At 44.6% G+C, this 60,948-nt stretch overlaps 1 protein-coding gene across 1 annotated transcript; it reads right to left on the minus strand.

Annotated features, from left to right (window-relative positions):
- Positions 1–20,070: 20,070 nt before the first annotated feature.
- Positions 20,071–57,189, minus strand: LOC141110528 (uncharacterized). Its single transcript, XM_073601909.1, has 15 exons — positions 56,970–57,189; positions 51,856–51,946; positions 50,677–50,777; positions 48,247–48,479; positions 46,241–46,388; positions 45,991–46,146; positions 44,316–44,430; positions 40,112–40,182; positions 37,505–37,639; positions 34,334–34,507; positions 31,943–32,003; positions 28,095–28,249; positions 27,834–27,976; positions 22,211–22,302; positions 20,071–20,823 (listed from the first exon to the last, which is right to left on the minus strand). The coding sequence occupies exons 1-15, from the start codon at positions 57,045–57,047 to the stop codon at positions 20,807–20,809; spliced, it is 1,770 nt and encodes a 589-aa protein (XP_073458010.1). The 5' UTR covers positions 57,048–57,189; the 3' UTR covers positions 20,071–20,806.
- Between the last annotated feature and the right edge of the window lie 3,759 nt (positions 57,190–60,948).

Below are 60,948 nucleotides of genomic sequence, written 5' to 3' on the forward strand. Positions count from 1 at the left end.
TTCACTTTTTACACATTTTGTTATGTTACAGCCTTATTCGAAAATGGAATAAATTCATTATTTTCCTCAAAATTCTACAAACAATACCCCATCATGACAATGTGAAAGAAGTTTGTTTGAAAGCTTTGCAACTTAAAAATTATAAAAAAAAAAAAAATCCCATGTACAGAAGTATTCACAGCCTTTGCTTAATACTTGGTTGAAGCATCTTTGGCACCAATTACAGCCTCAAGTCTTTTTGAGTATGATGCTACAAGCTTGGCACGCCTATTTTTGGGCAGTTTCTCTCATTCTTCTTTGCAGGACCTCTCAAGCTCCATCAGGTTGGATGAGGAGCATCGGTGTACAGCCATTTTCAGACCTCTCCAGAGATGTTCAATTGGGTTCTGGCTGTGCCACTCAAGGACATTCACAGAGTTGTCCCATAGCCACTCCTTTGTTATCTTGGCTGTGTGCTTAGGGTCGTTGTCCTGTTCGAAGATGAACCTTCATCCCAGTGTGAGGTCCAGAGTGCTCTGCAGCAGGTTCTCATCAAGGCTGTCTCTCTACATTGCTGCATTCATCTTTCCCTCGATCCTGATTAGCCTCCCACTTCCTGCAGCTGAAAATCATCCCTATAGCATGATGCTGCCACCACCATGCTTCACTGTAGGGATGGTATTGGCCAGGTGATGAGCGGTGCCTGGTTTCCTCCAGACATGACGCTTGCCATTCAAGCCAAAGAGCTCAATCTTTGTTTCATCAGACCAGAGAATTTTGTTTCTCTTGGTCTGAGAGTCCTTCAGGTGCCTTTTGGCAAACTCCAGGCGGGCTGTCATGTGCCTTTTAGTGAGGAGTGGCTGCCATCTGGCCACTCTACCATACAGGCCTGATTGGTGGAGTACTGCAGAGATGGTTGTTCTTCTAGAAGGTTCTCCTCTCTCCACAGAGAAATGCTGGAGCTCTGTCAGAGTGACCATCAGATACTTGGTCACCTCCCTGACTAAGGCCCTTCTCCCCCGATCGCTCAGTCAGCCCGCTCTAGGAAGAGTCCTGGTGGTTCCAAACTTCTTCCATTTACGGATGATGGAGGCCACTGTGCACATTGGGACCTTCAATGCTGCAGAAATGTTTCTGTACCCTTCCCCAGATCTGAGCCTCCATACAATCCTGTCTCGGAGGTCTACAGACAATTCCTTGGACTTAATCGCTTGGTTTGTGCTCTGTCATTTACTGTTAACAGTGGGACCTTACATAAACATACATAAGCCTTTCCAAATCATGGCCAATCAACTGAATTTATCACTCCAATCAAGTTGTAGAAACATCTCAAGGATGATCAGTGGTAAGAGGAGGCACCTGAGCTCAATTTTGAGTGTCATGTCAAAGGTTGTGAACACTTATGTACATGGGATTTTTTTCGTTTTTCATTTTTAATAAGTTTACAAAGATTTTCGACAAACTTCTTTCACGTTGTCATTATGGGGTATTGTGTGTAGAATTTGGAGGAAAATAATGGATTTAATCCAATTTGGAATAAGGCTGTAACATAACAAAATGTGGAAAAAATGAAGCGCTGTGAATACTTTCCGGATGCACTGTAAATATATATATATATACTGTGTGCACAATTATTAGGCAAGTGAGTATTTTGACCAAATCATAATTTTTATGCGTATTGTGCAACTCCAAGCTGTATAAACTTGAATGCTTATTGGATTTAAGCATATCAGGTGATGTGTACTTGTGTAATGAGGGAAGGTGTGGCCTAAGGAGATCAACACTCTATTTCAGTGATGGAGACCCTTGACACCCCAGATGTTTTGGAACTACATCTCCCATGATGATCATGCACTCTGCAGTGTATTTGAGCATCATGGGAAATGTAGTTCCAAAAGATCTGGGTGCCAAGGTTTGCCATCACTGCCCTATTTCAAGGTGTGCATAATTATTAGGCAGCTTCTTTTCCTCAGGCCAAATGGGGCAAAAAAGAGATTTAACTGACTGAAAAGTCAAAAATTGTAAAAAGTCTTTCAGAGGGATGCAGCAGTCTTGAAATTGCTAAGATATTGGGGCGTCATCTGTGACGAAACGGCGTAGGGAGGAGCGGCATGCTGACGTCACCACAACAACGCGCAGTCCCGGAAGCAACGGGCGTATATCGGGAGCTGGCCGGCTCGAGTTTCTTTGCTATGCTTTTAACCCAAGACAATTTTGTAAGTGCAATCTTGTTTTTTAACAACTAATAAATGTTTACGGTATCACACTATGAAAGCCCTTTTTTTAACATGGGGAACTGTTGATCGGGAGTCACTCAGAGGCAATCTTATTAGAAAGAGAGGTGATATCTGGCTGACGAACACAAAGACCCTGGCAGGGGTATATGCCACAAGCGGATACGATCTCCGGAGCTGGTAAGCGGCAGTCCTTTTCCAGGTGGAGGAATCTTTCTATCACTAATCATTTCCTCTGTGGTGTTTTTTCTGTTTGAAGTCACCAATAACCAGCGAATTGAATAATTTGTGATTGATAACATTGCTCTCTATGAGGACTTTCTGCTAACCAGAACTGTACCTAGGACACTCCTGAGATACATTGTGGAGCTAATTTTATAGCATATATGTTCCAACTGCATGATGCATAAGGTTACCATATGCCCTGTTTCCCCGAAAATAAGACCTAGCGTGATTGTCGGTGATGGCTGCAATATAAGCCCTACCCCCCAAATAAGCCCTACCCTGTTTCCCCGAAAATAAGCCCTACCCTGAAAATAAGACCTACAAAGACTTTAACTAGGGCTTATTTGGGGGGTAGGGCTTATATTGCAGCCATCACCGACAATCACGCTAGGTCTTATTTTCGGGGAAACAGGGTAGATTTGTGTTAAGTATTTTATTGGGAGCAATCATATCCTTCATTTGATTTAGATATATGTGGTTATTCATGTTTTCCTTTTTTTAGTCTCATGTTGCGCAGCTCTTTTTTTTTTTTGTGATTACCCTCTTGACATCCGGAGACCGTCATATGACGGCCTCGACTTTCGGGGGTTATATCTGAATGATGCCTGAGGCTACAGACATCATTCAGATACCGGCATTTTCAGCCGGCGATTCCTTACACCATAAGAATGATTATAGCGGCTGTTCCGCCGCTTGATCATGCTTACGGGCGGCGAGAGGGGACATCCCCCCCCTCCTGCCGCCCTCTGGTGCTTCTACCGACACACCTCAGCGATCGGTGAGTCGGATAGCGGATCTGCCGGCGCCGGATGTTCACCATAGAGATTTCCGGCAGACCAGATGGTCGACGGAGTCTCTATGATTGTTCGGAGGCCGGGCGCAATGTTATGACGTCACGCCCGGTCTCTGCATTCAAAAAAATGGCGCCGCTTCGGCTGGGAAGCGGTGATCTTTTCTTTTTTTTTTTTATTTTAGGCTTCCCAGCCTAGAGGTGAGATGTGGGGTCTTATTGACCCCATATCTTACTGTAAAGAGGACCTGTCATGCCATATTCCTATTACAAGGGATGTTTACATTCCTTGTAATAGGAATAAAAGTGATCAAAAATTTTTTTTTTTTAAAAAGTGTCAAAATAAAAAATTTTAAGTAAAATTAACAATAAAAAAAAAATTAAAATTTTAAAGCGCCCCTGTCCCCGTGAGCTCGCACGCAGAAGCGAACGCATACGTAAGTCCCGCCCACATATGAAAACGGTGTTCAAACCACACATGTGAGGTATCGCCGTGAACGTTAGAGCGAGAGCAATAATTTTGGCCTTAGACCTCCTCTGTAACTCAAAACATGTAACCAGTAAAAAATTTTAAAGCGTCGCCTATGGGGATTTTTAAGTACCAAAGTTTGGCGCCATTCCACGAGTGTGTGCAATTTTGAAACGTGACATGTTAGGTATCTATTTACTCAGCATAACTTCATCTTTCACACAATGCAAAATTTGGCTAACTTTGCTGTTTTGTTTTTTTTTAAACCATGAAACTGTTTTTTTTTTAAAAAAAAATGCGTTTGAAAAATTGCTGCACAAATACCGTGCAAGATAAAAAGTTGCAATGACCGCCATTGTATTCTCTAGGGTCTCTGCTAAAAAAAACATATATAATGTTTGGGGGTTCTATGTAATTTTATAGCAAAGAAATGATGATTTTTGACATGTAGGAGCGAAGTGTCAGAAATGGCCTGGATGCGAAGTGGTTAAAGAAACATCAAATGTTTTGTTGTAAATAGTCAACAGAGACGCAAGAAACATGTTGAGAAAAGAAGATGCAAATTACCTGTCAAAAGATGTGAGAAGAATTAGGGCCAGTTCACACCACATGCAGTCCAGTGCGTTTTTTTTTTCTGCATCAAAAACACATGGAAAGTAGGTTATATGGTTTTCAGTGGCATAGTTCACACCAGTGCTTGCAGTTCCAGTGCATTCCAGTTCCAGAAAAAAAAGTAGAACGTGCTGCATTTTTTCTGCACTGGACTGTACTGGAATGCTGTAAAACGCATCAAAAATGCACTGGAACGCACCGGAACGCACCTAAATGCACCAAAAACACACTGCAACACACTTGTCCTTATTTAAGGTTAAGAAAAAAGAGGGGGGGAAAAAGCACCGGACTGCATCAAAAACGCATCAAGAACGCACTGGAACGCATCAAAAACGCGTATGCAGAAAAGCACCTGGAACGCATCCGGACTGCGTTTCTATAGTGTGAACTGGCCCTTAAACATGAAGTTACCAGAACCCATTATCCTCCAGTGCTGTCATATTCCAGAACTGCAACCTACCTGGAGTGCCCAGAAGAAGAAGGTGTTCAGTTCTCAGAGACATGGTTATTTCAGTTACTGTTGCCTTTCTATTATTTGGAACCAGTCTGCCCATTCTCCTCTGACTTCTGACACCAACAAGGCATTTTCCTCCATACAACTGCCGCTCCCTGGATATTTTCCCTTTTTCGAACCATTCTCTGTAAACCCGAGAGATGGTTGTGCGTGAAATTCCCAGTAAATACTCAGACCAGCCTGTCTGGCACCAACAACCATGCCATGTTCAAAGTCACTTAAATCCCCTTTCTTCCCCATTCTGATGCTCGGTTTGAACTTCAGCAAGTCGTCTTCACCACGTCTAGATCCCTAAATTCATTGATTTGCTGCCATGTGATTGGCCGATTAGCAATTTGTGTTACCAGGCAATTGAACAGGTGCACTTAATAAAGTGGCCAAGTGAGCGTACAATTTAACTAACATGTTGCGAAACCTTGTTCAGGCGTTAAGACCTTCGACATAAAGGGGTTAAAGAAGACATGGATTAACCATAAGGAGCCATTTAACCACTTCCAGACCACCGCACGCCGATATACGTCCTGTCTTTGAAGAGCTAGCTGCCATAACCCCCGTATCCTCTCCTTCAGCAGGCGGTCCAGTTTCCGATAATAGTGGTCTCTGCGGCGGATTTCCCGCAAGATCACTTTTATCGGCGGCGGGAGAGGGTCCCCCCCTCCCGCCACTCTCTGGTGCCCTCCGGCGCTTACCGGAGATGTAGGCAGCGGCGGAGGTGATCGGATCCTTCTCCTTCCTGGGTATGGAGACGAGTGAGGGGAAGATGCCCCCCCCCCATCTCCATACCATTGCAGGGCGGAAGCGACGTCAAAACCTTACTTCCACCCAGAGCTCTTAAAGGGCCATTTTTTTTTTAAATGACAAAATTATTATTATTTTTTTTCTTGCATTTTAGTGATAATATGAGATGTGAGATCTTTTTTGACCCCAGATCTCATATTTAAGAGGACCTGTCATGCTTTTTTTCTATTACAAGGGATGTTTACATTCCTTGTAATAGGAATAAAAGTGACACCATTTTTTTTTTTAAAGAACAGTGTAAAAATAAAAAATAACAGGTAAAATAAATAAGAAAAAAATAAAATTTTTTAAACGTGCCCCGTCCCGCCGAGCTCGCGTGCAGAAGCGAACCCATACATGAGTAGCGCCCGCATATGAAAACGGTGTTCAAACCACACATTTGAGGTATCACCGCGATCGGTAGAACGAGAGCAATAATTCTAGCCCTAGACCTCCTCTGTAACTCAAAACATGCAACCTGTAGAATTTTTTAAAACGTCGCCTATGGAGATTTTTAAGGGTAAAAGTTTGTTGCCATTCCACAAGCTGGCGCAATTTTGAAGCGTGACATGTTGGGTATCAATTTACTCGGCGTAACATTATCTTTCACAATATAAAAATATTGGGCTAACTTTACTGTTGTCTTATTTTTTAATTAAATAAGTGTATTTTTTCCAAAAAAAAAGTGCGCTTGTAAGACCGCTGCGCAAATACAATGTGACAGAAAGTATTGCAACGACCGCCATTTTAGTCTCTAGGGTGTTCGAAAAAACGTGGCATTAGTGGTTAAAGTTCTTCTCTAGCCTGGGAAACCTTCCCCTCACCACCAATGACAAACGTCACCCCTCCCCCCCCCATTCCCTAACTAATCAAGAACTAATTGTGAAGAATAATGTCTAGAGATGCGAGGATATGACGCACCACATCCCAAATAATTCTTTTTTGGTAGTGGTATGAAGAAGGCATTCTTAAGGTGCTGGAGACATCAATACAATGATATAATAAAAATAAACAAACTTTTTTATACTGTACATATTCCAAAAAAACTCATCTAAAAGCTCTTTGACGCACCTAAATATCGGATCCCAGGTCTTCTCTTCTCCTCACCGCAGAGTAGGGGCGTCCTTCTTCAGGGGTCCCAAATCGCTGTCCTCTCAGGCCTTGAAGACTGCAACAACGGATCATCAATCTCTACCTGGATCAAATGAGAAGTCAGCCCTGGTGGACTCCAGGTTTCCTCTTATGACTGTCAATTGTCTGTGTAGCCTGTTACTCTATGTTAAGTAGGGGAAAACACTATAAGAAAATCGGGCGAACGATCATCTGATTTTCCTCTTTGTTTCGCAGCAAATTGGAACCGATGAACGAAAATTCGTACAAAAATGCGCGTACGACAAAGGCTTTTTTTCTCTCCTTGTTTAGCGGCAGTCTTTCTTTTCTAATTTCTCTTGTATGAAAGCGGTACACATTAAAAACGAAAATCATTCGTTCTGTCCCCGTACGAGAAAGATTTTGGAGTTTGCCCTTTTGGGAATTTTCGTACGTAAAGTTGGAATCGGCTGTCGAAAAAGTTGTGCGCACATTATACGAAAAATCGCACGAAAATTCTTTGGACGAAAATTCTTTGGACGCAAATGTTTGTTTGATTCTCTTATAGTGTGTACGAGCGTTTAGGAAGAAGGAAGTCGGCCGCCGGAATGTATCTCCTTATTCTCATCTTTGTTTAAACATCATGATGATCTTTATATACAATATCAGATCAACTTTTTTTTTTTTTTTTTTTTACAGGGCTTTTTGTTTCTGTTCCTGAACATGAAAACCACTAACCACAGTCACTATCAGTAAATAGACAATATACTGTGTGTGTATGTATGTATGTATATATATATATATATATATATATATATATATATATATATCCGCTAAGCCACAGTGCTGCAGACATAAAGTACATGCAGCACAGTGGCTGAGTGGTTAGCACTTCTGCTTTACAGCTCTAGGTCCTGACCACAAGACTGTTTGCATTGAGTTTATTACTTGGTCCCTGGGTTTGTGTGAGTTTCCTCCCACGCTTTAAAGATGTGCTAATAGGTTACTTGGCTCCTGTCTAAACTAGACCCCAGTATATCAGATATGGACCTTAGATTGTAAGCTCCTCGCTGTATAAAAACCTGCAATAAATCATATAAATCTGGAGAGCATTGATCCAGGTAGTGGTTGGGCTGATGTTGAAATTAGCAACATATTAACCACTTCAGCCCCGGAAGAATTGGCTGCTGAATGACCAGGCCATTCTGTGCGATACGGCACTGCGTCGCTTTAACTGACAATTGCGCGGTCGTGCAATGCTGTATCCAAACAAAATTTACATCCTTTTTTTCCCGCAAATAGAACTTTCTTTTGGTGGTATTTGGTCACCTCTGCGGTTTTTATTTTTTTGCGCTATAAACAAAAAAAGAGCGACAATTTTTCCTATAATAAATATCCCCAAAAAATATATAAAAAACCTAATTTTTTCCTCAGTTTAGGCCGATATGTATTCTTCTACATATTTTTGGTAAAAAAAAAAAAATCGCACTAAGCTTATATTGATTGGTTTGCGCAAAAGTTATAGCGTCTACAAAATAGGGGATAGTTTTATGGCATTATTTTTTTTCTTTTCTTATTAGTAATGGCGGCGATCTGCCATTTTTATTGTGACTGCGACATTATGTCAGACACATCGGACACCTTTTACACTATTTTGAGACCATTCACATTTATACAATGATCAGTGCTATAAAAATGCACTGATTACTGTATGAATGACTGTATGAATGACACTGGCAGGGAAGAGGTTAAACACTAGGGGGCGATCAAGGGATTAACTGTGTCCTAGGGAGTGATTCTAATTGTGGGGGGGATGGGCTTCAACTCACATGACAGCGATCACCGCTCCCGATGACAGAGAGCAGTGATCCCTGTCATGCCACAAGGCAGAAGGGGGAAATACCTTGTTTACATAGGCACTTCCCTGTTACACAATCGCCGGGAGACCGGCGGACATCGAGTCCGCGGGTCCCGCGGGCACGGTCACGCTGTACACGGTGGGCGTGCGTGTGCCCGCTAGCCCTGCCAATTAAAGGGGACGTATAGGTACGCCCATTTGCCCACCACTGCCATTGTGCCGACGTATATTGGCGTTTGATTGGCGTGGTATTTGATAATCTCTGCGGTTTTTATTTTTTGTGCTATAGACAAAAAAAGACCGACAATTAAAAATTAAAAAAACACAATATTTTTTACTTTCTGCTATAAAACATATCCAAAAAAAAAAATGTAAAAAATCTAATTTCTTCATCAATTTAGACCAATATGTATTCTGCTACATATTTTTGGTAAAAAAATACAGCTCAGCCCATACAAACCAGTGACAGGCTGGCAGCAGTTGCCCACTGGTATTCCAATGTAATCTCACATGGAGCGATTACCTAGGGTTAGGGACAGATGATCACTCTGGGACACAAACAGCTTGTGTCCAAGGACAATCTTCTGTCCCTCACCATAGATAATCATTCCATAAAGCGATTACATGTAGACATTGAGGACAGCTGCGGCTGCTGTCAGCCTTTCATTGCTTTGAACAGCCTGAGCAGCTTCAACTATCTACAAGCACCTGTAAATCCAACTGCAGGAGTCCAGTTGAGGTGGAGCTCTAAGAGGAAAAGGTGGAGCATAAAGAAGAAGGGGTGTGGTTTACAGATGACAGGGCGGGAAATAAAACAGGAAGGGGTGGGTCATAATGTCGCAGACCCGATAAAAATCGCAGATTGCCGCCATTACTAGTAAAAAAAAAAAATTAATAATAATAAAAAATAATAAAATGCCATTTTGCCTCTAGTCAAAAAGTGCCCCATCATTGGTGTCGGTGGGAGGAATAGTGCCCAATCATTGGTGTCAATGTGGGGGGGGGTACAGTGCCCCAGCATTGGTGTCATTGAGAGGAATAGTGCCCCATCATTGGTATCAGTAGAAGGATTAGTGCCCCATCATTGGTGTCAGTGGGAGAAATACTGGCATCATTGTTGGTGTCAGTAGGAGGAATAGAGCCCCATCATTGGTATCAGTAGAAGGATTAGTGCCCCATCATTGGTGTCAGTGGGAGAAATACTGGCATCATTGTTGGTGTCAGTAGGAGGAATAGTGCCCCATCATTGGTGTCAATTTGAGGAATAGTTTCCCATTGTTGGTATCAGTGGGGGGAATAGTGCTACATCGTTGGTGTCAATGGGAGGAATAGTTTCCCATTGTTGGTATCAGTGGGAGGAATAGTGCCACATCGTTGGTGTCATTGAAAGGAATAGTGTCCCATTATTGGTATCAGTGGGAGGAATAATGCCCCATCAAGGGTGTCATTAGGAAGAATAGTGTCCTATCCTTGGCATCAGTGAGAGGAATATCGCCTATCACATTGTTGGTGTGATTGAGAGGAATAATGCCTCATATCATTGGGAGGAGTTGTTGCCCGGAGGGCCAAATGAAGGGAATTAAAATGTCACATATAGCCCGCAGACCGCAGTTCGGTGACCACTGCTCTATACCACGAGCTTTACTTGGTGATGAATCTTTCCTTTTTGCTACTATTGTGGGAAAATTAGGTTCATCCACCACTTTGACCTGTCTTTGTATTATGAGAAAAATCTGAGAAAGTGGAGGCAATATTGACTCTCGTGGTACAGTATGAACTTACACAATGAATTTAGAGAAATATAAATTTATTATACAAGAAATATTTTAAGTTAAAAACATAGACAAATGTATACTAAACACCAGATGCTACTCATTAGAGGCACCCAATTCTCTGACGCAATCTGGGAAAAGAAAGATCAACCAAATATTTTCAACAGAAACAATTCTCCAGTTGCAAACTCTACATGTTTCTCGGTGACCCGCTTCCTCAGGAGTATACTTAACAGAGAATGATCTACAAGAAAAACATATGAAATAAATCAACATGTAAAAAGATATAATAATCAGATAACGGAGATAGAACGGGTCACCAACCAACATAGTGAGACGCCATGTATCCGTAACCTCAAATATATATAAAGATCATGGTAAAGCCCCAAAGGAAACCCCCCCAGTAGTATAGATAAGGCCCAATAGGAATGTAATTATAGGAGCAAGAAAGGACTCCTGGAGGGCACTGTATTCACAGGTAGCTAATTGTTGCCTGAGGTCATCACAAGACTTTTGTATGGGGTAAACGACACACATCAAAGAGCATGAGTTGTTACAGTGTTAATGCTATATGTCATATATATCAGAACCACCCAATGTATGACCGCAACCAGTAACCATTTTAATTTTTTTTTAAACGGGCCTATTTACAAAGGCAAGGAGTGGCAATGGGTACCTGTTGCGCTCCTTCATATGCCAACCTTTATTTGAACCTTTATTTGGGTGGCTGGGAGAGGTGGATTTTCTCTGATGAGAAATTTGTGTTTTGGTTGACTAAGGTACAATATTGGTTCCACTTCATTGATGATCTTCTGATCGTTTGGACAGGATCCAAGGATGAACTTCTCTGTTTCTTGGAGACTCTAAATGTAAACGATTTCAATTTAAGATTTACACTTACCTTTTAGTACCCAACAAATTGCTTTTCTGGATCTTTTAATTTTTGTTGATGAGAATGGCTACATTGCAACCAAACTTTTTCGCAAACCTAGCTCTGGCAATACCATCTTACATGCCTCTAGTTCAAACCCTGCCCCATTGATCAGAAGTATACCTTATGCGCAATACTTGTGCCTTCGTAGGAACTGCTCCTCAGACAAGGACTTTCTTCGCCAATCTGGTCTTTAACGACTGAGACTATTTGAAAGAGGTTATTCCAAAACTCTGTTAAGGAAAGCCTTTAACAAAGCCGGGGCCAGACCCAGATCTGAACTTTTGTTTAAAAATGCTCCTAAAACTGAGATGAATACAGTCAGGTTCATCACTTATTTCTCTCCCCATGAACAATCTTTATGTTTATCCATCTCAAACTATTGGCATTTATTGGCCGAGGACTACACCCTATCTAAATAGCACCCTGGAGCTGGTGTTTAGGCGGGCAGTCTCTCTGTGAGACACTCTTACTAGTAGTCATTATCAAATTAAATCTGTTGTTTCTCCTCGCCCCTCTAGGGGGACTTATCGTTGTGGCGGATGTAGGCGCTGCCCCTGGATCACTGAGGGCAATAGCATCTATTTGCCTAATGATCAATGGCACCAGTCGCGACAAGATGCAGATTGTACCACTCGTGGTGTCATCTATTTGATGGCGTGCCAACGTCACGCCTTTTATGTAGGCAAAACTATTCGCAAACTGGGGCATAGAATGAGAGATCACCTATACTATTCTGGCAGCGAAAAAATCCTCACACCCATCACTAGACACATAGGTCTCTATCATAGATTTGATAACACTCTGCTTTCTTTCTTTGTGCTTGAGGTTGTCCCCCACCAATCCTAGAGGGGGTGATTGGGACAACTCTATTTTAAGATCCGAGACCTACTGGATAGAGAAGTTTTCTGCTCTCGATCCTCCAGGAATCAATAAGATCAATTCATACAAACCCTTTTTGTAAAAATGTATTTGATCTGCTATTCTGTTTTTAATTGGGATCTGACACGACTGTTCCATCCTTCTTAATAACTCTATGTAATGTGGGGATCTATCCCCCCCCCTTTCTCTTCTTTCCCTTGTTTCCCTCTCCTTCCTCAGAAAGAGAGAAAACCCCTCAAAGAGTTGGTGGGACTTTAAAGGCGACAAAGTAGTAAAAAACAATTTTATTGATACAAATATACAAAAATAAATAAATATGACAATATGAAGAGCGTCTAATACAATTCACTGCATACACAATAAAATAAGGATATGGATATGCTGATGTGAATTCGAATGTATATTCGTGTAATCTTCCACCTTGGGCCTACGCGTTTCGGGACTAACTAAAGAATCCCTTCATCAGGGGAAACTTAGGAGGAATCACACTACAATACTCCTTTTCCTCCTCCCCTCTCCCTTCCCCTCCTTCTTCCAGTGGATCCGGTGTTGTGGTGTCCCTATCCGGACAATTGAACTATCCTTAACCGCTTAACGACCAGTGCACAACGATATACGTCGGCACAATGGCACGGCTGTGCAAAAGGGCGTACAGGTACGCCCCCTTTAAGAAGCGACATTGTGGGCGCGTGCACCCGCCGCGTGCTCCATGATCGTGCCCCTGGGACCCGATGTCCGCCGGAGTCCCGCGATCGTGTCACGGAGCGGCAGAGTGGGGAGATGCCTATGTAAACAAGGCATTTCCCCGTTCTGCCTAGTGACATGACAGGGATCTACTGTGCCCTGTGATCGAGAGCAATGATCGCTGTCATGTCCTAGGTAGCCCACCCCCCCCACAGTTAGAATCACTCCCTAGGACACACTTAACCCCTTGATCGCCCCCTAGTGTTTAACCCCTTCCCTGCCAGTGCCATTTATGCAGTAATGAGTGCATTTTTATAGCACTGATCGCTGTATAAATGACAATGGTCCCAAAATAGTGTCAAAAGTGTCCGCCATAATGTCACAGTCACGATAAAAATCGCAGATCACCGCCATTACTAATAGAAAAAAAAAATTAATAATAAAAATGCCATAAATCTATCCCCTATTTTGTAGACGCTATAACTTTTGCGCAAACCAATCAATATACACTTATTGCGAGAGAATCTTCACCGCACAGGTATAGGTCCAAACCAGGTAATTGTCTCCGAGAGTAACAGGAGCCCCAGGTGCTGGCTAATGCTGAATCATGCTGAAGATATATGAAAAAGTCCGGACAGCCGCACATCAGGAAAATGTTGTCCAAAAATCTTTATTGTAAAATCAAGATCATACAGTATACAGGATACCATGGCAAAAAAAAGTACAGGCAATCAGCTAATGCGTTTCGCACTTTAAGCTAAGTGCTTACTCATAGCTGATAGAAATTACTATTACTAATTTAATAACTAATTTAATTACTAAAAGAAAAAAAAAATTAATAATAAAAATGCCATAAATCTATCCCCTATTTTGTAGATGCTATAACTTTTGCGCAAACCAATCAATATACACTTATTGCGATTTTTTTTTTTACCAAAAATATGTAGAAGAAGAAGACATATCTGCCTAAAATGAGGAAAAAAAATGTTTTTTATATATATATTTTTTAGGGATATTTATTATAGCAAAAAGTAAAAAATATTACTTTTTTATTCAAAATTGTCGCTCTTTTTTTGTCTAAAGCACAAAAATAAAAACCGCAGAGGTGATCAAATACCACCAAAAGAAAGCTTGTGGGAAAAAAAGGACCTCAATTTTGTTTGGGAGCAACGTCGCACAGCCGCGCAATTGTCAGTTAAAGCGACGCAGTGCCGAATCGCAAAAAGTGCTCTGGTCAGGAAGAGGGTATATTCTTCCGGGGCTGAAGTGGTTAAACGCATTTTTGGATTTGTCAATCTAATGTTATAATAATATGAGTTTTTCTGTCCCCCTTGTTTTGTTTCATCCCTTTTGGTTTCTTGTATGTTTTGGCTCCTCCCGGTACTGGATGAGACCCTTGGAATAGGAGTGGTGTGCTCCCATTGTCGGCCTCTCTGTGGTGGGTGTCTAATCTTCCCGGTTGAGTGTGTGATCTCCCTTCCTATTGACATCCTGGGTTTGACCACTAGATGTTGCCCTTGGATGCCATTCTGTTTTAGGATGGGCGGACGGCTCTTTTTGTGTGTAGTTCACACTAAGAGGCCGTTTTGCGGTACTGTCTGGAATCGGGTCCGGTGACGTTATTCAGAGGTGCCTGCTGTGATTGTCATCTGGATAGGAATCAAGTGTGTGAGGCTGTATATAGTGGGAGCTGGTCCCCCTAAGCCTGCTCTGTGGCAGTCTGCATGGCGGTGGAGACGTCTGTTGGGAGTGGCCTGACTGGTAGTATTTACCCTCATCTCAGCTGTTGATATAGTGTTTATATACAACTAAATATCGGTATATTTGATGGGTATGCTGGCAACGCTGTATCTTGGCCTAGGGCAGCACTTTGGTAGGGTGGGTGGGGGGGGCAGCACTTTGGTAGGGTGGGTGGGGGGATAAAGCCCTTTCTCCTGGCTCCCGCACAAAAAATACAGCTCACCCCATACAAACCAGTGACAGGCTGGCAGCAGTTGTCCACTGGTATTCCAATGTAATCTCACATGGAGCGATTACCTAGGGTTAGGGACAGATGATCACTCTGGGACACAAACAGCTTGTGTCCAAGGACAATCTTCTGTCCCTCACCATAGATAATCATTCCATAAAGCGATTACATGTAGACATTGAGGACAGCTGCGGCTGCTGTCAGCCTTTCATTGCTTTGAACAGCCTGAGCAGCTTCAATTATCTGCAAGCACCTGTAAATCCAACTGCAGGAGTCCAGTTGAGGTGGAGCTCTAAGAGGAAAAGGTGGAGCATAAAGAAGAAGGGGTGTGGTTTACAGATGACAGGGCGGGAAATAAAACAGGAAGGGGTGGGTCATATTTAAATTAGGGGGTCACGAGTATAGTCAGGTTTAGGGTAGCACAAAACCTAAATACATCACTGTATGCTGGTCCAATTTAGGCATCTTGCTGGATCTGTCCCGGTTTGGAGGTGTCGCCCGATGGTTCTTACGCTTATGTTTATTGATTACTGGGCTCTTGCTAGAGTTGGTGACTTGAGGTTACTCTATCTGCGACCTTAATATAAAGAAAGAAACTGATTCCATCCACAACCTTATCTTTGAATAGGTAAGTGTTTTTGCGGTCATACATTGGGTGGTTCTGATGTATATGACATATAGCATTAACGCTGTAACAACTTATGCTCTCTGATGTGCGTCGTTTACCCCATACAGAATTCTTGCGCTGACCTTAGGCAACAATTACCTACCTTGGAATACAGTGCCCTCCTGGACAATTTTCACACCCCGCCTTGCTTTATACTTTTGCAAAGATGTTATAGGTGTGTATAGACACCCCCCCCCCCTTTTTTTTTTATCTGTTCCTTTGTTTCTTATTTTTATATTATCCTCTATATATGGAAATGCTTTGTTATAGATTACTATAATCGGAGTGGTTGAGAGATAATCTCATCTCTGCCCTAGAAACACCCAATCTTTGGGAATTAGTTCAAACATGGCATACTGTTCCTTTCCACATATATATCTTCTTTCTTTTTGAAATAGTGTTTTACACATCTTTATAGTAGCTGGTTCCCACACTCGCCCGGGAGATTGCCTTACAGGCTTTGTGACGCCTAAGCGTTTTGCTCCTATAACTACATTCCTATTGAGCCTTATCTATACTACTGGGGGGTTACCATGATCTATCTATATTCGAGGTCACGGATATACGACGTCTCACTATGTTGGTTGGTGACCCGTTATCTGATTATTATATCTTTTTACATGTTGGTTTATTTCATATGATTTTCTTGTAGATCATTCTCTGACAAGTATACTCCTGAGGAAGCGGGTCACCACGAAACATGTAGAGTTTGCAACTGGAGAATTGTTTCCTTTGAAAATATTGCAGAATTTGTTTGATCTTTCTTTTCCCAGATTGCATCAGAGAATTGGGTGCCTCTAATGAGTAGCAGCCGCTGTTAAGTAAACATTTGTCTGTTTTTAACTAAAAATATTTCTTATATAAAAAAAAAAAAAAAAAAATTATATTTTTCTAAATTCATTGTGGAAGTTCATATTGGGCCATGAGATTCCATATTGCCTACACTTTCTCTGATTTTCCATTTAGTTTCAGGACGAAGGTATACTTTATTCATTTTTTTTAAATTTTTTTTTTTTATCAAGTAGCATTTCACATGTCTTTGTATTATACTCTGATTTATTTCCACATGGACCCATGGGATTGGTGACTTTGTGGCTATTAAAAAGAAAATGTTGAGGTGTCAGACATATTGTCATTCCTTACTACCCGGATTAAGTCTTTATTGTACCAAATGTTATTCAGGAAAAACATGCTTCTCCCGCACATTCAATTTGTAGGCTGTCCCACCTCTACAAACTTTTCACCCCCCTCCCTCTCCTCACTGACTTACACAGAGCCTTTCACTCTGCAGCTTCCCCTGTGTTCCTATTGGCAGGAGGAAGAGAGCCAATTAAAGGCACAGTTACAGGAGCCAATGAATGAGACTTTAACAAGCAGCAGCAGCTTAAAAGGACTCTGGAATATGAAGTCTCAGCACAGAGAGCAACCTGATTCCTAAAGGGGCGGGACTACAAATCCCAGCATGCTCTGCTAGCAGAAAAGGAGAGACCCCATTTCGATTCCCTCAAGAGTTTGAGTCAGCACGAGGTGGAGGAACAGATCAGACCTGAGGGAGAGACGCTGTCTCTCAAGTGATCTCACCGCACAATTCAGGCCTCCGTCGCCGGTCGGGACATCCAGCCTGAAAGAGGGGGATCCCAGGTGCACATCCAGGTACACCTGCACCAACGCGTTCCTGTTAGAGGTGACCAGTCGTGTCGCCAGGAGAACCTGCCTGTTCCAGGACGTTCACTTGTGCCTTGATCACAGGATTGGCTGAGGGGGCTTTTTGCCCATTTGCAGGAAACAGGGACACTGCACTACAGAAGGGGTTAATTGAACACTGTATACAGACATCATTGCTGGAAGCCATCTTGCTGACACATGTAGTGCCACAAGGATAAAGGATAAGGCCATCCATTTCTGGGGACACTGTATGCAGACATCCTGGTCTCACCTTGCTGAGAAAGATCCTGCCCGCTTCACTTGATAATCTGGTTGTGTTGTTTGGCCCTGCTAGTCAGGAGCTCAAGTGCACCAAAGAAAGTGGCTAGCTGAAGACGCAAAGTTTTATCTTTTCTTCAAAGGACTGAAGCTACTAGTGCCATACGGATCCGCACACACATATTCAGGGGTCTGTATATGCAGTGGGTGTGTGGGACAGCTTATTCAGAAGGTTAAGCCACTGCATGTTGATTTGAATAAAGTGTTTAAAGTTGGGCCTGTGTTGTCAGGGGACAGAAAAAAGAGGCCTGACACAAAGAGGGTCATTCTTTTGCTCTCTCCCTGCCTGGACTCAGAGCCAACTGATCCAACTTAAAGCGTCATATTGTGCTTTGCCATTTAAGTGTGTTTCTGTTCTCGGGGACAGTCTAGTGTTTGGAATCCCCTGAAAGCAGCCTGAATATAGGCTTGAGAGCTGTATTGCTCTTAAATCTCAGTTACGGCTCTCTAGTTTATTACTTGAATATATATGGTGTTATTCTTACACAGAAATATTGCAGTAAAAACAATTTGTTTTTTTATTATAACGTGTGTGTTTCTCATTGGTCATTGCACCTACACTATTGCCAGGTGTGCCAGAGGCTTTTATTAGGGTTGAGAGGCAGAGTAAGAGACGCAGCTCCTTCTGGGGTATTGCTACACCTGTTTTCAGTAAATACTTCATTTTAGACCCAGTGACATCAACCTGCCTCTCAGACTCAGCCAATCAGAGAAAACTTTGTATTCACTCATAGAATACAAAGCTGCCTATGAACAGCTGAGCGCCACTCAGACCCACTCCATTTTGCTACGGGTGTGAGACAGGAAGGTCTCGTCTTGCACCCAGAATACAGTGCTGTATGCAACGTCAGCTTCATACAGTTTATACAGCACACCTAGCGGCCTCACGTTAGTGTGGGGAATAGTTTGTTTGGGGCAGCTTGTCCCAAACTATTTAAACTGAAACCAAAAGCTGGAGATCAGTTTTTAACCATTTCACAAAGCCTGCTCTTATTCTGCATACCATATATACTCGAGTATAAGTCGAGATTTTCAGCTCTTTTGGGGCTGAAAATGCCCCCCTCAACTTATACTCGAGTCACCACTGTCTGCCTACATGATCAGCGTGTCATGCAGGCAGACGACGGCCAGCGTGCGCGATTATCATTCGGCGGCCAGTCCACTGTTCAAAAGCCGCGCCTCCTCCTCGTCTGTGATAGGCAGAAAACTCCATTTCCCAGCAGTCAGCCTATCACGGACATTCTCTCATCCTTGTCCGTGGTATGAGGATGAGAGAATGTCCATGATAGGCTGACCGCTGGGAAATGGAGTGTTCTGCCTATCACGGACGAGGAGGTGGTGCGGCTTTTGAACAGGAGAATAGCCGAATTGTATTATGACACGCTGATCGCTGCAGAGCGGCACACGGAGGCATGCACAGGACACAGGTAGGATGCACACATACACGGGTAGGTGACACATGCACAGGGACACAGGGAGGTATACAGCTGCAGATGGGCATTGCTGGCCCTCTTTTTCAACTTATAGTAGCTGCTGCATTTTTCACCCTCGTCTTATACTTGGGTCAATACATTTTTCCCATTTTCTTGTGGTAAATTAGGGCCTCAACTTATACTTGGATCGACCTATACTCGAGTATATACAAGTTAAAAAAAAAAAATAAATAAATAATCACACAAAAAACACTTAAAACTAGCTCAAATGTTGGTGTATTTTTATGCAATTTTACAATCAAAGGCAGCGCAGATGAAGTACAATGTGTTACACTTCAATTCATTTACTACACATGCAGTCTGTGACATCTACAAGTACAGTGCGCAACTGCGATATATAACCCTACACTCCTCTTCAGGCACCAGAAGGAATCCGGGCAAGCCCGGTGAGCTATAAAAAGACGTACACATTCTACGCTACCCAAAGGATGGAGGCTTGAGTAAGAAAGCATTTAGTAAGTTACAGAGGCATAGCGTGACTGTACTTCATTCTTAATACAGTAAGGTAAGGAAAAGAGGCCGTCCAATAAATATGCAGGAGGGTTTGGCAAACCTTTGTCAGTCCAGCTGATGTCGGGGTTCTGGTTTGCTAGGAAAGAAGCTGCCTTACCAAGCAGAAAGCATAGACTACAGGTAAGTACACAGTGCAGAGAGAAAAAAAAAAAAAAAAAAAAAAAAAAAAAAAAAAGAACCGTAGCTCCCAGGTCCTGTATCTGTCTGCATCTTTAAGCAAGGGTGCTGGCCCGCACTCCCCTGCATATGCAGCAAAACATCCAACCACACTCCAATGACATTAAATTAATTGTTCCAGACACACACAGAATGTCTGCCTAGGCCTTCCCTGCTCTCATGCAATTCACCCATTTAAAAAAAAAAAAAAAAAAAAAAAAAGAAGCTTAATCATAGGCGTTAGCACCTCTACAACCTATCTCTATTTGGGCGAAACGCATCAGTGCAGAGATAATCTGGGCAGACTGCATTTTTTTGTCCTGAACAATAAAGTTAATTTACGGTCACTGGAGTCCAGCTGGATGTTTTCTTTGCACAGCTAAGTACAGAGCGGCGGTCAGTTGCTAGGCAGCACCAGGAGCAAAGGTCAGAGAAGGGTAGCTAGTTGCCAGCTAGCAAATTGGTTATTTGGGTAGAAATAAAAAAAAAAAAAAAAAAGGAGTATGGGTTACTAGTCAATAAGATAACAGACAATGCAAGCAGAGCCTGGTGGGTTAGCCACAGTACACCTCAAGTCCTTAAAAACACAATGCCCTGTGCCGAGAACACTTAACACAGCAGTGAACTAGGAATGTGCACCTGGGCACACTACTAGTTCTCAGATCCTGTTGCTAATCTGACAGATAAGTCAGAGTCAGTCACGTTAACAGATACATACTTGTGTGGAAATCTAAGGGTATAAAGCTATAAGAAGGGAACGAACACCAAGTGGACTGACAAAGGCTCGTAGAACTATTATTTATTTGTACAATGTAACACTTACAGCACTGTTCAGGAATAAATGCACAGATCTGAAAGCGATATTTCACCCATAAAAGCTGCCATTTTCCCCTCACATGTACGCGCATTAGAACTTGCGTTAAAAACAAAGCACCCATATGAACAAATGATCCCCTTTCGGTGTCCCTTAGGACAGGAAAACTGCAGGAGAGGGTTTGAAAGCCACAGCCGCTGAAAATTTATTGTGAGTAGAGTTCGGGACTACGGGAGCAGAGCAAAAGATCCGGGAGGTAAAAACGACATCACTGAGAAGAAAATTGGACAAAGGGTGGGTTACAGTGCGGAGCCATGAGGACAAATGCGGGAGTCGTGCAAGAGAGTCGGCCTTGTGATGGAGTGTCACCCCCGGCATCTCTGGAAGGATTATCTTCACGCCAAAGCCAGCACTGGAGAGGGGGGGAAGAAAAAAAAAAAAAAAAAAACTTGTTTGAAGTGACTGTAAATATTATATATTTTTTTATTATACAATATATAGAGACAGAGACGATAGAGACAGAGACGATAGAGACAGAGACGATAGAGACAGAGACGATAGAGACAGAGACGATAGAGACAGAGACGATAGAGACAGAGACGATAGAGACAGAGACGATAGAGATAGAGACGATAGAGACAGAGACAGAGACGACAGAGACAGAGACGATAGAGACAGAGACGATAGAGACAGAGACGATAGAGACAGAGACGATAGAGACAGAGACGATAGAGACAGAGACGATAGAGACAGAGACGATAGAGACAGAGACGATACAGACAGAGACGATAGAGACAGAGACGATAGAGACAGAGACGATAGAGACAGAGACGATAGAGACAGAGACGATAGAGACAGAGACGATAGAGACAGAGACGATAGAGACAGAGACAGAGACGATAGAGACAGAGACAGAGACGATAGAGACAGAGACAGAGACGATAGAGACAGAGACGATAGAGACAGAGACGATAGAGACAGAGACGATAGAGACAGAGACGATAGAGACAGAGACGATAGAGACAGAGACGATAGAGACAGAGACGATAGAGACAGAGACGATAGAGACAGAGACGATAGAGACAGAGACGATAGAGACAGAGACGATAGAGACAGAGACGATAGAGACAGAGACGATAGAGATAGAGACGATAGAGATAGAGACGATAGAGATGATAGATATAGAGATGATAGAGAGACACACACACACATATCTATCTCTATCTACACACACACATAATATCTCTCTCTATATCTATATCTATCATACCTATATCTATCTCTCTCTATATATCTATATCTCATGCACACACACACACATATATATATCGCATTGAGGACAGAAAGCAAGGGGAATTCACTCCCCTAAGCAAAACGTAAGGGGATCCGCCGGCTCAATGCACTCTGATGCTCTGGGATGGCAGGTCAGCAAGCCCAGATCACAAACAGATTGCCGACCATGGGTATGCCCGTCCCTGGTTTTAGGTCGAGGGCCACCTCAGGGGGCTCCCAGCACCACATATGGCCCATGGGCCACAGGCTGAGCACCCCTGCATTAGCACTTTAACTTTGGGGTTTATTATCATTGTAACAATCATAAACTTGCTGCAGTTTACACCTATGAATTGGATGGTTAGTGGAGTTTTTAATTGTTATTGATAACGTGTCTTAGCGCTGCACTTTGAATTTCCGTTGTACTTTGTATATACGGTAACAGTGATAGCTGCTCATTGGTAATAACCCTTAGGCCCTAGCTGAAAACTTTTAGCTCACACTGACCACCAGTTATAATCACAAACCTGTGAGGGCTTCCTGTGCAAAGTATTTCACATCTACATCTTGGTCTTGCGTTAACTTCTCCAGGACTGGTTTCACATCATTCTGTAGGGTGCTGCAATACAGATCAAGAAGGAAAGGTCAAAACAATAAAAACATGATACATGTACATACCTGTATAGTAAAGCCTGTCTGTCATTGTAGTCTCTCCCAAGGAAAACACTTGCCAACACAAGGCACCGGCTATTCAACAGCTGACTTTCAGTATTTACATAGGATCTTTTCATGTCTGCAACAGTTCAAGAGTACACAAAAATGCTGCATGTCTTCTTCACACGCGGGGGGGCAACAGGTTTACCTGGGGGGAGCACGGGGCATAACTAAAGATCTATAAAGGGGAATAATGACCTCTGGCCACCTGCTCACGATCCCTCTAGCGACGCAAAAGAATTTAGCCCTCCTTCCATCTGCTGGTGATCCCTCTAGTGATATAAAGATCTATAGGGGGGGGGGGGATCAGGTCCTCCTTCCTCCTGATGGTGATACTTCTAGTGATATAAAGATCTATAGGGGGGGGGGGGATCAGGTCCTCCTTCCTCCTGATGGTGATACTTCTAGTGATATAAAGATCTATAGGGGGGGGGGGGGGGGGGGATCAGGTCCTCCTTCCTCCTGATGATGATACTTCTAGTGATATAAAGATCTATATAGAAGAATCAGGACTTTACATTTATAAAATGCTGAACTGCAGTGTCTACCGCTTTGATCAACTTCCTATGTTTGAGCGCCAAAACCAACGCCGCAGGAAAATAAACGATGAGCTTTTTATTCCAGGGCATGCATCACGTTTATTTGGAAATTATGAAAAAGTATCTGGGATACAAATCACCTCCACCTCTCCAGGACACAGAGTTAAACGGATGATATGACGCTGGGAGACCATTGTTGTGCCGCTGCGATTACTGCATAGCCTACGGCTGTGAAACTACTTGGTGCTGTCAGGCACAGATGTCTGTTTATATACAGGAGAGACAGATCCATCAAAATAAATAGCTGGAATGTTACAGGCAGACAACGTCCTCATTCGCAGACTGTCTCTGCTGCTCTCCATCCAGAGTTTTTTTTTTTATTATAAAACAGTTATTGCAGAGGTCATGAGCACTTCACCAACAAATCTTAAAGAGGCACTCCGACAGGGACGCATGATATGTGGGGGGCGCTTTCCAACAGGGACGCCTGATGCAAGGGGAGACGCTCTCCGACAGGGACGCAAGGTTGCGCTCCGATGGGGGGGGGGGGGCTGACATGTTGCAAGAGGGGTGCTTTGATGGGGATGCAAAGGCGGGACATGATGCAGATGCAAAGGGGTACTCCGATGGGGACCCCTGATTTTATAGGGTTGTCCCATCCACACTATGGCTAGCCTTACCCTTCCTATTTTAGGGTCAGTCCAATCAAAAGTGATATATTAGAGGTGGGGTCTGATGGAGAACCTCACCCCCTAGTTTCTTAAATTAGCAAAACTTCTATACCAGAGGATGTGGCTCTGTCCTACTCACTGTTAATTTTGGCAGCAAATTTTGATTTAGTTTTAGTCTTAGTACTAAAATGTCATTTTAGTTTGAGTCCCATTTTAGTCGTATGTAGTCGATTAAATCTCCAGTACATTTTAGTCGACTAAAATGTCCTATGTTTTAGTCTACTAAAATCTCCAGTACTTTAGTTGACTAAAACTCATTTTAGTCGTCTAAAATCTAATGAGTTTAATTAAATTGTAATGCATTAGGTAAATATTTCTCTACAATTTCCAAACTCATTATCTACTGCTGGAGTGAAAAATCTAATATGTTATTATTTATGGTATTGAGGTATGAACATGCACTACAGACCAGTATTAATTTTGAAGTCAAATTTCAATTTAGTTTTAGTCTTGGTCTTAGTCTTTTGACTAAAATGGCATTTTAGTTTTAGTCGTATTTTAGTCATCTCAATTGTTTTAGTTGTATTTTAGTCGACTAAAATAGTATTCATTTAGTCGACTAAAATGTTTTAGTTGACAAAATTAACACTGGTCGTACTGTGAGCGTTTACATGCATCCTATTGGACTTTCCAAGCTAATGAGAAATCCACCAATAAGCATGAAACTCTGGATTATTTGTAAGATGACAACAAACCATTGATCTGAAAATGAAGGAACAAGCGACAACTTGTCTACTGGCACATTTATACTAGTTGCCCTCGAAAAAGCAATATGCAGTGGATTGCTTTTCAGAGGGCTTTTCACAGGCCGCAATTATATCGCCCCTTTACAGCCCGGCTTAAAGGGGGTGTAAAGGTTTGTTTTTTCACCTTAATGCATCCTATGCATTAAGGTGAAAAAACTTCTGGCAGTGACCGGCCCCCCCGTTTTACTTACCTGAGCCCCTTCATCTCCTCGGCGCAGACGCACTCTTCCTCTCTGCGCGAGGTCTCCTGTCTTGAATGGACAGATTGATAGCAGCGCAGCCATTGGCTCCCGCTGCTGTCAATCAAATCCAATGACGCAGGCGCCAGGGCCGAGTCCGGCATTCGTGTCTATGGACGGAAATGCTGGACTCGGGAGCGCGCTTCTCCTAGGGGGTCATCTGATGAGAGGAGGAGCCGCGAGAGCTGCCGGGAGAGGATGTTCGGGGGCCACACTGTGCAAAACTAACTGCACAGGGGAGGTAAGTATGACATGTTTGTTATTTAAAAAAAAAATATTAAAAACACAAAGCCTTACAAAGCACTTTAACCTCTGAAACATGGTGGGTGTGGCATGTGTATACCCATGTGCCTTAGCAGCTAGGGTTGGCAGTAAAAATGCAGCTCACCCATCTTTTTAGTTTGAGAGAGGGAGAGGGAGAGGGAGAAAAAAAATTTTAAAAATTTAAAATCGAGTAGGGGCGGGAGGGGCATTTGCCCCCGGGGAGCCAAGATCGATAACGCTGAACTGCCGGTGGGGATCCTAGACAGTGGATCCTGTCATGTATTGGTGGAGTTCATGGGAGAAGCGAAAGAGGTTCCAATGAAACCATCTGGACTTGTGTTCCTCTGACTTATCTCGCAAAACTAAGTCTTATTACAACGTCACCAGACCCCTAAAAGGTTGATGTTTGCACAGTTTGGAGACCTAAAGTCTGACCACAGAGAGCAGACACTATGGGGGTGATGTACTAAAATTGGTGTAGCTGTGCATCGTAACCAATCATCTGCCATGTATTTGCGTCAAAGCTTTATTGAACAAGCTGATGTTAGAAGCGGACTGGTTACTATACACAGCTGCACCAGATTCTGAGTGCTCCAGTTTTAGTAAATCTCCCCCTAGGGCAGTGATGGTGAACCTTGGCACCCCAGATGTTTTGGAATGACATCTCCAATGATGCTCATGCACTCTGCAGTGTAGTTGAGCATCATGGGAACTGTAGTTCCAAAACATCTGGGGTGCCAAGGTTCGCCATCACTGCTTTGGGGCCTCACTCATCTAACAGCAGCTCACTAAATGAATCCCTTGATGTATTCAGGGGTCTGGAAACTATTAGCACAAAAGTCATACCAAATCTATGAAAACACTGTAGGCTTAATATATACATAGAGCAACGCCTTCAAAACCTACACACAGATCAGTAGATTTAAAAGCCTTTCATAAATACACATTCCAGAGCTGATGGGTTAGTCATGCGGTATTACATAAGAGAATAAAAACAAATCTAGTTCCATTGCTTGGTAGTTTCCAGGAAATATCCGCAATATATGCTTTATGTTGTTATTATATCAGCCTGGAGGTGCTGAAAATGAAAATTCTTTAGGCGGACGGGAAAAAGGTCCAGGGTGTTTAGATCAGTGTCCCCAGAGGAGGCACCGATACTTCTGAAGGGTCCCCGGTTTATTGGACACACAGATAAAGGGTTGATTCATATGAAGATGAGGATTCCCAGATGTAAACACCGCACTCAAGGCAGATGAAAAGTCTGTAATGGAACACATCAAAACTGGTGTGCTTTGATGTAGTCTTATTGAAAAGTACAGAAGGCCCCCAAAAAGGCAAGACCCCCCCAGGAAGACAGATGAATAAAACATATCAAAGGCAAGTATGCTTTGAACTTTAACCTGTGATGAAATAAACCTGTGCCAATCAACTGGGAACAAACATGCAACCAAAAGTCAGAACTACAACTTACGATGGATTGGTGAAAAGCGGACAACTAAAAGCAAGCCATAGACTAGTCCAAAACCTTACAAAAATTCCTGTTAATCGTCAGGTCATTCGTTTGTTTTTCGCATCATTAGTGTTCCAGCTGTGACATATGATTTCCGTGCCGCAATCAAAAAAGGGCCTGAGCCAACATTGCTTTTTTTTATTAGAAAAACAAAACTATGGCACAATCACTTGCACCATTCGCATGGGGCCTCGTTCGCATGGGGCATACTAAAACGCAAGTGCATGGAGGGGCCGTGTTTACCCACATGGGGATGCACATGTGTTCTGCACATCCCCATGCAGGCAGCCCACTGATCTCAATTGGGGTGCAGCAGCTGCACCCAATATGTGAAATTGGGAGCAGTGGCTGTGTCCATGCAGCTGCTGCATACCAAATGTCTTTAGTAGGTCCTGTTTGAACAAGGGAGCCTCTTTTTTGGGGCCAGATTGAGAGGGTCTTCCTTACACATGGGGGTCAATTAGAAAAAATGCTCCCTTACAGGTAGCTAAAAAGATCTTAAAGCAGAAGTACAACCAAAGTTCGTTTGGCTGGGCTTCCCCTATGGATCACAAGAGTGCAATTCGTTTTGCACTCCTGTGACCTGTTTTTAGCAGAGAGCAGTCTGAAGTCCGCTCTCTGCTGACGTCACAGGAATCAGTCCAGGCACCGCGTCATCCCGACAATGAAGTCTGGATCCGCCAGGTGCCTGGACTGATACCTGTCTCAGCGAGCCGCTGAGAGCCTGAGATACATCTCTTAATAGTCAAGAGCTGAAGCTCCACCGGTCTCAAAATGCTGGCTCTGATGTGATATCAACCTTGGAAGTACAGTATGCAGGTACCATCAGGTCAGAGATCAACCTGCCACCGTTTAAACTGAAGGTTTCTGCAAACTTTTCAAACAAAGGGCCAGTTATCTGCCCTTCAAACTTTAGGGGGGTAGTACTCTGGTCAGCGGAAGTAAAAAAAAAATAAAATAAATAAAATTGCATCACTGGGGTCCGTGGGAGGAATAGTGCCCCATCACTGGGGTCCGTGGGAGGAATAGTGCCCCATCACTGGGGTCCGTGGGAGGAATAGTGTCCCATCACTGGGGTCCGTGGGAGGAATAGTGTCCCATCACTGGGGTCCGTGGGAGGAATAGTGTCCCATCACTGGGGTCCGTGGGCTACAGTTGGAGGCCACTGGTTTAAACCATAAAGGGCAAACTTTTTTTTTTTTTTCAGTTTGGAATAGAGTGGAGGAGCATTAGAACACCTGTCAGTTTTTGTTGCTGTCTGAAACCTTACAGGGGTTATAATCCTCCCTTATTCAATCCAAATTAAAAGACATTTTTGCCTAAAGTTCTACTTTAAAAAGGGAAAACCTAGCAGCCTCTGAAGCAGCATTGGTTGAGAAGGCTGAACTAGAAAACATAGATTTGTACCTGTTGTCCAGTGTGGGACCGATCTTCTGGAGAGACTTGGCAACATTAAAGCGCACATTCGCCACGGCATCGCCTGCCATCCGCACTACTGTGGGCAACATGTGCTTGGTGGTGATGTCCTGTCCACAAACTTCAGAGAGTACCTAGGAAAAAAACAGACACCAGCTGAAAAGAAACTCAAGCTCTGAAAATACAAGATCAGGCTTCTCCCCTTATATCTGACAACAGCTTTAGTCCAAGAGAACCTCCACATTCACTTACATTGATACAGAACAAGGTGGTCATTCGGTGCAGATAGTTCGGGTCGTTGGACATTGCCAGCACTTTGGGGATGATGGTGGCCTGAGCCCACTCTTTACCAAACTTCTCCACCAGCTTCTTCAGGTTGCTGGTAGCTGCCTCTCTGATGGCATATACTGAAAACCCCAAAAAAATGCAAAGTTTTTTTTTTTTTATTTTATTTTTTTTACATCTGACAATAATTGAACATCTTCATCAAAAAGCTAAAAGTTGTTTAAAAGTTGTTTAATAACCTAATAGTGATGTGATGTTTGGGATACCATCTATTCTTTAAATTACTTCAGTTTATCCAACTGTACTTCAGTTTGTGAGCCAAAAGATAAAATAGGAACCCTAGATATTTGCTTATTTTTCATATTCACCAACTTAAGTGAACTTAAATTTAAAATAATGAACATGTCATACTTACCTGCTCTGTGCACTGGTAGTACACAGAGCCAGGGCCGGGACAAGGGGTGGGCAGGAGGGGAAGCTGCCCTGGGCACAGTGCAGTAAGGGGGCAGAGAATGGACATACGGCAGTAAACCCATTCTATGGCATGCATTAACAGTGGGGGTGGGGGCGCAGTTCTGCATCATTGCCCTGGGCGCTACACGAATGGTCGAGGAGATGACCTTCTGCTCTGATTGTCTAGGCCAGGGATGACGAACCTTAGGGGGTCGGATCAGAAGTAGGAACAAGTACCTGTCAAAATTTACAGGATTGGGGGAGGAGACCTTAAAGTGGAACTTCCCCTTTTGGGTTTAATTCTACACACGCTTCCTCACTCTTCTCTATTACTTCTGCCTTACTTTCTGGACAGACTTTAGGTCATGACACAGGAAGGAGTTGACCAGCTGATCTCATTAGCACACACCCTGCATCATCTACCCTCAGCTGGTCAACTCCTTCCTGTGTCATGACCTAAAGTCTGTCCAAGAAGTAAGGCAAAAGTCATAGATAAGTGTTTTTAACCACTTAAGGACCGGAAGGATTTACCCCCTTAATGACCAGGCCACCATTCGCGATACGGCACTGGGTCGCTTTAACTGACAATTGTGCAGACGTGCGACATTGTACCCAAACAAAATTGATGTCCTTTTATCCCCACAAAGAGAGCTTTCTTTTGGTGTTATTTGATCACCTCTGGTTTTTATTTTTTGCGTTATAAAACAAAAATTATTTTGAAAAAAAAAAAAAAAAAAGGTTTTTTTCTTTTTGCTATAATAAAATATCCCCCCCAAAAAAAAAAAAAAAAATTATATATATATATATATATATATATATATATATATATATATATATATATATATATATATATATATATATATATATATATATATATATATATATAAAAAACAAAAATGTCTTTATCAGTTTAGGCCAATATGTATTCTTCATATTTATGGTGAGAAAAAAAATTGCTATAAACGTATATTGGTTTGCACGAAACATAGCATAGCATCTACAAAATAGGGGAAAGATTTATGTCATTTTTATTATTTATTTTTTACTAGTAATGGCGGCGATCAGCGATTTTTAGCAGCACTGCTATATTACAGAGGACAGATCGGACACTTTTTGGTGACCGGTGACATTACAGTTTTGGAGGAGCTAAAAAAAGCCACTAATTGCTGTATAAATATCACTGGAAGGGGGTGAACACTAGGGGGCGATCAAGGGGTTAAGTGTGTCCTAGGGAGGGGGAGGGGTTTCTAACAATGGGGAGGGGACTGATTGGGAGTACTGAGAGATCGTGGTTCCCAATCACTAGGAACAGACGATCTCACTGAACTCTGTCAGAACGGGGATCTGCTTTGTTTACACTGGCAGACCCCCGCGTTCTGCCTCTGAGCGATCGTGGGTGGCCGGCGGACATCGCGGCCACCAGACCCGCTCACTGGCTCCCCCGCTGTGCAGCGCGTAGGCTCTTTACCACGTGATTAGCCGTGTCCAATAACGGCTGATCAGTGTAAACAGGAAGAGACGTTTATCGGCTTTACCTCACTCGCGTCTGTCAGCCACTAGTAGGAGAGCTGTTCGGCGGCTCTCTTGACGTGGGGGGGGGGGGGGGTTCTGTGCTGATTGTTTATCAGCGCAGCCCCCTGTGGATGCCAGCCCAGTACCACCAGGGATGCCCACAAAAAGGACACCCACCAGGTATACCACCCTAGACCACCAGGGATATGCCAATCAGTGCCCATCTGCGATGCCTGCCAGTGCCGCCCATCAGTGCTAAACAGGAATACCATGCTGTAGCCCTCTTTTGCAATGCTAAAGTGGCTAAAGCTTACGAACCTTGAAACGGAGCTCCACCCAAATGGGAAGCTCCACTTGTTTGCTTCCTCCACCACCCCTTTGCTGTGACATTTGGCACCTGTTGGGGGGGGGGGGTTGGGTAGAAACCTGTCAAAACCAGGTACCTGCTCCCACTTCCAGGTAAGAGCGCTGCAATCATTGTGTGGTGGTCTACGCAATTTCCCACCCCTCCTCCTCCTCCTCCCCCGGTGCCTTCTGGGATACACATAGGTCCCAGACGACAACGGGACCATCGTGCATGTGCAGCAGGAAACAAGCCGTGAAGCAGGAAGGCTTCACTTCCTGTCTCCCTTAGAGAAGATGCCGATGCCTGCAACCGGAGTCGATGGACAGATTGGCTTTGGGTGCCGACATCGCGGGATCCCTGGACAGGTAGCTGCTGACTTAACTTTTTTTTACTCCCCCAGGCTGGAGCTCCTCTTTAAGCCCCATACACACGGGCAGAATGTCGGGAGACATTTGCCGGTACAAAAAAATACCAGCCGACATTCTGCCAGTGTGTATGTCAGAAAACTAGCAGCCGACTGACTCCCAATCAGCGCTCTCAGCCAATGGTAGACAGTGCTGATCGGAGTGTTCTGGAAGAAGGGCCGTCCCCGTCAGAACACAGAACAGCTCAGCAGAAGAGATCGCTGAACTAACCCTGCATGTTTAGTACAGTGGCTCCCGACCGGAGACGTCAGTTGTTTTAGGCAACCCGCGGGGTTTCACAAAAAACAAACAAACACACACACACACACACACACCTGTAGTGTTTACCCAGCATTAGAAAGGTATCTAGACATTAAAGCGGGATTCCGGCCAGGAACATTTTTTTTTTTTTAAAAGTCAGCAGCTACAAACATTGTAGCTGCTGGCTTTAAATAAGCACACTTACCTGTCCTGGGTGCCTGCCATGTAAGCCACCCGAGGCCGAGCCGTCCCTCGGCTCTCGGGTCCCGGCACCGCCATCCTAACTAAAGGAAACAGGCAGTGGAGCCTTGCGGCTTCACTGCCAGTTTCCTGCGGCGCTCTGAATGGCCACGTGGTTTTCTGGGAACACACACAGTTCCCAGAAGGCAATGGGGCCGCTCACCGAGGAGCGGGACACGCCGCCGAATAGGAAGAGGCAGATTAGGAAGACTGCCTAGCAACAAGAGTTCAGGTAAGTTTAAATTTTTTTTTTTCAAATGTTTTTTTTTTTTTAAAGTTTTTTAGGATTTTTCATGTTTTTTATTTTTTTATTTTAGGGTGGCCCTCCACTTTAAGTGAATTGCTAAACAGGTCTATTTGTATTGCCTGCGTGATCTTATCAGACACACTACTTTGTTTTCTGTTCGAAAAACAAATCTTCTGCATGATAATGATGTTTATCCAGAAGCCTAAAGTGGTCTAGAAATACACAATACCCCCACCGTTCTAGAATCATCAGCAGCTGGAAGGGAGAGTGGCTTATTAATGGATTAGGACATCTGTAAACCATCAGCATTCTGTCCTCTAGGCATCGAGATTTAAAGATAAACATTTCTTACCGTGATCCACAAGCCAGGCCATACATAATGAGTTCAGCTTCTCATCAAAGAACTCCACACCCTACATGGGAAAAATAAATCAATCATTGCTGAGGCCAAGAAACAAAAACACTTGTGATTATTATTAACAAGAAACATTCTATTTCAACAGCCCTTCAGAATCCATCTCTGAGCGCACACAATCCGGCACGACGGCTCCCTCTGCTGGTGGGAGCGTTGCAGAGCTCCGGAGTTTTATCATCGGGAGCGTCTCTCCGGGACTGCACAGTGTGGGATACCAACCCTGGATGGGGGTTCAGCCAAAAGTTTGTTTAGCTGCTATAAACAGACTCTGGTTTAAATCCAAGTGCATATCTGATTACATAATTCTAATCCCCAATACACGAGAGAGGGAGTGTCAACATCCCCCCCCAAAAGCAAAAATTTGGCAACAGACAATTGATATTATTTCAAGTACATTTCAAACTGTCACTGTGTTTTTCCACGGCCAAAATTAGAACAAACAAGTATGATATGAAAGAAAAAAATAAATAAATAAAATAACCCCTTAAAGTGGAACTAAAATCTTCTATACTTTACAGCGGGGCTCAAAGATTAGGTCCCCATGGCAACTAGAAAGTGCGTCCGCTGCTTGGGCTCCCGCCTAAATGGTTCCACACACCCCATACATGTCCCCCCCGCTATGTATCCTGGGCTTCACATGCCCATCTGCGGGTGCTGCCAGGTAGAGAAGAGCGGACACACATCCAGGGAAGGGGGAGATTTTATGTGCTTGGGTGTCCCTCAGTGGGTGGTTCTGGCCAACTCAGATTGTTTGAAGATTGTTTGAAGACCTGGATTCTTTCCTAAATGTACAGAATATAACTGGGTACTGACATTTATTAGGTAAAGTTAATCCAGGGAAAATCCGACTACCTCTCGGGAGATCAGGAAGGATTTTTTTTCCCCTGCTGGAGCAAATAGGATCATGCTTTGCTGGGGTTTTTCGCCTTCCTCTGGATCCACTGTGGGTATTGGCTAGTGTATATGAAGGATTTCTATTTGAGTGCATTAGGGTTTTTTTCTTCTTTGCTATTTGAACTGGATGGACTGGTCTTTTTTTCAACCAGAATAACTATTTAACTTGAATTTTTAAAATTTAAAAAACATTTTTTTTCTTGATCACATATGGGACAAGTCTCCTATATGATGGTTTTTTGATGACAGCTTCTCTTTAAAAAGACATCTGGGGTCTAACAGACCCTAGATATGTTCCCTGTGCTACACCTCATTACATTTTTTCCCAGCCATACTGGGACATCAAACACCTCACCTTCCGGACCAGACACAAGGAGGGGAGGAGAGCGTGCGTCCGCTCTGTTCCCTCCCCCGGGTGGCACCTATGTCGTTCTTGGGCCCGAAGATGCGCAAGCGGAGCAGGGAATACCTGGTGCTCCATTAACCAGGGGTGAGTAGACGCAAATCAGGAGGCAGCGCAGCCGCCAGAATGCGGAGTCTGCTTGCTAGATTTACACATACAGAATATAAAAATGAAGTGTGTGTATATATATATATATACATACATACATACATATATACACACACATACATACATATATACACACACATACATACATTCATACACACACACACACACACACACACACACACACACACACACACACACACACATATACATATATATATATATATATATATATATATATATATATATATATATATATATATATATATATATATATATATATATATATATATATATATATATATATATATATATATATATATATATATATATACATACATACATACATATATACACACACACACACTCACTCCCTGCTGTCAGGTCTGTACGACATACAGGGACATGGTAGCAAAAGCGTTAGAACCTCCAGCACTGGGAGAATCACTTTACTTTCTCTATCCATCTCTACTAAAGCATTGTAACATTACAAAACAAATTGTGCAATAATAAAACCCTCATCTGCCTACAAGGACAAGGTGTACACTGGAGCGCTTCCAAGAGACAAGTACAAATAATGAATATGTATTCATGTACAGGATGCTGATCTTCCGCTCTCAGAGCTAGAAGACAATGAGACAAATTGCGGCTCATAATCGCAGCCCTTTATTGTGTATGAGATGTCCCTCCAGCTCCTCGCTCACACACAACACTCATCCTGCAGCTCCACTTGTCCTATATAGAACGGCTCTTGACCTTGATCATCATCTGTTTACAGAGTCCAGGAGCGCACAGAAATAAAGAAGGCCAAGCATTCGGATGAATCTTATTGGACGCACATACCAGCTGCTCAGCTAGGAGTGCCATGGACCTCAAACCCCGGGCACACACACACAAACATACAAATGTTAAAATGATACACATACCAGCTGGCCTGCGAGGAGAGGCATGTACTCAATGATGGCCAGGCGCACTCGCCACTTGGCGTCCTCAGCCAGCTCCACAATAGCGGGCAGAAGGGACTGGGAGAGCTGGCGGATGCCGATGACCTCGTTTACACAGTCCAGGTTGGAGATGATGTTGAGCCTCACTTCTGGACACTGAAAAGGTGAGAATAGACACAGCAGTTGTTAAAAAGGGACACAAAAAACACAGCGAGGAGGACAACATTTTAGGGCCCGTTCACACCATCTCACAGCCCAAAACGCTGCAGCCCAACCCTCACTCCCCCAATCAGCATTGAAGATTTTTATTCCTCACGCTGCTACCATTAGTAAATAGATAGGAAGGTAGATTATATTTACTTGTTTTAAACTTTTTTTCACATTTTAGTTACTGCTGGATTTCTTGCCTTGGCAAATGTCATACATCCTAGGAGTCTTCAGGAGGGGTTTTTTTCAGCTAAGCACACTCTCCTGCCTGCATGTCTGAGCTAAGGGCAGATGGATTCCAGGAAGTAAATGCTACATGAATCATTAAAAAAAAATTAACCACTTAAAGACCAGAACTTTCCCGGCATTTTGTTTACATGTAACAATCAGTTTTGTTTTTTGATAGAAAATTACTTGGAACCCCCACAAACATTATATAATTTTTAAGCAGAGGCCCTAGACCAGGGGTCTCAAACTGGCGGCCCTCCAGCTGTTGCCAAACTACAAGTCATATGAGGCATTGCAAGGCTGACCGTTACAAACTTGACTCCCACAGACAAAGGCATGATGGGACTTGTAGTTTCACAACAGCTGGAGGGCCACCAGTTTGAGACCCCTGCCCTAGAGAATAAATGAGTGGGTTTGGTAACTTCGTCACACGGTATTTGTGCAGCGGTTTTGCATAAAAAAAAAAAGAGAAGAGGTTATGTTGGGTAGATACCAAACATGTCATGCTTTGAAATTGCACATGCCCATGCAATGGCGACAAACTACGTAAATTTTACTATCCATGTGTGATGCTTTAAAAGCCTTTACAGGTTACCACTTTAGATGTACAGAGGAGATCTGGTGCTAGAATTACTGCCCATGATCTGTTCAGTGACACCGCACATGTATTGGACGATCACTGTTTGTGTGTGCGGGACTAATGCAAGCGTTCGCCTGTGCATGCTAGCAGGAGTGTACTTTACATTTTATTTAAATAACTTTACATTGCAGCTTTAAAAAAAAAAAAAAAAAAAAAGGATTAACCCTCTTATTGCTGTCACAAGGAATGTAAACATCCTTTGTGACAGTAATAGGCAGTGACAGGTACTCTTTATGGAGAGATCTGGGGTCTATAAGTTCACACCAAGATCAGTAGGGCTGGGCAAGAACATGCTAGATGATGTCTTCCAGCCAGGAAACAAAGTGGGCTCTTTCTGACTTGCCACAGCTTCCAATGCACATTGTGAGAATCTCACAGTGTGCAGTGAAATCAAAGGAAGAAATCTCAGTAGAGGAGAGGAGCCGGTATATCTGTGCAAGACTGAAGGGAAGGCTGGAGTTTAATTTTAAAGTGGTATTAAACCCAAAAGCAAACATATTGCAGCTTGCCAATTCTTAGATGTGATGGCTGCATTAGTTTTCTTTTAGGCTTTCTTGCCTTTATTTCCAGCTGGTGATCTGCCCAGTAAGTCTGTTTTTCAAAAGTACATGCTCTTTTGCAGATGTAGCAGTTAGAGGATTGAACAAAACCATTTAACACTGACAAGGGTACTTACAATGATCAACATAATTTGTATAAAACCTTTATCCCAAAAAGAAAAAAAAAAAAAAAAAAAAAAAAAAAAAACAAACAACAAGTTGCTCTAACTGGTTATAAAGCGTGAGCTGGCAATGGCTTCATTATGTTGGTGTATCTAAATTTGCTAGTAAATCTAACACCAACCTCCCCACAGACTGATAATGCTGCTGTCCAAAAGGTGTCTGTTGCTCCTTCCTCCAGAGTGGGGGCACACTAATGCTGGGTACACGCGGGCCAATAATTGGCTAAAAACGGTCGGCTTGGCAGGAACTGGCCGAGTTTCGGCCCGTGTGTACAGCTCCCTGTCACACAACCAGCTTCTGTTGAATGGGCATGCCAGAAAATCATCATCCAATCAGCGTGGGCAGCCAATGGCCGTAAGTGCTAATTGGCGTGTCCACCTGTCAGTACACAATAGCACAGAAGTGGAGATTGCTGTACTAACATAATATGTGTTAGTACAGCAATCTCAGGTTTTTTCCATTCAGCCTGCTTGGTTGAACAAAACAAAAAAAAAAAAACTCAGTGTGTACCAGGCTTAACCACTTCAGCCCTGAAAGGATTTACCCCCTTTCTGACCAGGCCATTTTTTTGCGGTATGGCTCTGCTGTTTTAACTGACAATTGAGCGGTCATGCGACACTGTTCCCAGACAAAATGTATGTCCTTTTTCTCCCCCACAAATACAGCTTTCTTTTGGTGGCATTTGATCACCTCTGCCGTTTATTTTTTGTGCTAGAAAAAAAAATAAAAATAAAATAAAAAAAAAACACAATATTTTTTACTTTACTATTTTTTTAAGGGGAAAACACTCTTTACGTCTCTTTTAATAGAGGTGGTGTGTTACTAGCCAGATCACCAGGTGAGAAAAAAAAAAAAAAAAAAAAAAAAAAAAAAAAAAAAAGAGAAGAAGAAAACGAATGCAGCCACCACATCTAAGTGATTTGTAAACTGCAATAGATGATATTTTTGATAGGTTTAATACGGATTTAAGATTACAAATCTAACCCCAAAATTCTAACACTCCTGTTTAGGGTAAACGTGAAATATCGTGCGCTTGGGTTTGTAATAAAATCGGATTTCATCGTCACCATTACAGCTTTGTGGCATGCTCCACCTTGTGGCAGAAATATGTAAAACAGAAGATTCATTAAAATATCAATATGAAGTACCTTATGTGAACAGATGATTTCCAAAGCAGGGGTCTCCAAACTATGGCCCTCCAGATGTTCAGGAACTACAATTCCCATGATGCTTAGTCATGTCTTTGAATGTCAAAGGTTTACAATGCCTCATGGGACATGTAGTTCGGAGATCCCTGATAGAGCAATAAAAACATACCCCACACATCTGACACATACAGAATAAAACTTTGCCTACCTCATCCTTCAGCTGGGCCAAGAAAAGAGGAAGAAGATGTTCTATAGTATTATCCTTCCCCAGGATGGGGGACAGACCCATGATGACGGATGCCAGGGCAGATTTCACGTGCTGGTTGGCATCTGAAACCAATTCCTGGTTAGAAAGGAAACAGAAGATAAATGATCAGATTTTAATTCTAATAAAGGAAGTCATCAAAATACACAAACAATAGGGCCAAAGGTTTGTAAATTTAACCACTTGACCTCTAAGATTTTACCCCTTCATGACCAGAGCATTTGGCTATTTGGCACTGCGCTGCCTTAACTGGAAATTGCGCCGTCATGCAACACTGAACCCAAATGAAAATTAAGATCACTTTTTTTTTCAACACAAATAATTTTCTTTTGGTGGCATTTGATCACCACTAGGTTTACATTATTATATAAACATAAGAAGACAGAAATTTTTTTATACTTTTTTTTTCCCCCCAAAACATTTTCTTTTCTAATTTAGTTAAAAAAAATAAACCGAAATTTCTGCCGCCGAAAATAGGAAACAGAATTTCACCATATTTTTAATAGGAAACGGAATTTCGCCATATTTTTTTTACTAAAAATATATAATATATATATATATATATATATATATATATATATATATATATATATATATATATATATACACACACACACACACACACACACACACACACTTCAAAAACTGTCATTTTCGGTTTTGGCCAAGTGTATCCTGAATTCTGTGGGAATTTTTGCTGGGATGTTTATTCTTCTTCTTACCTGCAAGGTAAAGGCATACTAGCACATTATGTGAAACTTACCTCAAAACAAAGCATTCCAGTGATGCGATCTCATCGCTGAAGGTCGCTTCCATCTTTACCTGTCTTTTTTTTCTGGGTTTGCGGACTCCGGCTCTGACTGGCCAGAGCCGCGATGACACTCCCGCAAATGCGCGTGGGAGCCGCTGTTCACGGCACAGGATTCTAAAGGAATGGGACGGGTGGTTGTTCCTTCAGAGCGCATGCGCTAGTGATGTCACTGGCTGCATGTACAGTAAAGATCACCTAAACGGTGCACTTTTAGGAGATATTTACACTACCTATAGGTGAGCCTTATTTATAGGCTGATCTATAGGTAAAATTGTAAAATTTAGAGATGGAAGTTTACTTCCTCTTTAAGGGTTGATCGAGACGTGCGTCTAAATCTCCTTTGACACCCAATCCACGATCGGATCAAGCTTCAGAGGCTACTGACAGGCGGTGAGGAAGCGATGGGATGTCTCCACACCAACTGTTTTAACAACATTTTTGCCAACAAACCCATTGCATGGGTAGGGATAGAAAGCGCCAAGCCAGCATAGTGTAGCACAATTTAATAAAAATAAATGTATTTATTAAATTGTGCTACATTATGTTGGAGCTTTTTTCCCTCCCCTCTTATTCCAGATTGTGGATTCCCAGCCCACACTTACAGGCAGCCTTGCTAACACCAACAGTGTCAGCCATTCTCAACAATTCTGACATTTATTCCTATACCTCCGGGAATAAGACGTTTTTTGTAGTTCTCTATCCATTATTGACTTGTTTAATGACAATTTACAATCACAGGATTGACGCCATGATAGTGCTGTAGTGTTTTGCGGTTTATGCATTGCATACGATTGCAGAGAGTTTGTGGCGCTTCCCCTTTTGCTTCAGTGTGTAGCGTTTGGCGGGCTTGCTGACCATTATATGTCAGGTAAACTTGCCATGGGCACCAAGCATCGCGCATGCGGCATGTGGACACCCCCCCGTCCGCTGCTGTACTGCAGCTTAAGGGGGGGGGGTGGAGATTGGCTCAAATGCATGTCTGAATGAAGCTTAATGCCTCATACACACGATCAGATAATCTTACGACTTATTCGCATTTTGTTGCATAAATATTAATATCGAATTCAAGAGTGTATTCTGCGCTCTAATAAATGTCCGATTTTTTTCGTAGGATTCTGGAAAAGTTTCCTGTTTGCATAGCTACATATCGGAAGTGATGTCATATACATGCGACCCCTGTGTCTGCCAGGCTATTTCCGTTCGTAATGTAGAGGCATATTCATGTATTGCTCTCTGCACGTTTCATTAGCGCGTGTTTTTTTCGCTCGTTCTCTTAACGAACGGAGAACTGTACTGATCTGTTTCTGTTCGTATGTTGGAGCATTTTTGCGGTACGAACATTGTTTACGTTCTCCCATCTCCTTCCGAGTTACTTTCGCGTTTCCAATCATGCATGGAGTTTAATCGATCTTTAGTGGATTGCATGCATGGCGGTTATCGATCTTTGGTCGTTCGCTGGGCTAAAAAGTTTTCGTGTTTGTCCCTTTAGATATTGGACGAACTGTTGTGATCGGCTAACGATCAGACTATTGTGCAATCAATCCGCAAGTGATTTTTTATCATCCGATTATCTGATCGTGTGTACGAGGCTTAAAAGACACAAACAGCAGTGATCCTGCCGCTGGAGATTTGTTTTTATCAGAAGAGTTGCCAGTGTGTCATTAGCCTGAGTTCATACAATGATAATCGTAAATCATCTGCTACATTTACATTGAGGAAGAGCCGACAGACAGACGTACCTTGACACATGGAAGGATCTGCGTCATGATGATATTCTCCCGACAGTCGGCTGACAAGTTCTCACATAATTCTACAACAAAACAGCACACTGGCGTCAGATGAGGATCGGCATTTATACTTCCTGTACATAACATACATCATCCTATACATTACAACAGACTTGAAGAACGGCAAAATGCACTATTCTAGCAAAGGCTTTGTTTAGATTACAGAACTTTTGATGATATCACAGATGATGAATTTTGGCATAAATGTTTTAGGCCCTTTTCACATGTGCAGATCCGTTTTCAGACATCCGCCTGCTCAGTGGTTATCGAGCCGTTGATCCCCGCTGAGCCGGCGGATGACAAGTCCATCTCTGAACACTGTGCAGAAACGGACCGGTCAGATATCCGCTCTCCTCTTGATTCAGCAGAGCGGATGTCAGCAGACATGTCAACGCTGACATCCGTTGCTCCGTAGAGACGTATGGAGTGACCGTTCAGGTTTGAGAATCAGAAAAGGGCTGGCAACTTGGATGCTCTTGAATAAAAGTCCTTTATTTGGTTACATGGGTACAGGGGTACAGGCTACACTGACGGGTTTCGGCCGAGAAGCCTTCATCAATTTCAGGTTTGCCTGAAAAAACTGACAGGTGGATCTGAACGGTCTGCACGTGTGAAAGGGCCCCAATTCAGAGTAGGAGAACCAAACAAAAAGATATATTAACACCTTCGCATTAGTTCCTTGCGGCCCTTTGGGTTTTAAATGCCAGGAGTGGAAGCGTCTTTCTGATTAATTGCCAATCACAGCGGTCACCTAAAGTGGTTACATGATCGGGAGCCTGTCCCACTGGCACCCAATCTGAAGTTGTGAGCAAGATCTGTTGAGAGACACCTGGGTCAATGTGCTTGGGACAAAAAAACAAAAACAAAAACAAAACACCACACTCTGCATACAACCTCAGAGCGCCACGGGCAGGGTATACACAGATATTCATATCTTGCTGAAGGCGGCAGGTGAGATGAACGTTTCCCAAGGTGTATGGGAATCTTAAGCAGTATAGTAGGCATCCACTATACAGGCTGTTATCGATACCCATCTGTCTGAATGACATGAACATCCTGCCAACATACGCAAAATTAACATATAAAAACCATGTTAACTCAGCTCAGACTAGTTAACAGAAACCTATCGAAAGGGTATCAATCACAGAGACCGTCACCTGGTACAGGCAAGGCTCTCATCCAAGACCAAGGTCTGGTGCCCCAGGCAAGGCTCTCATCCAAGACCAATGTACAGCTGCCATAGTCGAGGCATCCATCCAAAAATCACATCTCCTACCACAGCTTAGCCTCCTATCCAAAACCAATGGGGCAATTTACTAAAACAGGAATGCAAAATCTAGTGCAGCTCTGCATAGAAACTAATCAACTTCCAGGTTTTTTTTTTTTTTTGTCAAAGCTTAATTGAACAAGCTGAAGCTGGAAGCGGATTGGCTACCATGCACAGCTGCACCAGATTTTACACTCTCCAGGTTTAGTAAATCAACCCCAAAGTCTCCTGCCCTAGGTGCCTTTCAACCAAGACCAATGCCTCATGCCAAAGCTCCCATCCAAGACCAAGGTTTCCTGCCTCTACTAAAGCTCTCATTTAAGACCACTGTCAGACTATCTCTGCAGTATCTTTCAGAAATATACTTAACCAGGAACCAGCACCATTTTCAGAAACTATATAACAGCAGCCTCAACCATGTCAGTTAATGGTAATTGATAGCTTCTCTTTAAGTGAATGAATAGAACAGATAATTGAAGCTTTCTTGCAGACTTATTAACAATTTGGAGGTGGATCTCATGATGTATGAGACAACACAAAATTTTCTCGTTAAGAGTCTTACTCGCCACCACCAGTTGCACAATCTCTGCACAATCAGTGGTAGCTGCCAGATCCCCGCAGTACAGACCCCCTCCAGCACTCCTGACTCCCCCCCGCTGAGTGCCCCATAGCAAGCCACTTGCTATAGGGGGGACTCGTACGAGCTCGCTCCCAAGCCTGCCTCTCCCTGGTCACTATCCATAACTGACAGCAGTGGGAGCCAATGGTTCCTGTTGCTGTGTTTGAGCCTATGAGGAGGGAGAGAGCCTTGGCTCTCAGGCACATCGCTGGATCGCTATTGGGCTCAGGTTTGCATCTATGCAGAGACTGCAGTAAGGTAAAAACCATTTGCCTTTACAACCACTTTAAAGTTTTTATTGCGGTCTGTGCCCCCGTTAGGGAGATTCACCATCTCCATTTATCTTGTTCACCATTATTGAAAATACAAAATTTGGATTGTCCCCAGAAAAGTAATAGAAGGAAATTCTTCCAATGGGGACACCAATTCCGGTAACCTGGAGGGGGTCCCAAGGGATTCCACTAATTTGCAGGAATTTCCTCTCACTTCCTGCTTCAGCTATGGTGCAGGAAGTAAAGGTAACTCTTCCCAATGGGACACAGATGGCAAAAAAAAAAAAATCAAACTGACGGGGGTTATAACCCCCCTCCCTATATCAAAAAAAAAAAAAAAAAAAAAAAAAAAAAAAGGGAGGTGGGGGTTGGTTTTCCTATAACTCTACTTTAACCGCTTGCCGCCTGGGCACTTTTACCCTCTTCCTGCCCAGACCAATTTTAGGCTTTTAGCGCTGTCACAATTTGAATGAATATTGAGGTCATGCAACACTGTACCCAAACTAAATTTATATCACTTTTTCACACAAACAGAGCTTTCTTTTGGTGGTACTTAACCACTTCAATACAGGGCATTTTCACCCCCTTCCTGCCCAGGCCAATTTTCAGCGCATTTTGAATGACAATTGCGCGGTCATGCAACACTGTACCCATATGAAATTTATTAATTTTTTTCCCCACAAATAGAGCTTTCTTTTGGTGGTATTTGATCACCTCTGCGGTTTTTATTTTTTGCGCTATAAAACAAAAAAAGTGTGACAAGTTTGAAAAAAAAACAAAAAAAAAAAAAAAAAAACACACAATATTTACTTTTTGCTATAATAAATATCCCAATTTAAAAAATATATATATGTATTTTTGTTCCTCAGTTTAGGCTATGTATTCTACATTTTTTTTTTTTTTTTTTTTTTAACCAAAAATAACACAATGAGCGTATATTGACTGGTTTGCGCAAAAGTTATAGCATCTACAAAATAGGGGATAGTTTTATGGCATTTTTATTATTTTTTTTAATAGTAATGGCCGCGATCTGCCATTTTTATCGTGACTGCAACATTGCAGCTGACATATTGGACACAATTTATATCACATTTATACAGCGATCAGTGCTATAAAAATGCACTGATTATTGTATATATGTCACTGGCAGGGAAGGGGTCAACACTAGGGGGCGATCAAGAGGTTAAGTGTGTTACCTAGGGAGTGATTCTAACTGTAGGGGGAGGGGACTCACAAGGGGAGGAGGCCGATCGGTGTTCCTCTGTACTGGGAACACACGACCCGTCTCCTCTCCCCTGACAGGACGTGGATCTGTGCATTTACATAACAGAGCAAGACCGTGGATCTGTGTATCGGGCAATCGCGGGTGCACACGCACAGCCGGGAAGCCCAGGACGTCATATGGCGCCCGCCCAGGATGGGAGGTTCCTCCTGCGGAAGTCATATTACTATGGGCGGGGTATAAAGTGGGTAATTACCACTGGGGTTTTTATTTTTGCAAACACACATTTTGCATAGTTCATTATGAAATTTTGCAAACAGGCAATTTTTCTCCTTCACTGATGTGCGTGGGTGAGGGTGCACTGATAGGTGGCAATAATAGGGAGGCACTGATAATCCGTGCCCCGATTAACACAAGCCAGTTATCGGCTTGCTTTTTCTCTCCTTGTGCTGACAGCGTGAGGAGAAAAAAAATAAAAATAAAGAGCAGATAACCAGGCTTGTGCTGACATCTGTGATGAGCTGTCATTGAACACAGCTGATCACGTGGTAAAGGGCTGCTGTGATTGGCCCTTTACCACAATCCGTGATCAGCTGAGTCCTTCGGACTGGGCGATCACAGAGCGTGCTGCCTGTGCGCAAGGGGTGCAAAGGAAGCGCGATCACGGGAGGACGTCAATAGATGCCCTCCCGGCAAAATAAGCCCACGCTGTAGCTGGGCAGCAACAGGTTAACTTGTAATAGGTTTGTCCAAATACTTCCATAGACAATCCTTACCTTTAACTTTGTGGGAAGCTGCAGCTCTCACCTCAGCCTCACAGTCCTTCATCAGATTCTGGAAAGCCGGAACCAGGTCTGTCTTTGTGATTTCTGGGCCAACTGCTTTCTGGAGCTACATGGGGGCACAGAGAAAACATCACATGGCTTAATACAGACAACATATGAAATATTAACTGCCTGTGATGACAAAAAGCTCACCAGGCCTAAGGGCACCTGGGCAGCGTTACTAATTGCCACATAGCGATCAGCACAGAATACGAAAATAAAAGCGGCTCAAAAGGTATCTTAGTGTCCCATTCACATTAGGTGCTGCGTGTTCCTGTGTGATTCACATGCGGTTTTGTGCAGTGCGATTTCAGCCTATTCCTTTTGACTGGACTGAAATCACACTGCACCAAAAGTAGTGCAGGCACTACTTTTGGAAACCCAGCACCACCGGTTTTCATGGTACTTTTGCAAGCTGCGTTAGGGGTGTTAAGTTAACATTGACACCCACTGCAGGTCGCAAGGGCAGTGCGATTTGAATGCGGAGCGGAAAACCAGCGTGGAATACAGGTTTCCTGTATGGCATAATAGTGTGAACGGGCCCTTACCTAGGCTAATCCTAGCAACAGAGCAAACCTAAGGCTAGGTTCACACTAATGCGGTGTGGGAAATGCTGCAATCTGTGCGCCTTTCCTGCACCGCATTAAAATGGCACTGCCCCTGCGATCCATAGCAGCTGTCAATGTTAATGTTACAATCTTAAAGCGGAGTTCCACCTAAAAGTGGAACTTCTACTCATTTGTCTCCTCCCCCCTCTGGTGCCACAATTCGCACCTCTCATGGGGGGATGGGGGACAGGAAGCCTGTCTTTGACAGGTATCCTGTTCCCACTTCCAGGAGTCCGGTTTGCAGCCCGGGACATCACTGCGGGGCTCCCTCCTCCTCTCCCTGTCTCTGGGCCAGTAGGAGAGAGGGGGGCCTTGCGCATGCGCAGTAGGGTTTCCGGCGTGAAGCCATAAGGCTACAATGCAGAGTACCCTTACCTGCAATGGTGGCGGAAGCACCAGACAACTGATGGAAACATCAGCTGTGGTGCCGACATCGCTGGACTCCTGGACAGGTAAGTGTCCTATTATTAAAAGCCAGCAGCTGCAGTATATGTAGCTGCTACCTTTTATTTTTTTGGGGGGGCGGAACACCGCTTTAACGACACCCAATATGCAGGCTGCTAACACCGGACCATGCAATCTGGTTGCAATGCAAACCCAAAATTACTGCATGCCCACTTTTGGTATTATTTGAGTCCATCCCAAATGAATGGGCTCAAATCGCACGGAATCGCATGTGAATTGAACAGGAATGCGGTGCTGTTCCTGCGAAATTCACATGCGGTTCATAGTGTGAACCAAGCCTAAAGCACAGCTCAACCATGCACAAAAAACACTTTATGGGTATGTTCACACTACATGCAGCAAGACTGCATTGGGGTGCTATTCCATCGCAGTCCCACCCCATCATAGACAAGGCAAAATGCTTAGTCTCCAATGTGCCCAATCGCACCACTTTGTTGCAATGGTGTGCAGTGCGAGGCAAACACACTTTGTGCCAGCACTTGAAAAATAAACAAGGTGCGATATACCGAGTTGCAATGCAGCGGCTGGCGTGAACAAGCCCCACAACGACTTACCTCTGTGAACTTGTCTGCCACCATGTACCGAACACGCCAGGACTTATCCTCAACTGCTTGTCTCAGTGTCGGCATCACCAGAGGCTCCAGTTCTTCCTGAGGTAGAAGCTGAGCAATATTCACACAGGCCTCCACGGCCAACAGACGGACAGAATCCTGAGAAAAGCAGACGTGTGATAAACAGACTGAGCCGGCCACAGATACAGAATAACCAAATGACCTCCGTGTGAAAGATCTGTAACAGCTTTACCTGCTCATCTGAGGCCAGGTTGGAGAACATTGGGATGATTTCACTTTTTACATATTCCAGCTCTAATACTTTCGCAAACTCCCCCAATTTGGAGGCGGCTGCTCGTCTGACCATTGGGGTGTCATCTGAACACAGATTCCGGAAATGTCTGAATTTGGAGAGAAGAGATAAACATCACAGCTAAAGTAAAGGAACCTAAATATGATCACTCTTATGAACAATAATGGAGGGGGGGAGGGGGGTTGTTTCCAAATCATTTAAATAAAAAAATAAAAAAATTATACGGATTTTGCGATTTTTAATCAAACTTTACTTTAATAAAATGCTTTTGGAGTAAAAAATATATCTAAAAGATAGTTTTCTATTTAACCTCCCTGGCGGTAACCCCGAGTGTGGCTTGGGGTTAAATTTCAGTACCATTAGTGCTAACCCCGAGCCTCTCTCGGGATTACATCCCAGGATCTGGGTGCAGGTTACTTACCTTGTCCCCAGGATCCTGCGATGTGTCCGCCCCCGCCCCCCTTCCATGTCTGCCCCATCCCCCTTCCGTGTCTGCGGGCTCTGTCCGCCCGATGTACTGTGTGCCGGGCTTGGTTTCCTGCGAGTGTTCTGGCGCATGGGGGCGGAGCCCAGCGGCAAATTAAAAAAACCCACACAGAACACTGTAATCTTACAGATTACATTACTGTATCAAATCCTTTCACATCGCTTTTGTCCCTAGGGCTTTGTCCAGTGCCCTGCCTGGACTTTTATAATATATATATACTGTTCTTTCTGCCTTGAAACTCGAGAATGTCCATAGCAACCAAAAAGTGTCCCTTTACGTAAAAAGCAGTTTTAGACCAGCTAGAAAACAGCGATAGTAAATAAGAATCACTTGCAGAATTGAGCGATAGTGAATTGTGGGGAAATTATTATATTTTTTTTTATAGTTATTTATTATAATTTAAGATTTCGTGTTTCAAACTTTATCATACCCGGGATATCTACTAGACTCTTGTTTGGACAGATTTAAGTGCGTTCTTACTAAGAATTACAGGCCTACAATATAAAACTACTACAACTACCAGCAAGAATAAGTCCTGACATTTAAAAAGAGCTCCTGTCATTTCAGATTCATCATGGCAGCGCCTGTTAGCGGGGCATCCACTCACCTGCAGCCGCCATGTCCCTCACCTTGTTGTGTCACTGCCGCATCACCAGCCTTCCCATTAAAGTGAATGGGACTGTCGGTGAGTCAACAGCGGGTCAGAGGAGCCGCTGCGGGACAGAGATGACAGTTGCTCTTTAAAAATTATGATTTTAATTGAGTTGATTTAAAACAAGCTATTTTAGTAGGGATTTAAATTAAATCCACCCTGGCTGACCTCTGCCAGGTTAGCCCCCCATATCAAAATTTTTGAAAAAATCTTATGCAGTTTGTTAGATCAGGTCAGATCAACCGTTGTTTATGTTAGATCTCACACAGAAGAAGCAATATTAACAGTTATTTGCTGGGGGGGCTAACCCGTCATCAGCCCCCCCCCCCCAATCAAAAAATTGACCAAATGGTTAGCTATTTTGGAAGCTATTTGTTAGATCCGGTAAGATCAAGTGGTTTTAAGGTTAGATCTCACATAATTAGAGACTTATTAAGTGGTAATGAGGGGGGGGCTGCCCGCCCCTTATAAAATTGTCTGGCCAAAAATCATTCAGCTTAATAGATATTCGTTAGATCCGGTAAGATCAAGTGGTTTTAATGTTAGATCTCACATCATTTCAGAGATATTCCACATCAAAATAGAGATATTAGGTGGTACTTATCTGTACTGATCTAACAAACTGCATAAGATATTTTCAAAAATGTTGATATTGGCATTGCCCATATCTACAGATTTATTCTCCCTGCGCCCCCCCCCCCCCCCCGGGGCCTTCCCTTACCACACAACCATACCACTCCCCTGTCAAGGTCCTCCAGTTTCATGATACCTTTTCCCCCCAGCTTCCTGCCCCGTGTGTCTACTTACTGTCTAAGTTCTGCTTTTATGGTGCTGGAGACCCGTGGATAACACACGCTGAACAGACCGCATGCAGAAGTGCGTGAGGTGAACCAATCGCCGCTGGCCAAGCGCTTCAGCAGAGGTACAAAGTGCGCCTCGAGGTCGGCGGGAGAGTGTTCATGGGAAATGGCTCGGAGGGATTCCACAGCTCTGTCCCTCACCACTGTCTCCTCAACGGTGGCCAAACTCTCTAGCGGTGGCTGGAAGATAAGAAACAAGTCAGTCGTTATTTTTTGTGGTCAACCAGGAGGTAGGCTTTCAAGGATAAAAATACAGAAGTTACCATGGAGATAGATATACACATACATGCAAGGATCATCCAGATCCTTAGAGAAGTTTGTGAATTAGAAAATAAATAAACAATCATACCTCACCTAGGTGGATGCAGTAGCTGTCCCCTGCTGCCTCTACACTGACAACTGACTGAGCGATCAAAAGTTCAGTCACCAGCTCTCTGCTCCTCCAGTGCTCACTGGAGTGCCGGGCTGTGCAGGGGGGGAGGGATCGACTGGTTTCAGGCTCTTAGCAGCTTGTTGAGTTGAGCCAGTTGCTGGTCCAGGCACCTGAGTGGCTCCGGTTCTAACGTCGGGATCTCTCCAGAGCCTGGACTGGCTTCAGTGATATCAGCCAACAGGCCACAGCCAAACACGGGTCCACAGAAGTGCAAAACGAAGAGCTCTCCTGCAATCTACAGGAGAAGTAGGAAAGCGCTTTAGACCTACTTCTCCTTTATGGTGGCCATACACTACTAAATGATCGATGACTTTTCTGATCGATAGTAGACCACACAATCAATCGGTATGTCACATGGGGAAGTGGAATTCAAGAGACAGTTGAAAACTATGACTGCAAAGGCATCAATCGCATGTCTGTTTTCACCATGCAACCTCACAATCTGATGAGCTGAATGTATAACCCTTTCATCTGAGTGCTGCCATTTGAAGCAAAACAACGACAATCTACTCAAATCCAATCTAAACCAAGTCTTTGTTTTGATCTATTTTCACACTGATTGGATAATTTAACTGAAGCGTGTATGGCCACCAGTACTTTCCACCAGTGAATCACTGACATGGAAAGAGCATGAAGGATGGGAACCCCATGATGGTTTTTTCTGCTTGGAGTAGTGGGGGTTTAAAAATCACTTACTAGTGAATATATCTATCCAAAATTTGTTAAACATACATATAGAGATCCATCTACACACACTATATCTCAGAAAAGTCAGTACACCCCTCACATTTTTGTAAATATTTTACCTTTGCATGTGACACTGAAGAAATGACACTTTGCTACAATGTAAAGTAGTGAGTGTACAGCTTGTATAACAGTGTAAATTTGCTGTGTAAACAAAAGTAAGTACACCCCTAAGTGAAAATATCCAAATTGGGTCCAATTAGCCTTTTTCCCTCCCCCGCTGTCATGTGATTTGTTAGTGTTACAAGGTCTCAGGTGTGACTGGGGAGCAGATGTGTTAAATTTACTGTTATCGCTCTCACTCTCTCATACTGGTCACTGGAAGTTCAACATGACACCTCATGGCAAAGAGCTCTCTGAGGATCTGGAAAAAAAAGAATTGTTGCTCTACATAAAGATGGCCTAAGCTATAAGAAGATTCCCAAGACCCTGAAACTGATCTGCAGCATGGTGGCCAAGAAAGAAGCTGAGGGTAAAGGTGATGGACTGGCCAAGCATGTCTCCAGACCTAAACCCTATTGAGCATCTGTGGGGCATCCTCAAACAGAAGGTGGAGGAGTGCAAGGTCTCTAACATCCACCAGCTCCATGACGTCGTCATGGAGGAGTGGTAGAGAACTCCAGTGGCAACCTGTGAAGCTCTGGTGAACTCCATGCCCAAGAGAGTTAAGGCAGTGCTGGAAAATAATGGTGGCCACACAAAATATTGACACTTTGGGCCCAATTTGGACATTTTCACTTAGGGGTGTACTCACTTTTGTTGCCAGCGGTTTAGACATTAATGGCTGTGTGTTGAGTTATTTTGAGGGGACAGCAAATTTACACTGTTATACAAGCTGTACTCTCACTACTTTACATTGTAGCAAAGTGTCATTTCTTCTGTGTTGTCACATGAAAAGATAGAATAAAATATTTACAAAAATGTCAGGGGTGTACTGACTTTTGTGAGATACTGTAAATAATGCCTGAGGAGACTGCAGACCTAACAGAGGAAATGAAGGTGTGAAAGATGCTGCAGAAGACAATATGAAGGTGGGAACATGTTAATGAGGCTAGTAGAGATCAATACGATTACCCTAATCAATGTTCCCACTACAGACTGCTGAGGTCTGAGGGCCGCATGTGGCCATTGGGCACCAGGGATATAGAGGAAAAGGTCTTATAAATCAGAAATAAGGGCAGTAGATTTAGGGACACCTACCAGTAAGCAGTGTACATACTCTGGTCCCCCAACCAGTGAAGTAAAGGTCCCCAACTGTTCAGCCAAAGCCAGCAGCACTTCATCTTCATCATAGATCGTATCTGCAAGACAAAGGAATGTCAGTCACCGCTCTGTGCTCTGTCTTTCAGGAGCTCACAGAAGTATGGCCAAAAGAGCTTTGCCCGTCCCTCTCATTTAAACCCCTCCACAGTGTATCAATCTGCTAGTAACAATTTTTAATATATAAAAAAGTAAGGACACCCTTTAGGTTGAATTTACTAAAACTGGAGAGTGCAAAATCTGGTGCAGCTGTGCATGGCAGCCAATAAATTAGCTTCTAACTTCAGCTTGTTCAATTAAGTTTTAACAAAAATACAAATGGAAGCCGATTGGTTAGTATGCAGAGCTGCACCAGATTTTGCACTCTCCAACCCCCATATTCAAAACAACAATCTCCAGTGTTACTGGAAGTATTTGTACAGCTACAAATACTGCAGCTGCTGACCTAATATATAGACACTTACCTGTCCAGGGAGCCCGCGATGTCGGCACCCCAGTCGATCCGATCTTCAGATCAGATGTCAGGTGCAGCTGCCGCTATTCCTGTTAAAGGAACCGTCAGTGAAGCCTCTCGGCTTCACAGCCAGTTCCCTACTGCGCATGCATGAAGCATGCTGTGCTTTCTAATTGGTCCAGCGGCGGAGGAAGGGTCCGAAAAGAAGTGGGGAACAATACCTGTCTCTCCCCCCCCCCCCCCCCCCCCGTGCCATATGTCTTTTGAATAAAACTCTGCTTTAAAGTCGCAGCGACTTCAAAAAGTAGTTCTTCCATTACTTTGGTCTGACTTGCATGCATCGTGAGGGCCACAGACTTCAAGGTTAACCCTCAAACGTTGCATATAAGTCGTACCTGAATAGGTGCAAACGTGGGTCTGCATTTGCAGAGGGACAACAAGTCACATCCAAGTTGCACCCCAAAGTCACGTGACTTTAGAGTGGTACAAGTGTGAACGGAGCCTTGGAGAATAACCGTCACTTTTAGGTATGGAGAACCATATGACCATTTTTCCTGCATGGGCAAGAGACAGCACCTCTTTCAGAATTGGTGTAAACAGTAAATGCCATTTTCGATTTTTAAGCAAAAGAAAGTCGGTTCTCTTCTCCCATAAGACACACTTACCTGTCAGGAATGGCAGAAGCTCACTGCGGGTCCTTTCTACACCCAAAGCCAAAGCAATTGTGGAGAGCTTCTTAATACTGTTCAGACGGAGCTGCAGACAAAAAAGAAATAATGTCAGAACCTCAAATGGGGACCAGGGCTTTTTTCCTCAGAATAGGTGCAGGTACTCCCCTCCTTCAAGTCACCACTTTTTTCCACCCTGTACCCACCTCCAAGGACCGTTCCATGGTTCCCCCCCTCTAACCACCTCCAAGGACCGTTCAATGGTTCCACCTCCAAGGACCGTTCCACCCCCCTACCCACCTACAAGGACCGTTCCACCTCCAAGAACTGTGCCACCCCCCACTACCCACCTCCAAGGACCATTCCATGGTTCCACCCACCTCCCAGGACCACCCCTTTTAAAAGAAAGAGAACCAAGTATCATTTTGTGGTGCTAGGTAGTTTGTATGGAATTTGTTAAGGATAACATTAAAAACAGTAAAATAGATCCCCTACAGCCAGCAACAATAGCCATCAAGCAACAATAGATCCCTCTGAAACAAAACACCCCTTAAAACAGACCCCCAGCAGGCAGCATCAATGGACCCTCCAGCACACCGGTTTCCATTAGATGCATTCAGTGTTGGAAGTCCCAGAACTGCATTCTCACTGAAAATAAGCCCTGCAAGGGACACTTCGCTTCTTCTAGATCTTTTTGGTGCAGCACCGAAAATGGAGCCAATGGGCAGCATAGTAACTCAAGTCTTGAACCATTGAGGTTTGGATCCAGGCCAGGACACAACCTGCATGGAGTTGGCATGTTCTCCCTGTGCTTGTATGGGATTCTGCTGGGTTCCCCACTTTCCTCCCACACCCCAAAGACATCCCAATAGGTTAACTGTCTAAATTGGTCCTGCTATATGTATGGGAGATAGGGACCTTACTGTAGATTGTAAGCTCCTTCTGAATGTGCATTATGTAATGAACTGTGTAAATTGTTGAGCATTTATTTATTAAAAGGTCATTTATAGAGAACAAAAGGTTCACTAAACTCTTATGAAACAAGTGCTTGGAGCAACAGCAGTGCACAATGGCAGCATTCAGGAGACAGCCAATACCGGCAGCGGTAGTCACCTGCCAGAATTCAGTAGCCAGGGAACACGTGCTCCTGTGGTCATCAATAGAAAAGGCTTCCATTTTTAAAGAGTTCCTGTCACCAAAGATTGCGGTAAGAACGCCAAACAATTCAGTATTTTAACCAGTTCCAGACTGCCTATTGCATATATACTGCGGCAGGCCGGCCCGGCTGCGCAAAATCACGTACAAGTACGCAATTTCGTGCACATGGTTTCGGGCGCGGCCGGGGCACCGCTCCTGATGTGACTGGACACAGCGGAAGCCAATCAGCGGGTCCGACGGACGCGATGGCTGCAGCGACCCGTCGAACGTTCACAGGAGAGACGGATCAACAAGGCAAACAGCAGATCTGTCAGGAAAGGAAAGGGAGATCTTGTGATTCAACTAAGCTGAATCACAGATCTCTTTTCCTTCAGTGTGACAGGACCCCACATAGTAATGTTGGCTTCACATTATCTTCGCATGTGGCTCCCAGCAGGGGTCCGGTGCGTCCCCGTTTACCGTTTTAGGTCAGATTTCAGACTGAATTTGGACCTGAAACGGACCAAAAGACGCACAGGGCTCCTGTGCAAATTCACACCGGAACCACAGCGGAGATATGTGAATCGGCTCCATAGAGAGCAGGTCAAAATCTCCTGCTATTGCGAATTCAATGCGGGGAACCCCACAGCCTCAGCAAACACCTCTCCTAGGGAACATTTAACTCTTTGATCGTCCGATGTTAACACCTTCCCTGCCAGTGTCATTTATACAGTAATCAGTGCATTTTTTTCTAAAGTGTCACTTAGAGTCAGATTTGTCCACCGCAATGTCAAAGTGAGAAGAATAGTGCGCTGTGACCCTGCAACCTGGCAGCCAGCACAGCTGTAGACAAAAAGCTAAAACTGTGAATATGTAACTAAGTGCAGCGCTAAGGTTGCAAAAACAAATGTGCATGTATAAAATGATATAAATGTGACTTTAAACATAAATACATCAAATAAACAAAAATTCATACATGGTGAAATGTGAATCAAACCAGAAAACAGATCTCTGAAAAATGTGCTAGTGTGGCGACTCTACAACAGATAAATATGATGGTAAAAAATGGAAATGAAGGTGTTGATGTTGAACATAAACACATCAAATGAAGAAGGATTCATACATAATAAAATGTGAGTCCAAACTCAGAAAAAGTGAGACTAATTGGTGAAAATGTGCTAGTATGATAACTGCACTATAAAAAAAATGTACAGTTCGAAAAAGATCGATTGAATGTGCAGTCCCGTTAAAAACACGAGGGGTTCCAACCACCGATATAAATCGTGAAGAAGAAAGCAGAGGTACCACCACCGCAAACAGGGGGAGGCTCACCAGATCTTGTTGACTTGGCGGGGCTTACACCACCCAAGTCTGCAGAGCTTTGGCCTCCTTCACACTGACGATCCGTATGTCCGTTTTTCATCCTTCCGTTTTCGGATGAAAAACGGACATAAATGTATCCCTATGGAGCGTCGGATGTCAGCGGTGACATGTCCGCTGACATCCGACCCGCTCCGATCCGAAAAGTGTAACGGAGGAAAAACCTACTTTTCCATCCGTTATCGGATCGGGTGATGACGGACACTACGGTCCGTCATCATCTGATCCCCCCATAGGGGAGAGCGGCACTCTGACAGGTCCGTCGCTGCACAGTGTGCAGTGATGGACCTGTCATCTTCCTGCTCAGCGGGGATCGGCGGAGCGATTCCCGCTGAGCAAGCGGGTGTTCACAGGGCGGATCATCACTGATCCGCCCCGTGTGAAAGAGCCCTTATTAGGTTCACATCTATTGGAAACAACAGATCCTGGATTTGAATCAATCAATCGACCTTAAACTGTCACTGGATAGTGACTCGAAGGCTCCAATCATGAGGAGGGTAGAAGGTAAATGCCAAAAGGGATGTATCATGCAATAAAGAAATGGGCTGACATGGCGTGATACCGTATAATGTCGTCTATGCCCTGGCCCACCCGCATCTGGTCTTGTGGGTCAGGTACATTGACAATGTCCTCCTCCTATGGGCTGGCACCTCACATTCATTGGAAAAATTCTTTCTGACCCTTAATGACAATGACCACTGGCCATCCTACCACTACATAGTGCCCACCAACCGCTACAGTGCCCACAGGCCAACCAGCCGCTACAGAGTGCCCATCAGCCACTACAGCGTGCCCACAGGCCACCCTGCCGCTACAGAGTGCCCTATCCTACCACTTCATGCCACTCACCGTCCACAGGCAGATACATAGCGCTCAATGCCAGCCGTGCCACCACATAGTGCCCTATCCTACCACTACATACCACCCACTGACTTAAAGTGGCGGTTAAAGTGGCGGTTAAAGTGGCGGTTAAAGTGGCGGTTAAAGTGGCGGTTAAAGTGGCGGTTAAAGTGGCGGTTAAAGTGGCGGTTAAAGTGGCGGTTAAAGTGGCGGTTAAAGTGGCGGTTAAAGTGGCGGTTAAAGTGGCGTTCCACGCCTAAAAATATTTTAGCATTTTTCAGCTGCATTAAAAACGATTATTAAAATTTGGAAAAAAAAAAATTCTTTTTTACTCGCCTCTTAATGCCTGTTGCTAGGGGGTCCCTCGTAGTCTGCCTCCTTACTCACATCGGCTCCTTACGTCACCTACCTCGGCACCGGAAGGAAGATCACCCCTCCCCCCCTCCCTCTAGGCAATCATCTGGGACACGTCACAGGTCCCAGATGATTGCGCTGCCAGTCACAGCTCGCGCATGCGCAGTGGGTGCCCGGCTGTGAAGCCACAGCCGGGCACCCACACTTACAATGCCGGCGCCGCTGAGCAGAGGTGGAGAGGAGCGGGGCTTCGTTCCCCCGCACCGCTGGACCCCGGGACAGGTAAGTGTCCGATTATTAAAAGTCAGCAGCTGCAGTATTTGTAGCTGCTGACTTAAAGTGGAGGATCACACAAAAATTTGAACCTCTGCTTTTCAGAACCCCCCCTCCCCCTACGGTGTCACATTTGGCACCTTTCAGGGGGGAGGGGGGTGCAGATACCTGTCTAAGACAGGTCAGGGGCCCTCCTCCTCCATACTGACACTGAGGGGTCCCTGACCTCAGGCTCCCCCTAATACAGATGAGGTCATCATACTTTTTATTCCTACAAAGATAAGGGGACCCCCATACTGACTCCATGAGAGACCCCTCCACCTCAGGGCCCCTTTCAATAACCACTGTAGGGCCCCTCCACTTCATACCTGCAGACTATTGGCCCCTGACCATCAAGAGGGCCCTCACACTGTCATCATACAGGGTAAGGGCCCCTCCTCCTCCATACAGACACTGTAAGGGGCCCCTCCGCCTCGGGCCTGCATGGTAAGGGGCCCCCCCTCCAATGTTACACTATGAGGGGCCCCTCCACCTCAGGTCTGCATGGTAAGGGGCCCCCCCTCCAATGTTACACTATGAGGGGCCCCTCCACCTCGGGCCTGCATGGTAAGGGGCCCCCCTCCAATGTTACACTATGAGGGGCCCCTCCGCCTCCATACTGATACTATGAGGGGCCCCTCCGCCTCAGGCCTGCATGGTAAGGGGGCCCCCCTCCAATGTTACACTATGAGGGGCCCCTCCGCCTCCATACTGATACTATGAGGGGCCCCTCCACCTCAGGCCTGCATGGTAAGGGCCCCCCTCCAATGTTACACTATGAGGGGCCCCTCCGCCTCAGGCCTGCATGGTAAAGGGGCCCCCCTCCAATGTTACACTATGAGGGGCCCCTCCACCTCGGGCCTGCATGGTAAGGGGCCCCCCCTCCAATGTTACACTATGAGGGGCCCCTCCGCCTCAGGAATAGAAGATGAAGGTCTCCCCCTCCTCAGGCCTGCATGGTAAGGGGCCCCCCCCTCCAATGTTACACTATGAGGGGCCCCTCCGCCTCAGGAATAGAAGATGAAGGTCTCCCCCTCCTCAGGCCTGCACTGCCCCCAGGCGGTGGTAATAATATATCGGCTCCTCACCTGCACGTCTTCATTCCGCAGCTCATCGATGAGGACGGCGATGGGATACAGAGAATCGTCCCCGTCAGCTGCAGCCATGATCTCTTCTTCCTGCCAGGCGGAGAGTGCGGGGGGAGGAGCCGAGGACGGGGGCGCCGAGACTGTCACGCAGGGGAAGCAAGAAACGCCCAGCAATCCAATGTTTATAGAGCAACGAGCCCTGCAACCACCAGGAGGGAGGAGAGGAGGGCGGAGACGGGGGCGGAGACGGGGGAGGAGAGGAGGGCGGAGACGGGGAGGAGAGGAGGGCGGAGACGGGATTTACAGAGAAAAGGCGGACGCTTCTGAGGCCCTGTCAGCCATTTATTGTAAGGGAAGAAGGGAAACCAAACCGCGTGACAAAACAAAATCAAACGCAGATGATTGTGTAATACTAAACATGGCGGTTATTATATTATACAAAATGTTTAAATATTCCACACATAAAGGTGGCGGATAGGAAGGGGGCGGAGTCTCAGATTTCTCAACCCATTTCCATCGGTAGTTTGATTGGCCGATCTCTGAAGCGGGAATTCCTTCTATTGAATGTACAGAAGATATAAAGTAAATCACATATCCGGTCATTGAAGTGCCCGGCATCCACAATCTGTGAGAATAAATATAGATCATAGTCTCTATTTATACCCCCCCGGTGTAGGACTGTCATTTATTCATCCACCACACTTCACACTTCCTCAATTACAAAATCCGCCTCCCCCTCTTATCACCAGATATTTCCTCCAAAACCATAAACCGGAAATCGGTATCTCTGTGTCCGATATCAGAGAAATGACGTGACAGAGACCTGACTGCGGGGTCGGATCGTACTGCGGGGGTCGGATCGTACTGCGGGGGTCGGATCGTACTGCGGGGTCGGATCGTACTGCGGGGGTCGGATCGTACTGCGGGGGTCGGATCGTACTGCGGGTGTCGGATCGTACTGCGGGTGTCGGATCGTACTGCGGTGTTGGATCGTACTGCGGGGGTCGGATCGTACTGCGGGGGTCGGATCGTACTGCGGTGTTGGATCGTACTGCGGGGGTCGGATCGTACTGCGGGGGTCGGATCGTACTGTGGGTGTCGGATCGTACTGCGGGTGTCGGATCATACTGCGGGTGTCGGATCATACTGCGGGTGTCGGATCATACTGCGGGGGTCGGATCGTACTGCGGGGGTCGGATCGTACTGCGGGGGTCGGATCGTACTGCGGGTGTCGGATCATACTGCGGGTGTCGGATCGTACTGTGGTGTTGGATCGTACTGCGGGTGTCGGATCGTACTGCGGGTGTCGGATCGTACTGTGGTGTCGGATCGTACTGTGGTGTTGGATCGTACTGTGGGGGTCGGATCGTACTGCGGGGGTCGGATCGTACTGCGGGTGTCGGATCATACTGTGGTGTTGGATCGTACTGCGGGTGTCGGATTGTACTGCGGTGTTGGATCATACTGCGGGTGTCGGATCGTACTGTGGTGTCGGATCGTACTGCGGGTGTCGGATCGTACTGCGGGTGTCGGATCGTACTGCGGGTGTCGGATCGTACTGCGGGTGTCGGATCGTACTGCGGGTGTCGGATCGTACTGCGGGTGTCGGATCGTACTGCGGGTGTCGGATCGTACTGCGGGTGTCGGATTGTACTGCGGTGTTGGATCATACTGCGGGTGTTGGATCGTACTGTGGTGTCGGATCGTACTGCGGGTGTCGGATTGTACTGCGGGTGTCGGATCGTACTGTGGTGTCGGATCGTACTGCGGGTGTCGGATCGTACTGTGGTGTTGGATCATACTGCGGGTGTTGGATCGTACTGTGGTGTCGGATCGTACTGCGGGTGTCGGATCGTACTGCGGTGTCGGATCGTACTGCGGGTGTCGGATCGTACTGCGGGTGTCGGATCGTACTGTGGTGTCGGATCGTACTGCGGGTGTCGGATCGTACTGCGGGTGTCGGATCGTACTGCGGGGGTCGGATCGTACTGTGGTGTCGGATCGTACTGCGGGTGTCGGATCGTACTGTGGTGTTGGATCATACTGCGGGTGTTGGATCGTACTGTGGTGTCGGATCGTACTGCGGGTGTTGGATCATACTGCGGGTGTTGGATCGTACTGTGGTGTCGGATCGTACTGCGGGTGTCGGATCGTACTGCGGGTGTCGGATCGTACTGTGGTGTTGGATCGTACTGCGGGTGTCGGATTGTACTGCGGTGTTGGATCATACTGCGGGTGTCGGATCGTACTGTGGTGTCGGATCGTACTGTGGTGTTGGATCATACTGCGGGTGTCGGATCGTACTGTGGTGTCGGATCGTACTGTGGTGTCGGATCGTACTGTGGTGTCGGATCGTACTGCGGGGGTCGGATCGTACTGTGGTGTCGGATCGTACTGCGGGGGTCGGATCGTACTGCGGGTGTCGGATCGTACTGCGGTGTTGGATCGTACTGCGGGGGTCGGATCGTACTGCGATGTTGTGCTATGCGATCCTTGATTTTCTGGGTTGTTTCCCCCACATAGATGAGATTACACGGACATCAAAGGATGTATATACCACATAGGATGTCTGACATGTAGAAAAGCCATTAAGCATTATTTTACTATTAGTTGTAGGATGGATAAAGTGATTACCGTTGAGCATAAGATTGCATTGGATGCAATTAAGACATTGAAAACATCCATTTCTTTTCCTGCCCAGAAATGTGCTTTTTATTTCATGGTGTTTGATCTGAATTCAGATCACACAAGGGAATCACAGGAGGAGGAGGATGAGGACAAGGACGACAAGGAGGAGGAGGACGACGAGCAGGAAGAGAAGAAGGAGGATGAGGACAAGGACGACAAGGAGGATGAGGACGAGGAGGACGAGGAGGAGGATGAGGACGAGGAGGACGAGGAGGAGGATGAGGACGAGGAGGACGAGGAGAAGGAGGATGAGGACGAGGAGAAGGAGGATGAGGACGAGGAGAAGGAGGATGAGGACGACGAGGAGGAGGAGGAGGAGAAGGAGGATGAGGACGAGGAGGAGAAGGAGGATGAGGACGACGAGGAGGAGGACAAGGAGGAGGAGGAGGAGGGAGGAGGACGATGAGGAGGAGTTCGCGCAAATTTTAGGTCCGTTCGCAGGTTCTGGTGCGAACCGATCTGGGGGGTATTCGGCTCATCCCTAGTGCTCAACAATCCTCTCAGAAAATTCCTTTGGGGTGTCTACTTTCCACAATGGGGTCATGGGGGGTTGTTCTGCCATTTTAGCACCTCAAGAAATGAGGCAAACTAAAAGCTGCGTAAATTCCAGAAAATGTACCCTAGTTTTTAGACGCTATAACGTTTGCGCAAACCAATAAATATACGCTTATTGAATTTTGTTTTACCCAAGACATGTGGCTGAATGCTTTTTGGCCTAAATGTATGACTAAAATTGAGTTTATTGCATTTTATTTAATAAAAAAGTTGAAAATATCTTTTTAAAAAAAATAAATAAAAACAGAGGTGATCAAATACTACCATAAGAAAGCTCTATTTGTGGGGGGGGGGGAAGGACGCAAATTTCGTTTGGGTACAGCATTGCATGACTGCGCAATTACCAGTTAAAGCAGCGCAGTGCCAAATTGTAAAAAGTGCTCTGGTCAGAGAGGGGGTAAAACCTTCCGGGGCTGAAGTGGTTAAGCTGTGTACTAGTGGTGATGGTGCACGCTCAAACATAAAAGAAAAAATGGACAAAGTAGAGTCCTTTGGGATTGGATGGACAAAGATACGTGTCGGCTGAGCCACCAATGTCAGAGGCTTTAAGCTGAGAACTAGTGGTCCTGTCCGATGGTGCACCCTCCAGCATAATAGAAGAGGGCCTATTAAAGTGCTGAGCACCCCCATTCTGTGGAGGATGGATAACAGCACATCATTATATTTGTGCATATCTGCCAGCTGAACGTGTCGGCTGAGTGACCGATGTCAATAGGTTTAAGCTGCGGACTATTGG

The sequence above is a fragment of the Aquarana catesbeiana genome, linkage group LG10 (genome assembly GCF_042186555.1).
Source record: "Aquarana catesbeiana isolate 2022-GZ linkage group LG10, ASM4218655v1, whole genome shotgun sequence".
Taxonomy (NCBI): domain Eukaryota; kingdom Metazoa; phylum Chordata; class Amphibia; order Anura; family Ranidae; genus Aquarana; species Aquarana catesbeiana.

Bases quoted from the DNA above. Each gene is read 5' to 3' on its own strand.
- LOC141110528 (XM_073601909.1), bottom strand. From the start codon at position 57,047: ATGGCTGCAGCTGACGGGGACGATTCTCTGTATCCCATCGCCGTCCTC. The intron at 50,778-51,855 runs GTAAGTGTGTCT...TTTGTCTTGCAG, and splicing joins GCTTCTGCCATTCCTGACAG to ATACGATCTATGATGAAGAT. The intron at 46,147-46,240 runs GTAAAGCTGTTA...TGCTTTTCTCAG, and splicing joins ACCTGGCCTCAGATGAGCAG to GATTCTGTCCGTCTGTTGGC.